Source organism: Musa acuminata, chromosome BXJ2-8, assembly GCF_036884655.1.
Source record: "Musa acuminata AAA Group cultivar baxijiao chromosome BXJ2-8, Cavendish_Baxijiao_AAA, whole genome shotgun sequence".
NCBI classification, from domain to species: Eukaryota; Viridiplantae; Streptophyta; class Magnoliopsida; order Zingiberales; family Musaceae; genus Musa; species Musa acuminata.
The window spans coordinates 29,629,310-29,701,398 of record NC_088345.1 but is presented as its reverse complement, the minus strand read 5'-3'; the positions used below and the strand labels follow the sequence as shown (position 1 = coordinate 29,701,398).

Below are 72,089 nucleotides of genomic sequence, written 5' to 3'. Positions count from 1 at the left end.
ATTAACTTGAAAATACGTTCGTAAGAATAGTAAAAGTAAGAAACCAATTTGCAATGAAAATAAAAAGCTCAAAGTAAATGCAACCAGACTTATAGTGGTTCAATCGTCGTGACCTACATCCACTCCCAATTCCTATTCACTCGAGGCCATTTTCTTCCACTACCGATCTTCCTTTAATGGGAAAAAATCAATTACCCTTTTATAGCCCTTTCTCCTTTTCATAGGTTCAAGAAAGAACCTTTACACTTCTCTCTTTTACACTTAGACCTCACTTCTCTCGTTAGAAGGACTTCTAAATACTAGAAAGAGGTGGCTCTATACTAAGAGAGATTTACAACTTTTTTTATAAGGATTCTTTCCTCCTTTTTCAACTCAATTTTGCGGTACTCCTTGTAGAAATAGTCGAGGTATTTATAGACCCCAAATGGCTTCAAAAATAGAGCCAAAAAAGGTCTCAACCCGGATATCCCGGGTCTTGGCTATCACAGACAAAACTATAATCAAGGTGTTTAATGTAATGCTCATGTATGTCCGTGTCTTTTGGTTTATTCATGCTTTGCACAGCATGTAGAGGGATGGTTGAAGGCTTAACAGCCCCAATTTAGTAGGGTTTGGTGGTCATTTTAGGTTTGTAAATAAATATTATGCCATGTCTACACTTGTGGGAGATTTTGGTCTATAGTGGACCATTTTGGATCCTTTATTGTATGACCATTTAGAGCTTGTGAAGTCTGTTTATAATTTGTATTGATTATGAAGTATTTCCTGAAATGATTGCTTGTGGATCCCGAGTGAGGTACTTTCTCTAACCTGTTTTTTCTTTTGTAGGTTCTAGAGGACCATAAGAGGTTTCAGGGAGGCTGACCTTTGCAGACGGACACGCAGGGTACCCTACGACTTAGGCAAAATCAGTTAAGTCAGTGACAGATGGTATCAGAGTGGGACAAGAACTCATAGAAACACTTGTCATGCAAATATGGGGGACCTAGCAGCGCTGTGTTGAGGACAGCTAGCACGCACGACCATTTGGGAAAAAATAGCCATGAAGATGTAGGGAAAATGAGTCACTCAGAGGAACAGGTATCTGGGATTGGCATTCAGAGGAATGGCCAACCCTTCACGCAAGAGGCACCATGAGGACAAGTAAGATGGGAAGACTATGTAGCGCATAAAAGTTGGATGTTTGAGTTTGAGTTACGGCTTAACATTGGCAACCATACTTGATGGTACTCAAAGCAAGAGAGGAGCTTGGTAAAGGATGAGACCATATAAAGTGGAATTGGTTGTTTAGTGACCGAAAGAGTTTTGCAAAGCTCACAAAGGTGAGAGGAATTGCTAACTCAAAGAATTCGGTACTCATGTAAAGGATTGTATACGAATGATGGAGTATTCATGGCCATCACAAGGCGACCGAAACTCAATGCCATGGAGCATTAAAACTTTCTCTTCAGCATGAGAATGATATATCCATAGGAGGCTGAAGTGTGCAACGAGTTCAGCATGTTGCTAGGCCTTGAGGGGTGCAGCGGGGGTTGTATTGATGTGGAGTCGTAATCTAGCAAATGTGTTTTCGGGTGGCAGAACAATGCATAATTTATTCAATAAGGCAAAGTAGTCCAAGAGAATAGTGGTCTCTGAAACTTTCAAAGAGAAAGAAGTGAAGAGAGAAGTTGCTCCAACGAGACAAATATTCAAAAGGGATAAGTCCCGGCTCTCTAGAGGGAGAACCATATGCAATAGACCACACATGTTGAGGAGTACCTCAAAAATAACTTTACAAAGCTCAATGGACTGAGCGAGCGATGAGGAGTCATTGCATGATCTTTCTTGAGATAATGCATTGGGAGATACATTGCAAGATCAAGTGGGGGAGCGATCCAAGGCAACACAAATGAAGGCATACTTGGAGTCGATATGTGTTGAATCTCGAATTTTGATGATGAAATCAATTGGTAAATTGTTTGATCCAATCTATATGTTGAGAAAAATATGTATAATTAACTATGATAGTGATCAAGGCATAAAGCAAAATGAAATACCGATGTCAAGATCGAGAATTCATTGGGAGTTGGAGAGTTCGTCGGGAATCCGGAGGTTCACCAGAAGTGCCGTCGGAATTGGCTGAGATGTCAAGGAGCTTGCCAAAGAAGCTTGTCGGAACTAGCCAAGAATATCATCATAAAGTCCAAGAGCTTACCGAGAGTCCGCTGGAAGATTGCCGAGAGATCGTTGGAAGTCCGTCGGAAGATCGTACGAAGCTCCTAGAAGAAACCTAGACTTACCGGACTTGTTTTGTTTAGTATATGCCTTAAAAATCAAAGGTAGCACATAATTAGGGTTAGGATTGGGAGGTAATCCCACTAACTTAGTTAAGGGCCAATTGGGCACAAAACAGGGCTGAGTTGGGCCGGATGAAAGGCCCACTCGGCCACTTGGAGTCTTGCCAGGCGGTGGCACCGCTTGAGGCTTAGCCTCCTAGGAGGTATGGGTTATGATACCATCCCGATTGGGCAGTGGTACCGTCAGTAGTTAATGCTGCCAAGTGGTGGTACTGCCCTGTCAAGCAGTGGTATCGCTAGAGCCCAGTCTCCGAGGCTCTATCAAGCGATAGTACAACTAGACTGGGTGATGGTACTGCCTAATGTTAGAGTGTCAAGTGGTAGTATCGCCCAATAATGGTGGTAGTACCGCTAGTACCCTAAAAACTGGGGATGTGATACTTTTTGGCTCCAAATTCTGAATCCAATTGAGGGCTATAAATCCTCCTTACTTCTCAGTTGGTAAACCACAGAGAAGTGATAAGAACTGAACTGAAACTATAGTGAAATAGCTTGCAAAAGTTGAGAGTTCACCTCCATCGTTTCTAAGTGTGAAAGTTTATAAAAGGAGAGTAAGCCACTTGTGAAAGTTCTGTAAAGGGGTGATTAATCTTTGCCCTTCAAGAAAGATCAATAGTGGAAACCGATGACCTCATTGGAGGAGGTGTTGACAATAGATGTAGATCGGACGACTGAACTACTATAAAATTGGCATGTTCTCTCTTCTTGGTGTGTACTTTACTTTTGCTACATTCTACTTTACTTCATTGTAAACTGTCTAATCCCTTCCTCTCTACTCACAAACTTATTCGAGTCAAACATCTTTTCAAAACGTTTTCGTCGGACTAAGAGTTTCATCGCATAAAGTTTTTCGAAGTTGTTTAAATTTATCGTTTTTATCTACTACACTAATTCACCCCCCCCTCCCCCTTAGTGCCATTCTTGATCCTAACAATTGGTATTAGAGTGAGGTCACTCTCATTTTGGTTTGAAACCCAAGAGAGATGGCATTTGCCGGCAACCAAGAGGGTCACTCAATCACACGTCCACCCATGTTCAATGGGATGGATTACACCTATTGAAAAACTAGAATGAGGTTTTTTCTAATTTCTATGGATTTTGAGTTATGAAACATTATGAAAAATAGCTTTCAAAAGTCTTCTCTGAACGATTGGAATGAGTTAGAGAAGAAGATTTTTTCTTTAAATTCCAAGGCTATGAATGTCTTGTTTTACGCTTTAGATAAAAATGAGTTCAATGGGATGTCTATTTTTGAAATGGCTTTCAATATTTGGAACACACTCGAAATAACTCATGAAGGCACTAGTAGAGTAAAGGAGCCTAAAATAAATCTTTTAGTCTATTTTTATGAATCGTTTTGGATGAAACCAAGTGAGACCATTGGAGACATGTACACCCGGTTTACGGATGTCGTCAATGGTCTAAAAGCGCTTAGTAAAAAATTTTCTAAGTTTGAACTCGTTAATAAAATATTGAGATCCCTTCCAAAGAGTTGGGACCCTAAAATAACGGCCACTCAAGAGGTCAAGGATTTGAATAATTTCTCTCTCGAAGAACTTATCAGGTCGTTAATGACCTATGAGAGACTTGCAATGCTCATGAAGAGCTTGAGAACAACTTTTCAAATAACAAGAAGGATATGGTACTAAGAACTCATGAAAACCACTTGAAAGGAAGTTCAAATGATGAGGACTATAACGATGACTTATGCCAATAAGGGTCACGTTCATAGAAGAGGCAGAATCAGATTCGTGAGTAGCTCTCACCAAAATCCAACCACTTTTATTAAATGCCCTACCTTGCATGTATCACCCTACACCAAATGCAACTTTTGTTACAAACTCGGACATGTTGCTTATAAATGTTCATTTAAGAGATATAGTCCACGCAAATTGATTTGGGTTCCTAAAGGAATCACAAAGAACTCTATGCAAAATGATAAGTTGAGTAGATCGATTTTTTAGGCATCCAAGGTCAAATGGATACCTAAAAATCATCCATTTTTATAGAAATGTTTACCATCACAAGCTAGGAGCAAGAGATGGTACCTTGATAGTGGATACTCAAGGCACATGAACAGATATCCATCTAAATTCTCTAAGCTCACTAGCCTAGCCGAAGGGTATGTCACATTCGGAGATAACAACAAGGATAAAATCATTGGTAAAGGAACCATAGGTAACAAATCTAACTTTTTGATTGAAGATGTATTATTGGTTGATGGCTTAAAGTATAATTTTTTAGTATTAGTCAATTGTGTGATAAAGGATACATCATTAGATTTTAATCCAATGCATGCATTATTAAAAAACCACATAAAAACACATCTATGATTGCCCTAAAAAAAAATAATGTATACACTATTGACATTGATGATTTTTGTAATGAAATGTGTTTTTCGATTTTGAATGACGATGCTTGGCTTTGGCATAAGAGATCAGGTCATGTTATCATGAAACTATTCTCTCAAATCTCAAATAGAGAACTTGTAAGAGGTATTCCTAACATTAATTTTGTTAAAGATAATATGTGTGATGCATGTCAACTAGAAAAACAAATAAAATATAGTTTTAAATCAAAGAATCAAATAACCACCTCTAGACCATTGTAATTGATCCAAATGGATTTGTTTGGACCAATTGATACAACAAACCTAGGAGGTAGCAAATATACATTTGTAATTATAGACAATTATAGTAGATACACTTGGACATACTTCATACATACAAAAGTGATTGCTTTAAATATTTTTCTATGTTTTATAAACTTATTCAAAATAAAAAAAGGCTTTATGATTTAATCAATTCGGAGTTATCACGATGGTGAATTTCAAAATCATGATTTCTAAAACTTTTGTGAATCTAATGGATAAAACCATAATTTCTCTACTCTGATAAATCCTTAACAAAATGGAGTAGTAGAAAGAAAAAATATGAGTTTACAAGAAATGGTAAGAACCATGTTGAACGAACATAGCCTACCCAAATATTTTTAGGTCGAAGCCATTAATACGACATGCTATGTCATGAAGAGAATTCTAGTAAGACCATTACTTTCCAAAACTCCTTATAAATTGTTGAAAAACAAAAAACCTAATGTTTCTTATTTTAAAATTTTCGGTTGTAAATATTTTATCTTGAATGAAAAAGATACTTTATGAAAGTTTGATACAAAATCTAATTAAGGTATTTTTCTTGATTGTTCTTCAATTTTTAAAGTATTATATGTCTTTAATAAAAGAAACTTGGTTATAGAAGAGTCTATTTATGTTGTCCTTAATGAAGTTTTCGAATTTAAGAAAAGTAATTTTGATGATGATCTTAATTTTGATGCTTTGAATTTGAATGAAACCTCTCCTCCAACTAGCAACTTGGATACATCTTCTTCTGAAACATCCTTACCTAAGGAATGGAAGTTTGTAGATACTCATCTTAAGGAGCTAATCATAGGTGACGCATTGAAGGGTGTTCAAACTCATTCTTCTTTTAAAAATTTTTGTGCCAACGCCACTTTTCTTTCTCAAATTGAACCAAAATGTATTGACGAAGCCTTGAAAGATGATTCATGGGGTATTGCAATGCAAAAAGAGGTGAACCAATTTGAGAGAAATGAGGTGTGAAAACTTATTCCGAGACCTAATAACAATTTAGTTATTGGTACTAAATGGGTCTTTATACGTCTTTGATATGCTTTGAAATATTCCATATGTTATGAATATACTCCTTATGCAAATGATATGCTCCAATTAGCCTTTACTCCCTTGTTATGAACAAAACATGCTTCGAACGAAACGACATTGTAATTCTACATTCGACGAGTGGCTATCTTTGAACTCTTGTATCTCTGCCTTGTATTTTGAAACCTTATTTGTTTGAAACTGTCCTCTTTGTCATGGATATGTTAGTCACTTACCGAGCTTTATATGCTCACTTCGTTGCTATTTAGTTTTTTTTTATGATAGCTTGTCACTCGCTAAAATGTTTAAATTGGGCTAAGGCAGTGGAAGGCTAGAAGATTTTTGGGACAAATCTTTCGTAGTTGAAAGGTGGTTGATCTATAAGTATATTTTATATGTAATAAAATATTAATGATAAATCTGGATTGATCTATCTTGTAAATATTTGAAAAGTACTTCTCATATCGGGATTTTGGGAATGTTAAGTTTAAATTGTGTAATGATATAAATGTGTGGTATATGTTGGTTTTGTGATTGCATCGATTCCCACACTTATGGATTTATGATATGGTTATGGTTTAGTTGAGTTGGGATTTTATGAATCACTAACTGATATGAAGCATGATTATAAATTACATAGATTTTATGAATCGTAGATTATAAAGATGAATTTTGATTTTCTTAGTGGCATTTTGATCCTGGATTGTTTGTTGAATTATAATATTATCAATTTTGAGTTAGGTTTACACCTCCTAACGAGATTAAATTCAGGAGCCGTGACAAATCCAACCCAAATTTAAACCTAATTCAGTCCAATTCAATCTTAACCTAACATAGGACTAATTTAGCTTAAATGAAACTTAAAATCATTTTCAAATAAGGTTTATTTCTTTCGATACTTTGTTAAAGCTTTCCATATATATATATATATATATGTAACCAATAATTGTTGACACAAGGCCCCCGATGCCTGTCTGCTGCTTTGTTGAAGCTGGTGTAGGTGCTTGATGAGGTGAACAGCGTTTGTGAGGATGCTTAGCCTACACAACTTTTTTTTTTTTTTGTTTAGAGTAAACTTAGCCTACGCAATTGGTTGCCCTTTTCGCTGCACATAGATTGTCCTCTTTGGAATCCATGTCAGGAATCGAATGGTCGGAATGCTCCAAACCACATCCGTCCGTCTTCTTCTGCAGTAGTCTGTAAGTACTGACCAGCGTGCAGCTGTCTGCTCGCTTGTTGGTTCATGCTTTTGCTTTAGAGTCCGCATAGCCGCCTCAGATTGCCCGACCTTCATCATCTCCTCCGTCCTCCGTTTATTCTGCTTTTACAAGGTGTTGTTTTCTGCTACTTGACTGCTTGCTTGGTTTGCGGCCTATCCCATAAGCTTCCTAATGCTTTGATCTCGGGATGCCGTCTATCTATTCCTGCATGCCATGTCTACTTTTTTATTCTTTTCATGTGCTTTAAGCTGTTTTAGAAGATACAGATTTCCTGAAGCGGATTGTTAGATCTTGTGTTGCCGTTGGTCTATCTGTTCTGGGATACTCTTGTGTGCTTTCAATAATAATAATATTATTATTATTAATATTATTATTATTATTAATATTATTATTATTATTATCTTTACTTATTTTTTTACATATTTTATGTATTTATATGTTTTATTATTATTTTGAAAAAAATAATTATTTTTTCACATAGCGTTTCAAATTTAATAAATTTTTAATGGTTATTTCAGGAAAAATTGCTCTGTGAAAATTTTAATGGACGCTACGCAACCCAAAGTTTGGATTTCTTTTTCAGGAATTCGCTGTATTATTATTATTTATTATAATAATAATAATAATTATTATTATTATTATTATTTCTTCTATCTTTGTTGACCTTCTAGATGATTCTTCTGTCCGTGTTTGTATGTAGGTTCTCGTATGTCCTTCCCCCGATCGCCATCTCCTTCACCGGTTGCGTTTCCCTTGCTTGGGCAACTCCATGGTGGCATTCGTGGAAGGAAACGTTTATTATTGGCTGTGTTCTGTGATGGACCGGTGAGAAAAAGGGTCTGTGAAACGACAGCGACAGGGAAGGTACCAACCAATAGGAAAGATAACAAAAAGAAGAAAGAGAGGAGGGTATAGAGGTGAAATAGAGGCCTCGGACAGGTTGCTTTCATGGACTGGGATCTCAGGACGCCTCCATGGAACCTGGCAGAACTGGACCGTGATGCCGAGCTAAGCATCGGCTCGGTAGTGGTCGGTCCCAGCGGTGGCGGCCTCGGGTGCCGGTCGACTGGGGTGGATTTCTCAGTCGATCTGAAGCTTGGGGGACTGGGAGACTTTGGGTCATCACACAAGTGCACCGAACAACCCACTGTGGCAACGTCGACGGTGTCTCCCTCTGGTCCACCGAAGAGGCCGCGAGCCCCTGTGAATGGCTGCCGCAGCGTCTCGTGCTTGGTCGACGGCTGCACGGCTGATCTTAGTAACTGCAGGGAGTATCACCGGCGCCACAAGGTCTGCGAGGTGCACTCCAAGACCCCACTGGTGATGGTCCGCGGGCAAGAACAGCGCTTCTGCCAGCAGTGCAGTAGGTAATAGAACAGGAGCTCTCCCTTGTACATTTCAAGTTCTGTTTTGCTTCAATTTTGCCGCAACTCCTATTATGATTTCCAGGACTAACCATTTTGTTTTCTATCTGAGTTATCGAATTTTGTTTTGTTTCATTTGTGTTGCAACCCCTATTAAGATTTGCGGGGCTAACCATTTTGCTATTTGGTATATCTGAATGCTTGTTACTGAAGTAGTTTCTTGCTTTTGGATACTGCAATTGGTTGTCAATCCTTTACCTGAATGCACTTCTTTCTCAAGTTTCGTGTTGGCCATCTATTTCTTATGGTTTTGACCTTCTTCATTCTTATATGATGTGGTCATTTCTTCTTCTATAAATTATTTATAGTTTACTTGTATGCAAATGTTATGTATTTCCTGTTGATTAAGTAAAAGGTGCCACTGTCACTGCTGATCTTCTAGGACCCCCTACATAATTAGACTATTTAGGTATCATACTGTTTGCTCTACTAATGCGACATTTGGACTTCTTTTAACATTCTTCTTTATGGGGTTTTAAGGTTAACCCTTTTTTTGTCAAACACTAAGACACTGTAATATTTTTTCTTAGATGTATTATGTTAGTTGATTGTTGCATTTTTCTTATACTCATTTGTGTGCTTGGTTTTCTTGTTTTCCTCAATAGTTTGGGCTCGTTATTGGTGCTTCATTATGATTATCCCTGAGTTTAGTCTTTTCATTGAGTTACAAGCTTTTTGTTGAGTTCATTATTGACTAATATTTGTTAGATTGTGCAATTTCATATCTTAGTGCCTCTATGTTTTCTAACTAATCTTGTAAAAAGTTTTGGTTAGTTGTCATATGTGATGATGAGTCTGTCTTATTAGTAAAACTTCAAATTGTATTTTCTTTCCTTGCCAAACATGGAATTTCTTTGTGCTTTCAACAAGTCATTGCCTTTTGTCTGTCCTTCTTGTCCTTTGCTTTTTCATGTTGTTTGTTTACTCTCCTGAAAACTAAATTCTCACTTCATTGTAGACACAATATCTGTCATATCTTCTTTTTCTTCACCTTTTTGTCTTTAATCATTTTATCTGGATGCATTGGAGACTAAAGATGAGTTTAGAGCATCTAGGAATCTCTATTTTTCAACAATCCCCAATAAAATCTAATAGAATAAACTATAATGAAGGTTTCTTCTGTACTTAGAACATTAACTGTTTCTACAAAAATGATCAAAGTTTACCCACCCTATTAATCACCAACTAGATGCTACTATCAGATTTTGTTCAACTGTTGGTTTGAGGTAAAAGAATGCTTTTCTTTCAACTTATATTTTCTAATAGAACTATAATAATATGTCTGCAATTCTACAAAAAGATGTTTCATTGGTATTGCGTATCTATTAGACCCAGAAAATGTCATCATAAGAGTATATTTTGGTTTCTTTTTTGTAGAAACATTTAATGTTCTGATTACTGAAGACACCTTCAACTATTGCTCGATGTTAAATGCCCTTGGTTCACTATATGTTTTAGATTTTGTTGGGGATTGTTGAAAAGTAGACATTCCTAAATGCTCTAAATTTTGGTTGAATATATAGTTCATTGTATTTGATTTTATACATTTTTAATTTAGGTGTTTTATTTTTCTAAATAAAGTGCATGGCACACTCTTAAATAACCTATATAAAACTTGTGTTTTGTTAGGAAAAGAATCATTGGGCTCTGATCATAGGTGGTGTTTGGTTTGTTATCAGAATATAATTAAAAGATACTGGAAGCATAGTTCCTATTGTCAATGTCCCTCACATATCAAGAATCAAAATTGAAATATGTACAGGAGCATGTTAAAGTAATGGTCCATACATACTAGTCTGACCAAGAGATGACAACAGACCATGTAACTCGGTATTGTTGAATATTCGACTAATATTTTTATTTTTATTATTTTACTCAATATATTGATTAGTACAAGTTAATTTACAATCCGATACCTTAGCGCCGTACAAGTTTGATAGTTGTTAAGAACGGGTATAGTACCAATATTTAACATCCTTTGGAGGAGCTTTGATACTTGTATCTGCTTTATCAAATTATTTATTTGTTTATGTTGTTTGTTAATTTTAATTTCTAATATGTTAAAATTTGAGTTTATGTTTTATTTCATTTTCATCTTTTTTAATTGAATTACTAAATATAGATAAAGTATTGATAGATATTTATTATATTTACTACTATCATGCTCTTTCCTTATGGAGGGCAACGTAGGATGGTTAGAATAATGTATATTGACATCCAATAGGGAGTGACCATTTAAGGAAAATAAGTGACCAGTTTTGGAAACTTTTGCTTCACATTCTACGCAAGTACTGAGATCTGATTTTATTAAACTGATCATAATGATACTCTGTTATATATATATATATATATATATATATATATATATATATATATATATATATATATATATTTATGACAGAGGTACCCAATAACAAAGGTTTGTTTATAAGGATATAACAAGTAATATGCTTAAATAACTAATTTAGATTAATGTATAACAGGATATAAGGAAAGATATGTTTGAATCAGTGTCGTTTAGTATATAAATGAAGGTACTGTGCACCATTGAATTTTTTTTCAAGTTTTTGTAATTGAAATGAAAATTCCACTCTGTTATTTGGAGATTGAAAATTTCAACTCCCAAGTGAATGAAAGTGAAATCTAATTCTTCCCAACCAATCACTAAGAATCAGAATTTCCCATTCCAATTCCAACTGTCATGATCAAATCCCTTGAACCTAATGTCATCTTGATATAATTTTTTATGGCTATTATGTGAGTTTAATCATTAGTGATTTGTGGAATTTGGCAATGAGTGATCACTAGAAGTATCCCTTTCTAGAGGATTATTACTTCTTCCTCCTCTTGTCTATAAAGTGTAGACTGTAGAACTTTTCCCCTCTGCTAGCCTTTTTGTCTCCTTTTAACTTGGATCCATCAAGTATGTGGATCCACAAAAGCTATCTCTATAAAATATTAATCATTTAATTCCACTAGATTCCCATGAGAGGAAAATAAATCACAGACCTTGACCACTCCTGCCTCAGCACATCGGCCAAGCTTAAGACTTATATGTTTCTTTTATGTGCAATTTTGTATGTCCCTCCACTCATAATTTCACATATGCCCTTGTTATGTTTCAATCAGGATACCATTATGAGTATCATAAGTAAAATGGCAATGATATGAAAAATCAGGCATACATTTAAATGCTTGGAATCATAAGGGCAACATGAGGGCATGTCCGAAATCATCCCTTCATTTTATTTTGATTGGAACATTTAAAAGACATGTATTTTTTTTCTTATGAAAATTAAAGTTGTATATAATATTTCCAGTAACTAATTCAATTCAAGAATTACAAAAACAAAAATAATTTAGAAAACTCCATAACCTTTTTAGTTAAGTTCTCCAATTCTTTAATCAAGCAGTTCATTACTAGTTGAAATCAAGCCCCTCAATTAATATGTTGTGCTTACTCTTTTCGATGTGTACTAGAATCACTTGTGTTGCAGTTTTTTTCTTTTCTTTTTCTTGTTTTCCTCACAGTAAGACAGTTCTTACTTATCTGATTTCACTGGCATTAACATATAGATGAATTTTCCATCTTAAATGTCCATGAAACTTTGTTATACTTATCTAGATTGAATATGTATATTATCTCCAAACTGCTCTCTTCACTCTGTCGTTGGACAGATTTTCACTTTTTATCAGCATGATTTCCTTTCTTTATCATGGTATGTAATGTGAATGGGTTTGTGTCTAACAAGGATGTCAATTGCACATTTTTTCATGTCTATTAATAAACCAATCCAGCATTACTTTTGGTCTTTACCAGTTTGGTTCTGTTGAAGTTTTTTAAATAAAATTCTCATTTTCTTGGTGCTTATTCCTTCACTGTTATCATATTCTGCTGCATCTTTCAAAAAATTTCAGTATTCTCCCCTCTTATCTCTACAGATTTCATTTGCTAGAGGAATTTGATGAGGCTAAACGAAGTTGTAGGAAACGTCTCGATGGGCATAATAGACGTCGAAGGAAACCCCAGCCAGATTCAGTAAATTCTGGGAGCTTGTTTCTAGATCACCAAGGTTTTACTCTTTGTCCAAAGCGAAGCACTTGGAAATTCTTTAACTAGCTTGCAACAAATTAAAATTTGGTACACATATTTTGGCCTTAGGCAACTTAGATACTGTGTTTCTTCCTACTAGTGCTAATACCACATCACATTTTTCTATTTAACTATTAACTACCTCCAATGCCATAATTAAACCATTCTCTTTCCTGAAGGTTTCAGTCACTTGATCTTGCCTCAAGTGGATTAGTTTTGTCTTTTTAATGATATTTTGCTGAATAGAAGAGTTAAAATTAACAGTTAATTAATCCATGACATTGGAAAAGCAGACAAATGACTGACTCAGTGTGTCATTGGCTTGTTGCTGTTCATATTAAATTAAATATTCGGCATCATTTATCTCTGATTCAACAGTATGCCTGAAATTTTTCTAGAGACTTGCTAAGTCTTTCAGTTACCTTTCTAGACCTTTATTAAGTGAATATGTATATCCATTGTTTTGAAGATGTTGAATCTTCTCTAGATTTATTATGATCCAAATCAATTCTTTTTTTTTTTGTACAATGACAGGGTTTTCTGCTGCTTATCCTCAAATATTTCCAGTTGCTGCACCAGAGTCTAACTGGGCTAGAATGTTCAAAACGGAGGACGGTACTCTATATGCTCCTTCACAATTCATCAACCACCACCAACATTTTCCAAACTCCTCTTACAGCATCAGCAAAGAAAGAAGGCAAATGCCTTTCTTTCAAGATAGCAAGACTGTGCTGGATATCAAATCGACACCACAAGTTTCTGTAGATCAGCTGAATCTTAGTACAAACACACCCTCTGGAAGCAGCGGATGCAACAGCAAGATGTTTAACGAAGGGCTAACCCGAGTCTTCAACTCCGATTGTGCTCTCTCTCTTCTGTCATCTCCAACTCAGACTTCAGATATAAACCTAAGCCATATGATGCCACTAGCTGATCGGATCCCTACGGGTCAGCCCATCGTTTCATGTTTGCAGTATGGCAGTCTCATGCAGTACTTTCGGTCGCAGGCGTCTGAAAACGTGACGCCAACCGGATTTTCCTGTGCTGGGATGGAGGGCCAGCATACAGGAACCGTTTTGGTTTCTGATCGTGCTAGTGATGCTGAGATTAATTGCCAGAATATATTTCATGTTTTAGGTGAAGGTTCTTCTGATGCAACGTGCCAGACTCTTCCCTTCTCGTGGCATTAGTTGCATCCTCCTGTCTTAGCGAGCTGCCTTTAGCTCAGTTCATTTATCCTTTTTAGTGCACAACTTTGATGTTCCGATGATTCAGAGTTCTCTCTTCTCTTTTCCTGTTTACTGAGATGACAGATGCGCTCGCTATCTTGTCTTAAACGCCAACAGCCTTCAGTGATCAGTTCATCGTCCGAGATCGTTGTTTCCTTGCATGCATGAGGATTATGACTGGGGGTATGTGTGAGATTGTGGGTGCTTCTGATATTATCACCTGATCCTTCTAATTTAGATTGTGTTGTTCATGGAAGGTAGAAATTTGCATGAAGAAAATGATAAAGAGTAGAAGAAACCTGTTTCAAGGACTTGTACAGGAAGTCATTCCTTGTTATACTATCTATTTTATTCGCATGGTTTAATATGTGTTACCAACCTCCAACCTCCAACCTCCAACCTCCAAGGAGAAGTTTTTTGAAATATTCATTGTATTAGGATAAGAAAATATTAAGCAATGGAAGTAATACTGATGTAAGACCAAAGTCCTTTAGAATATTTAATGAGCAGCAAATCTTATAATTGAAGAATTTTTCTTCCTACTTGAATTTTTTATCCTTAAATTAATTGATTATTCAACCAGCTTTCATCTAATCTAAGAAATTAAAAATTATTTGGTTTTTCCAACCCTAACAAGCGAGCGTGATGGATGGCTACCAAACTTAATTAATATGAATTCGGGAAAGGAACTTTGATTGGATCACACTTCCGTAGAGTGGTGAAGGATAGAAAAGAAGACCCCTACTGGCTAGAAGATGGAGCTTTGACCATGCAGACAACATTACAGCCACTGTTGAAATTATTCGTTTTCCAAATGCAAATATATATATATATATATATATATATATATATATATACATAACTAGAAAAAGCACCCAAAACACAATAATTTTTCACGTGAAAAATATGAGGCATCTTAGATTGTTTGGAAGATTACAGGAAAAGAAATGTTGAGGAGCTTCAAATATGAGACATAATTACTTGATGGATTGCGGCAAGAGAAATGTCGAGGAGCTTCAAATATGAGAGAGACACCTTCTTAAATTGCTCCAAGGATAATAATACGTATGGATGGATATTGCAGATATCTCTATAAAAAAAATTGGTCAGAATCATCGTTGCCAGCGAAGAGCCAACATCCGCTTCAACGTGATGAAGTGTCCTTCTTGCCATCGAGCCAGCATCTCGATGTATCTACAACATCACTGTCATCTACAAACTGACATCCTCCTGCCATGGATGCATATCCGTTTAAATCAAAAAGCCTACACCACCGTCACCCGTATCACCCCCTACAGTAGTAGCCATTCGAGTTTGACTTGAATCAAAGCAGCCACAACCCGATTAAGCATATCCTCGGACTCCAAATCTTTGGTATAACAAGTGATCACTAAGGCCACAACCGAGTGGGTTAATAATTCTACCATCAAAAGCAATTATTACCTTGCAAATCAACCATAAAGAGTTTAAGTCAGAATGGGGTCTCCGAGCCATCATAGCATACATATATTTTTTTGGATCAAGTCATCATCCCCTTAAATCCATTCTCCGACATACCCATTCCACCCAAATGGCTAAAAGAAATATGCATATTGTTTTTAATAAGAGAAGAAAAAGAAAACCTCTTTGATGAAAGAAGCAGAGTAAAAAGAGTGAGTGAGAAATCTCATGTAGTGGTGACCACAAAGGAAGCATTCTCTAAAGCTGAAAATACTAATATCAACAAGAAGCGAAAGATTGGCAATCTCTAACAGAAACATATAAGATAGACAATTCTGGAGAGTGCATCATCATCGGGTCAGTGGCATGCCCTTGAGCAAGGGAGTAACCATTGATCATAATGTTTTGACTGAAGTTGACAATAGTACACCCATCAAACCCTTTTAGTCACTCCTAATCTTGTCGACTTTCGAAATGAGAGGTCGAAAGTTCTGCAACCACACATTTCTCCCACATAACTCTTAAACTCATTGGCTCCGCTTCAAATTGGATCGCTGTTCAAAATTTGAAAGAGAAGAGACCAGCATGTATCATATTTTACTTTGTAAAGCACTGCAAAAAATATATTAGGTAAGATCCTACAAATGTTCTAATAAAAACACAGCACTGCACTGAGATTCAGTTGAATACTAGAAAACATCCTAATGGGAGATGTCTCATCCGAAGCTATTCTATGCAAGAGTTCCAACATCACCTTTAGTATACCATTATACTATGCTGATGCTTGCTGCCGAAGAAAACTTTTGCTGTCAAGAGTGGTTATAGAAAAGCAATGCAGCTGAAATCCTTGTGTACAATTACACTTACAGAACAATTAAGGTGGCCAAAAACCCCCCAGGAATACATCAAACCACTGTTTACCAACTCACAAGGAATGGATTAACTAAATTAAGTGCAAAATCTGACTCAGGCATGAATTTTTATTGAATCTTTAATTTACATCCATGAATTCTTTCATTGCTGAAGAAGACATGTTTTATCACAGACTTGAGTAAACGGAAAAAAAAAAAAAAAAAACTAAATTGACCTGTTAATCTATGTACACTTTGTATACTTAATGGCAAAATATAGAATATTCCAAATCCACGTTATTGAACAAGGTAGAGAACATCGACAGTCGCTATCCTGGCCAGGAAAAGGTGTTCCTCCTTCATATCATACCGAGTGCAAAAATTTGATTTTATGGTTGTGCAGCTCAAGTAATGTCTGATATCAACCCATGGTAAAAATGAGATGAAACGGAGTGAAAGGTGGACCAGCAAAAAGACCTGTTTCATCTCCAACTAGTAATGGAGAATGCCAATTAGTAATGGGAATAAAGAAAAGCAATGCTTCCAATAAATATTGACATACAGCAAAAAATTATCAGCAAAGAAATTACTGTGATTTGTGTAAAATCCATGAACATAATGACGAATCCAACATAACAGCACTTGAACTAGACATGCTTTTTTCATACCATTGAAGAGCAAACATTTTCATTTTGGGAAGAAAAGAAAGTGGTCAACTTTTAATAATCGTTTGGATAATTGTAATGATAACGAGGCCCTTGACACCACAAAATCAACTGGATTGGTCTTAAATTCACAAGGCCCTTGGCCAATAAATGATGATCAGATGCCTCAAGTGATTAGTTTATCAGATTAAGTTGGTGAGTTCACAGAAAAAAAGCTCACACATATTCATCTATATCCTTTTCTAGACAAAGATATTAGTGAGGGAATAGAAGGGTATATTTTTGCCATACTAGTAATTTTTTGCATGAGTTGCTCAAATGAAGACTTAGTGGTTTATTGATCCTAATGCAATTATATACACCTATATATCAGTAAAAATATGTTCTCCACAACTTTTGCTCAATATTATGCTGCTTATGAAACCTCTATGCTTGCTACAGGTGTTGGAAATTCGAACTACTATAGGATCATGAAGAGCAAAGAAACAATAATATGAAAAGAAAATAAACAAACAATGAGTGTATTATCTACGTCATGTTCACATGTTTTCTCAAGGTTGCATGAATTAGAAAGGAATATCAAGAAAGTAAAGGAAGACACATCCTAAGCTATTAGCATGTATAGCCTTATCCTTGTTAAATTGAAGGGGCTCAAGCCTGCCAATGGACTTGTACAATAGTGCATCAGAAAGCATGCTGAGAATAGTCATGTCACTAATGGGATAGCAAGCATGGGAACTTAAAGTCCAATATGTATCTAAAAGAATTAGGACTTGATACCTCAATCCCTGTTGGATTATCTAAATTTACTTTTCCATCAACACGAAAGGATGGACCAGTGAACAAGGCTGTCACTAATAAGGGGTCTGTGAAGGATCAACATCTGCAGTTTTACCCTACTAATATAGAAACTGTTACAGGAGCTATCTAATGCTACCAAGAATTTAATTACTGATCCAGTACAAGTTTTAATATACCAGGTGGTATACTAACTTGTAACACCAGTTTCAAGACACAAGGATTTAATTCCCAATTGGTATCATATCAGCCCTTTGGAAAATCTTGCTTAATCTACAGTGATCAGGTTCTGCAAAGTTAGCTTTGACAATTCTTTAACAGGGGCAAACAGAGCAAAGCCAACATCAATCTTACCAATCATGGTTCCTTTGGTCAGAAGTTCCATTCAAAATCGCCTTCCTATAATGAATTGTCATGGAAGTCCATAACTTGCATGACTTCCATGATTTTTTGGGTGATGTGGCAGATGCTATGCAGCAGTCTTATCAGAACAAGTTCTGACCTAAACCACACTAGATTAACTAACTTCTGAAGTAGAACTGGATATTTCTTGCACATAAGCTAGAAATTTACAAATTTTTGTATCATACTAAGACTGTCAAATTATGATTATTTGCAGCCTTCCTCATCTGGACACTCCTACGGGTATGAGACATGCTGAATCAGCTTTGAAGATCAAAGGGCTGGTTGTTGAAAATATCCAGCAGCATTACACAGACAACAAAGTACATCCGAGAAAGGGTAACATTCCCAATATGGTCCATGAGAAAAACATTCATTTGATTGGTTGTGAAGTAATGAGATTCATCAACAATATGTATACCTACAAGAGGACTCACCCAACTCACAAATACAAACCTAATCAAGTAGTTAGCATAAAATTAACATAGAAGATGGCAAGAAAATATTTATTTTACAGAAATTTAAACCGAACTAAATTGTTAGAAAAAATCAATATCAAATTAAGCTTCACTTTCAAGTTTCAACAAATTTTTACTACTATTTTCAACAGCAATGTGTATAAGCAATGCAACATAAGTAGCCTATGTACACATACATATACAAGGGAGAGACTTCTATATATGTCTATTAAAAAATAAATATCTTGGGTCAAGTTCATCAAGTAAAAAACCTACAAATATCTTGAAATCATTTGCCCATCTATCAAGGAGTACAAAAAAATTTGAATATTATAGAATCACATAGACTGAGCTTTTTAAGCAAGTTCATGAACGGAGAAAATGTTAGAACCCTTGCAGATTCTAAACTTGGGGTTGATCTCTTTAGGGGATCGACCTCCTTGGAACTCTATAGGGGTTCCTCCCTCCAAGTTGCTGCTCAAAGGCTGCAGAAAAGATTCATCTATTGCTTATCAAAAGAGGTGGAATACATGACTATTTATAGGGCTTCTAAACCCTAACTCCTAATAGGACTCTTACTTAAGACTCCTACTTCTAAACAACTCCTAATAGGACTCCTACTCAAGACTCCTACTTCTAACCAACTCCTAATAGGACTCCTACTCAAGACTCCTATTCCTTTACAACTCCCTATTCTTCTCTAAGAAATAACCTCCTAACCCTAGCCGGCCTCTTCAACTCTTTAATAGGGGTCGGCTTAGGTAGGTTTTACATGAATGTTCCTCTCAATTAGGACTCTCCTAGCTAGAGTGCTAACAGACCCGCCCTCTTCAAATCAGCCTTGTCCTCGAGCATGACGATTCATGAATTTTGGGAATTTGATCTTCAAGTCATCATAGTTCTCCCAAGTGGCATCTTCTGTTAGTAGGTTTGCCCACTGTATTAGCAATTCAGTAGTGGATCGTCGTCGTCAAGTCACGATCCGTCAACCAATAATAGCACTTGGCTGAGTCTGAAGTCCTCCTTGGGTAGTCATATTTGGTGGGTGGCTTTGGCCTGTCTCCAAGCACCTATTTACAACTTCCGTTTGGTCGTCGGTTTGTGGGTGATATGTCGTACTCCTTTTCAATTTAGTACCCTGCATATGGAATAACTTTGTCCAAAATCTGCTCGTGAAGATGCAAGTAGAATTTATCATAAGCACAATGCGTCCCTTATAGTGTAATTCTTTTGAGTCCCAATTGTAATGAGCCATGGGGCTTGGTGCTTCCTCCAATATTTTTATAATCTTACTAGTATCTGAATTTTCCTGTCATTCCATCTTAATATCCTCAAGGAAGTCGCTGGTCGGAAGTGAAACGACCGAAACTTCAACTTGATCGGGTAGCTGCGAAAGCGTATCTGCAAGAACATTCTCTTTCCCCTTTTTGTAAGTTATGTCAAAATCAAATCCAAGAAGTTTTGTTACCCATTTTTGCTGCTCAGGGGATGGTATCTTTCGCTCCAAAAAATACTTGAGGCTTTTATTGTCGGTTTTATTTTGAAATCGTCGACCAATCAAGTAGGGTCTCCACCTCGTTGCTGCGCGCACAATGGCGAGCATCTCCTTATCATATGTTGACTTATTTTGATGGGAGGAAGATAATGTCTTGCTAGTGTATGCGAGTGGTCGACCATCTTGCATGAGAATGGCTCCAATTCTGACTCAAGATGCGTCGGCCTCAATAATGAAGGGTCGGTTAAAATCTAGTAGTGTTAGCACCGGCGTCGTGGTCATGGCTGCCTTAAGTTTGTCGAAGGCAGCGGAGGCTCTGTCCGACCATTGGAAGACATCTTTTTTTAGTAAGGAAGTAAGTGGTGCACTGATCTCGCCATAGTTTTTCACGAACTTGCAGTAGTAGCCTGTTAAACCCAGAAAGCCATGTAGCAATTTTACGTTCCTTGGGGTAGGCCAGTTTTGCATTGCTTCAATTTTGAAGGGGTCCACTATCATACCTTCCTCTGATATGATATGCCCAAGATATTCCACCTTCTGTTGAAGAAAGCAAAAATTCGTAATGATTGTTGTGTGTTTAAAAGGTGGTTTTCGGTATGTCTTCTTCGCACACTCATATTTGATGATACCCGGATCAAAGGTTCAGCTTTGTAAAGATTTGTGCTCCCTTTCATCTAGTAATTCATCTGCTATTGGAATAAGGTATTTGTCCTTGATGGTTATGGCATTGAGAGCTCAGTAATCAACGCATATTCGCCATGTTCCGTCCTTCTTGCGTACAAGTAGCACCGATGAAGAATAGAGGTTGCAACTTGGCCGAATAACTCCTGTTTTGAGCATTTCTTTTACAATCCTTTCTATTTCATCCTTCTGGAGATATAGATATTGATATGACCGAGTATTTGCTGGAGGTTTGCCTGAAAGAATCATTATATAATGATCATGCCGACGGGTAAGAGGTAGGTTCTACGGTTCGTCAAATATATCTGAAAATTCAGCAAGCAAAGGAAGTAGGTTTGGATCTTCAAATTGTATTGGCTCTCCCTTAGTTTGCTGCTCAAGTTGTATAAAAAATCTGCTGCATGCTTTATGCAAAACCTTCTCCATTTGTTGTGTGCAAATCGTCGTTATGTCGCCCCCATGTTTCCCGTTCAGTATCACTTGTTTCTCCTTACTGTAAAATTTCATAATTAGTTGCATAAAATTCCAAGAAATATCACCTAATGTCGTCAACCATTTAATTATGAACATGGCCTTATGATCATCAGGAGGGAGAAGGAAGAAATCTACAATTATCTCTTGGTCCTGCAGCAATAGTTTCTCCTGCGGGCGCCTACGATCACAATTCAAAATCCGTCCGTCGACGACCTTAACGTCAAACCTGTTGCAATTCTCAATAGGTAAGGCCATCTGGATAGTAACCTTACTGTTTATAAAGTTATTAGAACTGCCCGTGTCGATGAGAATAGTGATCGGTTGTTGTTTGAGAAGGCCTCCAACTTTCATCGTTTCCGGGTTTGAGTAGCCGGCTAGTGCATGTACCGTAACTTCAGTCGGTTGTGGCTCTTCTTCTGCATCTTCTTCTTCATGTTCAAGGCTCTCTTTTGGATGTTCAATGACCTCTTCTATTAGTTCAATCATAAGAAGTCTCCCTTTACTACAACGATGCTCACGGCTCCACGGCTCGTCACAATACCAACATAACCCCTTCGCATATCGCTCCCGAAGCTCTTCTCTTGTTAACCTCTTTGGTGTAGGGACTTGGTCGACAGTAGGGGGGCTGAGGGCTTCAATATTACTGGTTGAGGAGCGACCCTAGTCCTCCGAGCTTCATGATTCAATTGCTCCTCTTGATATCGTGGAAAAGAGATGGATGCCATAAGCGTATACGGTTGTCGCGCTTTAACTTCTCCTCGGATCTCTGGCTTCAAGCCCTCAATGAAGGTCCTCAATAGCTGTTTTTGAGACCAATCATGAGTTTGATTAGATAACCTTTCAAACCTGGTTTGGTACTCCTGAATGGTGGAGGTTTGTCAGATCTTTGCTAGTTGTCCGTCAATATTCTCGTAATCGGTTGGTCTGAAGCGGATCAGCAATCCTTCTTTGAATTGTCGCCATGAAAGGACTCCATAAGCATGTTCAAACCAATCAAACCACTGTATAGCATCCCCTTCAAGATGTATAGCTGCAATTTTCACCATAGATGCATCCGCGGTTTTATGGTACCGAAAATATTGCTTCGCACGCGAGATCCAACCAATCGGGTCTCCTTCCCATCTAGGGAAATCCACTCTCATGCATGGATAGTTGGGGTTGGTCATAGAGCTTCCCCTCTCTTGGAAGTCATATCTTTGGGCTTGGTGCGATTTGGCAAAGCTCTCTCCTTGATGTGATTTCTTCGGGCTTAGTGGTCGGCCCAATCTGAGTTCGGTAAAGAGCGTCCGAATCTTATCCTCCATTCGTGCCTCGAAGGCTTCGAATTTAGCATTGATTACCTCCTCATATGCCATAGTATATGCCACCAAATCTGTGATGTTAAGATCTCTCTTTTGTTGTTGGGTTAAAGGCATGTATTGGTTGAGAGAGCTGATGGTCGAAAGGGTTGGTAGATCGGTGGATGTAGGCTACGGTTTAGGCTTGTTTTGTGGCTAATTTGGGTGCAGTTTGAGGGTGTGGTTTGGTGGAGTTTTAGGGCTGTAGATGAAAGTTTTGGATCTGTGGTAGATGGTAGCAAAGGTTTGATAGAAATCAGTGGAAGTTGCAGCAAGTATGTGCTGTCTTGTAAGAGTAGAATTGTCGTCGAAGAAACAACGGTTTCTCGACGTAAATTCCACCAAAAACTTGAGAGAATTGAGGAGGGAATTGATAGCAAAATCACAGTTTATATGACAGCAAGGATATCTAATTTAATCAAGAAAATTTCGGCAGTATAACACCAAGGAAATTGGTGCAAGTTGCGATTGCAGAATTCTCGTCGAGAAATTTCAGCTGGTTACGATGAAAATTTGCAGCAACACAAAATCGTTTTTAAAGATGAATTTCTTAATAGATCAATCATAGATGGAAGCCAAGATGATCTATGAAGTGTATAAGAAATTTCATTCAAAAAAGATTGCAAATAGATGGGTTAAGGCAACAATATGCGGTTGAAATTTTCTGCAGCACAGATTTTTAAGTATAGCAGATTGGATGTAAAAGATCAGTAGGTTATATTGAAAATTTTTTGATGAAACCAAAGGGAAATCCACTATTAGGAAGTGTCAAAGCTATCATAAAAATTTCGTAGAGATTTGGATAGAAACAACGTAGTATCAAGATCAAACAAACAGTATTATGTGGCTGAAATTTTATAGTGCAGATTTTCAAGTATAGCAGATTAGGCGTAAAATATCAATGGTTTATATTGAGAATTTTTTTGACAAAACCAAAGGAAAATCTGCTGTTAGGAAGTGTCAAAGATGTCATAAAAATTTCGAAGAGATTTGGATAGAAAAAACACAGTAGCAAGATCAAAAAGACGATGCTATACGGTTGGAATTCTGCAATGTATCTTTCATCGTAGAGAGGAAAACTTTATGACAAAAAGTTTATGCAGCAATATAGGAATAATTTTTTTGGGATTTTCAAACAAGGATAACTAAATTGCAGCAGCAGTAAGGTAGAAAACCAGAACCTGTTGCAATTCACGGGGAGATCAAAGGATGATCCGTGGTGGTGGAGATGATGGCGGAATTTGGCAACGATCTCTTAAGCAATTGTGGGAATTGCTTTGGGCGGTTGTGGAGGGTTGATAGATGGCTATGGAAGGGCAGCGAGACGCCAAGAACGCTGCTCTGATACCAGGTGTTAGAACCCTTGCAGATTCTAAACTTGGGGTTGATCTCTTTAGGGGATCGGCCTCCTTGGAACTCTATAGGGGTTCCTCCCTCCAAGTTGCTGCTCAAAGGTTTCAGAAAAGATTCATCTATTGCTTATCAAAAGAGATGGAATACATGACTATTTATAGGACTTCTAAACCCTAACTCCTAATAGGACTCTTACTTAAGACTCCTACTTCTAAACAACTCCTAATATGACTCTTACTTAAGACTCCTACTTCTAAACAACTCCTAATAGGACTCCTACTCAAGACTCCTACTTCTAACCAACTCCTAATATGACTCCTACTCAAGACTCCTATTCCTTTACAACTCCTTATTCTTCTCTAAGAAATAACCTCCTAACCCTAGCCGGCCTCTTCAACTCTTTAATAGGGGTCGGCTTAGGTAGGTTTTACATGAATATCCCTCTCAATTAGGACTCTCCTAGCTAGAGTCCTAATAGAAAATAGGCTTTAAAAAGGAAGGGAGAAATAAAAGTCCAAACATTGTAAGATTATGTCACTTTGTCACTTTCTAATCCTATATGAAATACGAAAATAGAGAATAGATGTAAGATTACATTGTTAAAATAGATTTACCAAAATCTAAAGTTATGTCACTTTCAAATTACTCTAAGACCAATCAGTCTTGGATTTGCATGGATAACTAATTTCACTAAACAGTCATATTCAAATTCCTATATACTCAATATTAAGTAGGACTTTGGATGCTTGTTTTCAGTAACTATACTGCAGTCATTTGCAATAAAGTTTAACTTGCTAAACTTAAACTGTCCTGGCATGTCCTCTACTGTGTGTCACTTTAGAAATTAATCAGTATACTAGCTCTTGGTCACTCAAATATGATTCCATGGTTAGGAGTCTTTGAATCTTATCATTTGTGGCTCCTGTTGCTTTTTTTTAAAGTCCAAATATGACCAAGGAGCTGAATGCACATCCTTTTTGTATACACCCCATGAGGGCTCTAATGTCGGGATGGACGGGTTGGATATTGAATGGTAGATAAACAAGCTCAGCACCCAAGACAACACTCGAGGGATACAGACATCATCACTCATAGGAGTCCATCAAAGGGATATATGGCTTAGAAACTGACCACTCTAAGGAATCCATGAAAGAGATATAGAGTTATATACAGTGATAGGCTTGGAATAACGCTCCAAGCATGAGTGATTAATTTCTGCACCAGTCCAATATTTAAAATAATGAAGACTAATTCAGAAATCATAGAATAATTAAAGGTAGGGACTCCAAAGGTGTGTAAGAACTTTCTTCCAAGCTTGATAAAACACATATCAGAACCTTTGTAAAGAGAACCGAGAATAACTTTCTCTAAAAACCTTCTAATCGAATTATGTAAAATATCTTAGATTCCTAACTCAATAAGCTTTCCAATGATATATAATTCATGTCATAAATATCTCAGAATCAGTGTGAAATGGGTAGGCCTGATTTATTGAAAATTTAAGAAATTAGTGTGATTATCATACTTATCTTGATTCAAAGTTTGAAGAATGCTTGTCCTCCTGTCTTGACTATTATTCTCACCATGGTAAAGGGAAAGATCAGCAACACTACTGAATATTTAAGATACCATAACTATCGAGAGTATGCAATTTTACCAATATGTTGTAAAACTTTGAAAAGTCCATGACTCTAGGATGAAGTTTACTATACTTTCCTTAAAGAAACTATTCCTTTCGAAGGTGAACAACTAAGTCTCCCTCTTGACATTCAATATGCTTTTGATGCTTGGTAGTACTCTTCATGTAGTTCGCAAATTGCTTAAAAATCTTGTCTCAAACTTGTTCATACAACCTTTTGGTGATCTTTACTTACTCCTCTACATCTTCACTAAAATGATAAATATCATAAAGAGGGGTCAAGTCCACAGGATTTATAGGATTTTGGTCATACACAACTTCAAAATGATCCCACCAATGAATGTTTTTGCCCACAAAGCTTCTTAGAAGATTTCTGTTAGGATCCTTTTATTTTTCCTTTTATTTTCTGTGCTTTCCTTTTATTTTCTGCATATTTATTAAGTCTGTTTAGTTTAGCTAAAATCAGAACTCTATAAATAGAGATGTAACTGCTTCTTTTTGCTAATCAATGAAAAATACTATTTTGTCTTTTGACAAACCCTTGGAGGTCGATCCCCTCGAAGCGATCAAGGAGGGCCGATCCCCTCGAAGCGATCAAGGAGGCCGATCCCCTCGAAGTGATCATCCCCTTCTCTTCTTCTTTTTACGATAAGACTTTAGGGTCTTATCAATTGGTATCAGAGCAGCGATCCTTGGCACGTTCCCGCTGCAACGTAACTAAAAAAAAAAAAAAAAAATTAGAAGGAAAGGAAGAGAGAAAGCAGCCGCAGCCACGCATCCCTGCTTCCTCTGCTTGCGGCCAGCCCACCGCCGCCCCTGCTCTCCGGCAGGCCGCGCCCTTCCTTGCTGCCTCCTTTCCACCGCCGGCGCTGCGTCCCAGCCGATCGACCAACGCCGCCGCTGCCCCCCAGCCGGCGATCTCTCATCCTCGCTTTCCCGTCTCGCTCAAGCGAGAAGGATCGCTGGCGCCGTCTACCTGCCAACGGACCACCCCTTCGTCGTTGAGACTCTCGGCGACGCTGCCCTAACTTCTCTGCCACCGTGACCTCGGGTCGCAGCCGTAGCCGCCGGTTGCCCCCCTTCTCTTCACGACGACCGAAACAGGGCAACTTACCGCTGCTGCCCTTGTTTCCAACCGCGCCTCCTCCAGCACTCCTCTTTCCCTCGAGTGCCGTTGCCGCCCAGCCGACCCATCACCGCTGTGGGCCACCGTGCGACGACCGCCGCTCGTCTCCCAACTGCCGGCGCTTCACCTTGTTGTGCATCTAACCGAAACAGAGCACACATTGCTCTGCCTTTGTTTCAGCCGCGCCACACCTTGCTCTGCATTTAACCGAAACAGAGCACACTTGCTCTGGCCTTGTTTCAGCCGCGCCACAGTCGCGTGAGTTCCCTTGCTGTCGCCACTGTCGCTGCTACTGCCCGGATACTGTGCAGATGCCCTTGACTAGACATCAGAAACAAGAACTGGGGATTACCGACTTACAATCGTACGCAATGGCTACCGATAACTCAATGAAGGCACAAATGGAAGCGTTGGAAACCAGAATTGAAAATCGGCTACAAGAAACTCTTCATGATTTCAAAAAGAGCTTGTTAGAGCACTTTAGCGGGTTTCAACAAGATGGAAGCTCAAGTTCTACTCTAAACAGATCGAGAGATACAGGAAAAGGTCCCCAGGATGGTGACACACACTACCCACGTATCAGGGTAGAATTTCCACGATGGGAAGATGGGGATCCGACCAGTTGGATCTCTAGGGCGGAAAAAAAATTTCGTTTTCACAGAACTCCAGAAGAATCTAAGGTAGAAGTGGCCTCAATCCAGCTCGATGGAGATGCAATCCAGTGGTATGATTGGTACGAAACTTGCCATGGAATTCCTTCGTGGGAGCAGTTTAAAAGAGGACTTCTTGTTCGCTTTAGCCCGTCCGAATATGAGAATGTTGATGGCCAACTCGCCAAAATTCGTCAGACTTCTACAGTGTTGGAATATCAGAGTAGATTTGAAAGATTGTCCAACCAAGCTAGAGATTGGTCAGAATGATAACTTCTGGGTACATTTATTGAAGGGCTTATTCCCGAGATCCGGTGTGAGGTTAAGGCTCGTCAACCTCGCACTATGATGGCTGCGATTTCATTTGCACGCCTACATGAAGAAAAAATCAGTGTGGAATATCGTCGAAATATAGGTGCCAATAAACAGGTGATTAGTAGGCAACCTACCTCATCTACTCCAAGTCGAAACTATAACACTAGCAGACTAGCCCGAGAAGAACTCAAAGAAAGGTTAGCGAAGGGTTTGTGCTGGCATTGCGATGAAAAGTGGAGTAAGGAGCATCGATGCAAACAAGGAAGACTTTTGATGATTGAATCGATCGAGGAGGAACCGGAAGTAGAAGTATCAGATTCCGATCATGAAGAAGTGGAAATTAATGATGATGTTGAAGCCGTCACACATACAGTGCATGCATTGGCTGGCTACTCTAATCCACAAACTATGAAAATTGGGGGAACTCTTAAACACCAGTCTGTCACTGTTTTGATTGATATAGGTAGCACTAATAATTTTATGGATAGAAAAATTGCAGCCCGATTAGCTTACCACATTGAATGTTGTGACAAATTTGAAGTCAAGGTCGCCGATAGACGGATTTTAACCTGTGACAGCAAGTGCTCAAAGATAAAACTAATTTTGCAAGGTCAAGAATTATTTGTAGATTTCTTTTTATTACCCTTGGAAGACTATGAAGTGGTGCTCGGAATTGAATGGCTATCAACCCTAGGTGATGTCTCCTGAAATTTTTCTAAACTGATTATGAAGTTCTTTATTAATGGAAGACAGGTGACTCTCAAAGGAAGACGTGGGGGTAAGGTTACAACTATCACGAGCCATCGGATGGAGCGAGTCCTTCGGAAGACACACACCGGATTTTTGGTGCAATTGCATAACATTGAAAAGGAAATGACAGTGAACATTCCGGCTGGAAATATTGAATCATTGCTAACAGAGTTTACGGATATATTTGCAGAGCCACACGGACTTCCACCTCTTAGATGTTATGATCATCGGATTCCACTATTACCCGAGAAGGCACCAACTAATGTCCGACCGTATAGATATCCACATTTCCAAAAGACAGAGATAGAGAGGATTGTCACGGAGATGCTCAAAACAGGAGTTATACGAGCTAGTGTTAGCCCATATTCTTCCCCAGTCTTACTAGTCAGAAAGAAGGATGGCTCATGGCGGATGTGTGTCGACTATCGAGCACTTAACAACATTACAGTGAAAGATAAATATCCTATTCCAGTAGTGGATGAACTATTGGACGAATTAGGAGGAGCTCAGGTCTTCACTAAATTGGACCTACGATCAGGCTATCATCAAATCAGAGTACATGAAGAGGATGTTCAGAAAACTGCCTTCAGGACACATAATGGCCATTATGAGTTTCTAGTAATGCCTTTTCGGTTAACCAATGCGCCCTCTACCTTCCAGAGTTTAATGAATGATATATTTCGGGCTCATCTCCGTAAGTTTGTTTTGGTTTTCTTTGATGATATTTTAATATACAGTCTTTCCTTAGAAAGTCATTTATTACATTTACAAACTGTCTTTAATATTCTTCGTGAGCATGGTCTTTTTGTTAAGAAATCCAAGTGCAGTTTTGGGCAACCTGAGATTGAGTACCTCGGCCATATCATATCTCAAAAGGGAGTTGCAGTTGATCCTTCAAAAATCCAAGTGATGACAGATTGGCCAATTCCAAAGTCAATCAAAGCTTTAAGGGGGTTCTTGGGATTAACCGACTATTATCGAAAGTTTGTGAAGAATTATGGCAAAATTAGTGCCCCCTTGACGTCACTTCTAAAAAAAAATGCATTCAGATGGTCAGAAGAGGCAACTCAGGCATTTCAATTCTTGAAAACTGCAATGTCTACTACACCCGTGCTGACTTTGCCCGATTTTAATAAGATGTTTGTAATTGAATCTGATGCTTCTGGAGCTGGAATAGGGGCTGTATTAATGCAGGAAGGTCGGCCTATCGCTTATGCTAGTAAGGCTCTTTCCCCTTCCCATTTGAGTTTATCTATTTATGACAAGGAGATGCTAGCTATAATACATGCAGTCACAAAGTGGAGACCCTACCTAATTGGTCGACGGTTTCAAATACGCACTGATCACAAAAGCCTCAAAAATTTTCTAGAGCAAAAGATTTCTTCTCCAAAGCAACAGAAATGGGTCACAAAGCTACTGGGATTCGATTATGAGATCATTTATAAAAAGGGGAGTGAGAATTTAGTAGCCGATGCCCTCTCACGCCTTCCAGAACAAGCTGAACTAGTAGCTATTTCTATTCCTATTTGCGAGACTTTGGAAGTTATCAGAAAGGAATGGTCAAATAATCCTGAGATCCAAAACATCATTAAAAACTTAGAAGAAGCCCCAGGTTCTGTCTCAAATTATAGTTGGGATTCGGTGGACTTGCGCTATAAAGGCCGAATAGTAGTTGCCCCACATTCTTCTTGCCAAGCAATAATTCTGAAGGAGTTCCATTCATCACTAATTGCTGGTCACTCGGGATTTCTCCGCACTTATAAGCGAGTTCGACAACTTTTTTACTGGAAAGGTATGAAAAATTTTATCAAGAAATTTGTTGCTGAATGTGATGTTTGCCAACGTCACAAAAGTGAGACAGTAGCCACCCCAGGCTTACTACAGCCCCTCCTTATTCCTGATGCTACTTGGACCGACGTATCTATGGATTTCATTGACAGTCTCCCATCATCTCAAGGAAAGAGTACTATACTTGTAGTCGTGGATAGACTTACAAAGTATGCTCATTTCTGTGCTTTACGACATCTTTATACTGCTGCAAGTGTTGCTCGTACTTTTGTGGAAAACATAGCTAAATTGCATGGGAGTCCCTGTTCAATTGTTAGTGACAGAGACAAGATTTTTACTAGCTCCTTCTGGACAGAACTTTTTCGTTTACAAGGTACTCAGCTGAATATGAGCACTGCTTATCATCCACAAACAGATGGGCAAACTGAAGTGGTAAATAGGTGCCTAGAAAATTACCTCCGATGTTTTACTAGCGACAAACCGAAGGAATGGGTCAAATGGCTTCCCTGGGCAGAGTGGTGGTATAATACCTCTTACCATTCTTCTATTAAAATGACTCCATTTGAAGCAGTTTATGGCCAACCCCCACCTACAATTACAAAGTATGTACCTGGTTCTTCTAAAGTTGATCAAGTGGACAAGGAATTGATGGATAGAAATAAGATTATTCAGCTTTTAAAGGATAACCTCACAGCCGCACAAGCAAGAATGAAACAACAAGCTGACAAACACCGAAGTGAACGAGAATTTACTGTAGGTGATTGGGTTTTCCTTCGTCTTCAACCCTACAAGCAAACTTCCATAAAGGTCCGATCTTCCATGAAGCTATCTCCTCGGTTTTTTGGGCCTTATAAGGTATTAGAACGCATTGGACCAGTGGCCTACCGCTTGGATTTGCTTGCTAGCTCTAAACTATATCCAGTCTTTCATGTTGCATGCCTTAAAAGGAAATTGGGTGACGATGCAATAGTGCAGTGCCACTTGCCAGACACTTCTACTACTGGGGAAGTTCAAGCTCAACCACAGGTCATACTTGATCGACGAGTTGTCATGTACCGTAGACATCCTGTAACTGAAGTGCTGGTGCAATGGGCCAACTTACCAAAGGAAGATGTCATTTGGGAGTCCTACAACATGCTAAAGGAGAAGTTTCCAGAATTTGATGCTGCTCAGCCTTGAGGACAAGGCTGAATTGAAGGAGGCGGGATTATTAGGATCCTTTTATTTTTGCTTTTATTTTCTGTGCTTTCCTTTTATTTTCTGCATATTTATTAAGTCTGTTTAGTTTAGCTAAAGTCGGAACTCTATAAATAGAGATGTAACTGTTTCTTTTCGCTAATCAATGAAAAATACTATTTTGTCTTTTGACAAACCCTTGGAGGTCGATCCCCTCGAAGCGATCAAGGAGGGCCGATCCCCTCGAAGCGATCAAGGAGGCCGATCCCCTCGAAGTGATCATCCCCTTCTCTTCTTCTTTTTACGATAAGACTTTAGGGTCGTATCAATTTCCTAAACTTCGATTGACAACTTCAGTTTGACCGTTAATTTGTGCATGATAAGAAGAATTACTTGTAGATAATGAAAAGCAACATCTTCATAAGGTTTTTAATCAAGGATTGCAATTTCAATCCATATCGATATATCGATTCCTACTTGGTATGGTATGTACAGAAGCGTACTGACGATATGCCGGGGCATATCGATGGTATGCCTAAAATCATGAAAAAACCCCTTAAAAAACCTAGAAAATAGAAAAAAGTTAGTTTAGGGTTTATAAGTTAGAAATAAATATCAATTTAGTATAATTTTAGCAAAAATAATGTAAATTAGGAAAGAATAGTATCACATATATTTTTCAGGCTTTAAGGAGTAGCTTTATGGTACATTTTGGATCATCCTTCCATTAATATTGAATTATCTACAAAAAAATTATTTGAATTATTAGATTATTTTTTATATGACTTTAACTTTAAGATTCAATAAAGATTTTTTATATGGAACGTCCCTTTACTTGAAGAAAAAAAGGTTCCTTCAAAAGTAAGAATTAGATGCTCTATAAATTCTAGGTGTGTGTTTGTGTGGTGAGAGTGCAAGACATATGCGCAGAAAAAACTATGAAAGTTCCTCTTCCTTTTTTTTCTTTTCTTTGTGTTTTTTTAGATGTGGAAAGCATGAGTTCTTCATAATACAAAAGAGATTGTACAAAAGACTGATTTTCGTTATCTCTAAAGTGCTTCTCTTATATTGTGATTCTTCTTCCACGTAGTGAAGAAAATAGAAAGTACAATGTGTAAATATTGACAAAGTGTGTTAAACCACAAATCTTATATGCACTAATTTTGGGTTTGCATTTTATTTATTTAGTTATTCCTTTTATTGGTTATTATCGAATCCAATTTCATCAACAGTCATAACAAAGTCAAATTTTTAAAATTTAAGTAGACATTGAACAAACATGCTGAGTATTTCTTTTTTTATTTTAAATGAAAATTAGTTTCATCTAAAATAAAATAAGATGAACAATATTCTTGATTAACAAGACTTCACGAAAGTATAAAAGGGATGCAAGTAAATTTGAAAATATAAACGACTATAGAGGAGTTTGAGAAAAATTATGGAAAACATTACATATAACATTATTAATAATGTTATTGATAGTGAGATCCATGTAGTTATTTGGAATATATAGAAAATAATAATCCAAATGAAAAGTTGACTATAAGTTGGATCTAAAGCAAAATATTTGTTAGGACTCTAGCTAGGAGAGTCCTAATTAAGAGGGGCATTCTGTTATGACTCTAGCTAGGAGAGTCCTAATTTAGAGGGACATTCTGTTAGGACTCTAGCTAGGAGAATCCTAATTGAGAGGGACATTCTGTTAGGACTCTGTTAGGACTCTAGCTAGGAGAGTCCTAATTGAGAGGGACATTCTGTTAGGAGGTTTTTTCTTAAAGAAGAATTAGGAGTTGTAAGGGAATAGGAGTCTTGAGTAGGAGTCCTATTAGGAGTTAGGATTTAGAAGCCCTATAAATAGCCATGTATTCCTTCTCTTTCATAAGCAATAGATGAATCTTTTTTGCAGCCTTTGAGCAGCAACTTGGAGGGAGGAACCCCTATAGAGTTCCAAGTAGGCCGATCCCCAAAAGAGATCAACCCCAAGTTTAGAATCCGCAAGGGTTCTAACACCTAGTATCAGAGCAGCGTTCTTGGCATCTCGCTGCCCTTCCACTGCCATCCATCAACCCTCCACAACCGCCCAAAGCAATTCCCACAATTGCTTAAGAGATCGTTGCCAAATTTCCGCCATCATCTCCACCACCGCGGATCATCCCGTGAATTGCAATAGGTTCTGGTTTCCTACCTTACTACTGCTGCAATTTAGTTATCCCTATCCGAAAATCCAAAAAAAAAAAAAATTCGTTCCTATATTGCTGCAAATTTTCATCGTAAGTTGCTAAAATTTTTTGACGAGAATTCTGTTATCGCAACTTACACCAATTTTCTTGCTGTTACTGTCGAAATTTTCTTGATTAAATTGGACATCCTTGCTGTCATATAAACTGAGATATTGCTATCAATTCCCTCCTCAAATCTCTCAAATTTTTGTGGAGATTTCGTCGAGAAACTACTGTTTCTTCGATGATAATTCTGCTCTTACAAGACAACACAATTCTGCAGCAAACTTTCACGAATTTCTATCAAACCTATACATACCTTTAACCCGTCAACAAAAGAGAGATCTTAATATCACAGATTTGGAGTCATATACTATGGCATCTGAGGAGGCAATCAATGCAAAATTTGAAGCCTTTGAGGCACGAATGGAGGATAAGATTCGGACTCTCCTTACCGAATTCAGTTTGGGCCGACCACCAAGCCCGAAGAAATCACATCAAGGAGAGAGCTCTAACCAATCACATCATGCCCAAAGAGATGACTTCCAAGAGAGTGGAGGCTCTATGACCGACCCCAACTATTCGCGCATGAGAGTGGACTTCCCTAGATGGGAAGAAGGATACCCAATTGGTTGGATCTCACGCGCGGAGCGATATTTTCGATACCATAAAACTGCGGATGCATCCATGGTGGAAATTGCAGCTATACATCTTGAAGGGGATGCCATACAATGGTTTGACTGGTTTGAACACACTTATAGAGTCCTTTCATGGCGACAATTCAAAAAAGGACTACTGATCCGCTTCAGACCAACTTATTACGAGAACATTGACGGACAACTAGCAAAGATCCGACAAACCACCACCATTCAGGAGTACCAGACCAGGTTTGAAAGGTTATCTAATCAAACTCGTGATTGGTCTGAAAAACAGTTATTGGGGACCTTTATTGAGGGCTTAAAGCCGGAGATCCGGGGAGAAGTTAAGGCGCGACAACCTTACACGCTTATGGCAACCATCACTTTCGCACGACTACAAGAGGAGCGATTGAACCATGAAGCCCGGAGGACTAGGATCACTCCACGACCTACAATACTAAAGCCCTCAGCCCCCCTACTATAAACCGAGTCCCTGCACCGAAAAGGTTAACAAGAGAACTTCGGGAGCGATCTGCGAAGGGGTTATGTTGGCATTGCGACGAGCCGTGGAGCCACGAGCATCGCTGTAAAAAAGGTAGACTTCTTATGATTGAACCAGTAGAAGAAGAGGTCATTGAACATCTAGAAGAGAGCCATGAACATGAAGAAGAAGATATGGAAGAAGAGCCACAGCCAACCGACATTACGGTACATGCACTAGCTGGCTACTCAAATCCGCAAACGATGAAAGTTGGAGGCCTTCTCAAACAACAGCCGATCACTGTTCTCATCGACACGGGTAGCACTAATAACTTCCTAAATAGTAAGGTTGCTGCTCGGATGACACTGCATATTGAAGGTTGCAGCAAGTTCGATGTAAAGATTGCCGACGGCAGAATCCTAAAGTGCGACCAAAGATGCCCGCAGGTGAAACTATTACTGCAAGACCAAGAAATTATCACTGATTTCTTCCTCCTACCAATCGATGACTATGAGGCAATGCTTGGTATAGAATGGCTTACTACACTAGGTGATGTCTCTTGGAACTTTTCTAAATTAATTATGAAATTCTACTATAAGGGGAAACAGATCATCCTACGCGGGAAGCGCGAAAGCAACGTTACCACTGTTTCGACCCAACGAATGGAGAAAGTTTTGCACAAGGTAAATAGTGGCTTTTTGATGCATCTCCAGCCACAATAAGAAGAGAAGAAAATAAAAATTGAAGATCAAAATCTTGCCCAATTGCTTACTGAATTTGCCGACATATTTGCTGAACCGCGCGGTCTTCCTCCTTCTCGACAACATGACCATCGAATTCCAATCCTTCCGGGCAAGCTACCAGCGAACACTCGACCGTACCGATATCCTCACCTCCAGAAAGATGAAATTGAAAAGATCGTAAAGGAGATGCTTGAAACAGGGGTGATTCGGCCAAGTTGCAACCCCTATTCCTCACCGGTGCTACTTGTACGCAAGAAGGACGGAACTTGGCGGATGTGCATCGACTACCGAGCTTTAAATGGCATCACCGTCAAGGACAAGTACCCAATACCAGTGGTGGATGAACTTTTTGATGAATTAAAAGGAGCTCGAGTCTTCACGAAGTTGGACCTCCGATCCGGTTACCACCAAATTCGGGTATGTGACGATGACATTCCAAAAACTGCATTTCGCACACATAATGGCCATTATAAATTCTTGGCAATGCCTTTTAGACTCACTAATGCTCCTTCAACCTTTCAAAGTCTCATGAACGATATTTTTCGAAGCTTTCTTCGTAAATTTGTGCTGGTATTTTTCGATGATATTCTCGTTTACAGCCCTTCTCTTGAGACTCACTTTCAGCATTTACGGATTGTTTTGACGATCCTTCGGGAGAATACACTTTTTGTAAAGCAACCAAAGTGCAGCTTTCTCCAGCAAAAAGTAGAGTACCTTGGGCATATAATATCAGAAGGAGTGGCGGTAGACCCAACAAAAATTGAGGCAATGCAAGGCTGGCCGAAACCTACAAACGTTAAATTACTACGGGGGTTCCTTGGACTAACGGGCTACTACCGAAAATTTGTTAAGGACTATGGGAAGATCAGTGCACCACTCACTTCTTTACTGAAAAGATCAGTGCACCACTCACTTCTTTACTGAAAAAAGATGCTTTCTAATGGTCGGACAAAGCCTCTGATGCCTTCGACAAACTTAAAGCAGCCATGACAACGACGCCGGTGCTTGCGCTACCAGATTTCAATAGACCCTTCATCATTGAGGCCGACGCATCTGGAGTCGGAATTGGAGCCGTTCTCATGCAAAATGGTCGACCACTCGCATACACTAGCAAGGCATTATCTCCCTCCCATCAAAACATGTCAGTATATGATAAGGAGATGCTTGCCATTGTACACGCAGTAACGAGGTGGAGACCCTACCTGATCGGCCGGCGATTTCAAATTAAAACTGACCATAAAAGCCTCAAGTACTTTTTGGAGCAAAAGATATCATCCACCGAGCAGCAAAAATGGGTAACCAAACTTCTTGGATTTGATTATGAAATTATTTACAAAAAGGGGAAAGAAAACGTTGTTGTAGATGCACTCTCACGGCTACCTGAACAAGCTAAGGTTTCAGCCATCTCCCTTCCTACCACCGGTCTCCTCGAGGATATTAGGGAAGAATGGAAGAAGGATCCAGAGATCAGCAACATCATAAAAAAATTGGAGGAGGATCCAAGTGCAATAGCCTACTACACCTGGGATTCGAGGGATCTACGCTACAAAGGTCGCATTGTGATTATACCTGACTCCCCTTGCATCACAATCATTTTGCATTAAATGCACTCCATACCTTCAACAGGGCACTCTGGATTCCTAAGAACCTACAAAAGAGTGAAGCAAAATTTTTATTGGAGAGGGATGAAAAAAATTATTGCTGAATATGTGGCACAATGTGATGTATGTCAACAGCACAAGGGTGAAACTATGGCAAATCCAGGGAAGCTACAACCACTGCCCATACCAGACTCAGTGTGGACTGACATCTCCATGGACTTCATTGAAGGGCTGCCATCTTCCAAAGGTAAAAGCACGATTCTCGTGGTGGTTGATCGACTTACGAAATATGCTCATTTTTGTGCTGTGAGAAATCCCTACACTGCTGCTAGTATTGCCCAGATTTTCATAGAAAATATTGTTAAACTATATGGGATGCCAAGGTCCATCATAAGTGATCGTGACAGGATCTTCACTAGTAAATTTTGGACCGAGTTATTTCAGTTACAAGGCACCAAACTCAAGATGAGCACAGCGTATCATCCACAAACTGACGGCCAAACAGAGGTGGTAAATAGATCCTTAGAGACGTACCTCCGGTGTTTCGCTAGCGACCGACCAAAAGATTGGGCGAAATGGCTTCCCTGGGCCGAATGGTGGTATAATACTACATATCATTCATCTACAAAATGTGCCCCTTATGAAGCATTGTATGGTCGACCAGCCCCTGTGATTCCAAAGTATGTAATTGGCTCAGCCAAGGTAGATCAGGTTGACCAAGAATTGATTAATAGGGACAAACTCTTACAACTGTTAAAAGATAATCTCTCTACCGCTCAAGCCAGAATGAAGCAGCAAGCCGACACACGACGAAGTGAAAGAGAATTTTCAGTAGGAGATTGGGTTTATCTTCGCCTACAACCATACAAGCAACTCTCTATCAACACTCGAGCCTCCATGAAGCTATCCCCACGTTTTTATAGGCCCTATCAGATCACAGAGCGTATTGGAGCCGTGGCGTACAGACTTAAATTACCTGAGGATGCCAAAATTCACCCTGTCTTCCACGTATCATGCCTAAAGCCCAAGTTGGGAGAACACGAGTCACCCCAGATCCAACTGCCCAACACAACGGAGGATGCAGTTATTCAAGCCCAGCCACAAGCCATCCTCGATCGCAGGATCGTGATGCGTCGCTGACATCCCTCTACTGAAGTACTAGTGCATTGGAATAATCTACCACTTGAAGACGCCACATGGGAACCATATGAGGAGCTGAAGACCTGGTTCCCTGAGTTCATGGAATCTCAGCCTTGAGGACAAGGCTGATTTGAAGAGGGCGAGTCTGTTAGGACTCTAGCTAGGAGAGTCCTAATTGAGAGGGACATTCTGTTAGGAGGTTTTTTCTTAGAGAAGAATTAGGAGTTGTAAGGGAATAGGAGTCTTGAGTAGGAGTCCTATTAGGAGTTAGGGTTTAGAAGCCCTATAAATAGCCATGTATTCTTTCTCTTTCATAAGCAATAGATGAATCTTTTTTGCAGCCTTTGAGCAGTAACTTGGAGGGAGGAACCCCTATAGAGTTCCAAGGAGGCCGATCCCCTAAAGAGATCAACCCCAAGTTTAGAATCTGCAAGGGTTCTAATAAATTATACATGCTAAGGATGGAAAAGGTGAATATCTAGTTGAGCATTTATAAGAATTCAAAGGTAGATTAACTAAGAAAAGTTGATGTGAAGATCGATAAAAAAAATATATCCTTCTCACATCACTCGCTTATTAATATGAAAATTTTGTAACAACACCACTGCATAATAAAAAGTAATGACTATATTACAAGCACAAGAAACTTTGGTATCTCATACTACCCAATAAAAGGATAACATTGCCAATATAAATGATGAGGCACTGATCAACTATTAAGGGTGAATCTCATCGAGATAGGAAGACAGATAATAAGATCTTTGGATGATGTTTAATACAATAAATGCAAGGATTTGGAAAAATCAGGTATTGTTGTCCATATAAGCAAGATAAGAGAAGACAATAAGAATAATGAATATTCTCTCATGGTTGTTACCTGATAGTGATGGAAATATCTACGGAATTCCTAAAGGTAAAGATATAGCATTTGAAAATGATTGGTATTTAGATTCTACATGTGTTAGTCACATATGCTACAAGAAAGAAAAGATTATTTTGAAGTCACCTAATGAAGGAATGAGTTTATAATCAAATTTGAGTGATTGGATGGCAAAGGTCATGGATGTCAATATACTAAAGATCAAAATATTTAATGTAGCTTATGTTCCAAAGATACAAAAGAATTCTTTGGGCTTTTTGGTCTCCCAAAAATTGATTACAGAAAGTGTGGGGTTTAAAACATGGTTAGTAACTACAACAAGTTCCATTTTTTCATGGAAACAATAAAAGGTGACATGAATAACTTCACAGGTGTAAGCAATTTTAAAAGGAAAAAGTTTGTTGATAGTGATGTGGAGAGATTGAGGTGAAAGGTTTCATGCCAAGGAAAGAATCAAGGAAATCTCTTTAAATCAAGAAACATCACCAGCTTAGTTCCTACTATGTCTAGTGCTACGATCACTTCTGTTGAAATTAAATGTCGGACAATAAATTAGAACTGTACAACTCTAATAAACTTGAAGGTCAATGAATTTTCTAAGTTTGTTATTGGAAGCTCAAAATGTTTTTATAGGATCGAACTCTGTGTCGCAGTAATTTTATCATTGTGCCATTTAAGTGACCAAGATTTGAGTAGCAAATAAAAACTCTCTAATTGCAAAGGTAAGATTGTGTATATATACCCTACCTACATCGGCCACCCTCTTTTAGACGATGGACCTTGGTGTCACAGAAAGATTGCTCTTTTGCAAACTAGGTAACCAAAGTTGAACTTGTAAAAATAATCGCTTTGTTTGTAGTAAGGTTGTGTATAGGGACTCTCTCTATACCCTATAGTAGCAAGAACCTTGTGCATTGCACTGTTTATTTTTTTCTTTTTTCTGTTGGAAACTCAAAATGCTTAGAAATACTTTTTAAAGTGGATATTATTAATATTGACATGTAATTTTGGAATCCTTAACTAACAATATTCCTTGAAAGGAAACTCCATTGCCAAGTTTGCTTGATCAATAAGTGATGTGAAACAAGAGGAATAGAAGAGAAGAGGGTGAGACAAAAAAGTGAAATATGATAGACTAAAAGAAAACTCTCTTTTCAAAAGATAATCAAGAGCTAACAGCTCAAAAATACAAAGTTTGATATGGTTTCAAAAAGTAGAATGCCCTACCAATCTTCCTCTCCTTCCCTTTTATAAATGGCTTGTACATTGAATGACTAACAACTACAACAACAAAAAGCCATAAAGTCCCAATTATTTAAAGTCCGTTACATGGATCTTTTGTCGCCATTGAGATCTGAAAAAAGTTATATATTTAGTTAAGTTCAGAATGCTTAAATCTTTATTTATAGTTTCTATTAAAGTTCTTTGAGTATTCCTCTACCTCTTCTTGTTCCACTAACATTAATCATTTCACCTTTTCTGACTATTGCATCCGGATATCTTCTAAGCACATTGTCATACCATTTTAAATGATTTTTTCTCATCTTATTATCTATTGAAGTGATACTTAATTGTACATTGAATGACACAATCACCTAATTTAATAAGCCACAATTTACTAAAAGACAAGCACAAGTTGCAATACATAATAAATTCATGGTGCTTTGTTTCTTAGTGGCTTGAAACTTTAATATACATCATAGGAAACAAACCATCTTCTTGAAATTTGATAGATTTTGGCTTGGAATTTATTAGCTTTAAATTTGGGAGCATTCAATGCTCACCATGCACTACGTCATCATCCCCGGGTGAGAAAGAACTCGTCTACGAGTTGCCATCATTATTGTCATGATAAATTGATAAATCTTAGATATTGAAGGTGGAGTGAGTGCGAATATTGGGAGGAAATTCAATCCTTTAAGCATTGTCATTGATTTTCTTGAGAACTTATTTAAGGTGAGGAAGTTATTTCCTTTCCTTTGGGTTAAAGGTTTGAAAGCAAACTCCTCTTTGCATGACAAAAGTACAATTCTACTCCATTTAGTTCGAAGTATAGATGTTTTTTCTACCATCATCGATAACACACCTATCATATTGCCATGGTCTTCCCAAAAGCATATAGCTGACATCCATTGTTCACTACACCATACATCATCTTTATAATTTTTGTCAATCGAAAATAAACTAAGCATTGATTAGTAACTTGTACCTCATTGCTTGTCTTAAACCATGCAATCTATTATGGTTTAGGATATGGATCTGTCATGAGTTAAGCTTGTCCACTATATCTTGAGACATAATGTTCTCACAACTACCACCATCTATAACAAGATAACAGACTTTACCTTGAGACTTACAGTATAACTTGAAAATATTATTTCGTAAGCATTCTTCATCATAATCATCTCCTAGAAGTAGAAAGCGCTCTATGAATTACTAAGCACTCGCCTTCTTCAGGTGTAATTTCTTCATTAACCTCCTTAGGATCTTCATCACATTTTAGTTCTTCAAGTTATCTATTAGCATCTTCATATTTCACAAAGTTGACTCGTGCATCTTGCACTACTTGTTTGCATGTGAAGCAAGTACAAAAGTGATGAGTACAACTAGGTTGTCCTCCATGGCTAGTAAGAGTTAGCTTGGATGCATTTTTCATGATTCCACTAGCTTTTGATCCACTAGCATTATAATGAGCAGAGTCAGCTTTAAAAAAAGAATGCAAAGGAACACTGAAATACTTCTTTGCTCCACTTCTAGCTAGTTTTGCTTCAACTTTTAGTGCTAATTGGTAAGCATCAGATAACCTCCATAGTCATTGCATCTCCACTTCATCTTGAATCATATCTCGTAGGCTGCCAACATATCTTGCAACGAGTTGTTTTTGCATCTCTTGAGCGTTATTTCAAGTCATAAACTTGTAGAATTCTTCAATGTGGTCGATGACGATTTTGGTCCCTCGTTGAAGATTATTAAATTATGAAAAAAGAGTTTGAACATAATTAAATAAAAGAAAATTCTTACATAGTCGAGATTTCATCTTCTCCCAAGATAAAATTTTTATCTTCCCTTTCCGAAGGTGCATCTCTTACACCTTGTCCCACAATATTGAAGCATAACCTCGAAGCCTTGTAACAATTAATTTTACTTTTTGGTCTTTGAGTATCTCCTCGTACTCAAAGAATTTCTCAACGGCACCGAGTCAATCAAGAAACTCTCCATATTAAAATCGATCATGGAACTCCAACAAGTCAATCTAGATGTTGTCATTTGCACGAAAAAACTTCTCCACGGATAAGTCTCCTATAGCTTCTCCGGATGCAAAGGGACTCATGCCCTCAAATCCTTTACTTGCATAACCATAGTTTAAGACTATCTGGTTGCATCATTCTTTCGCCCTGTCGTCTTCTACCCCTTCTAGTTGCCATAAAAGGAAACTAGGAAGTACTTCAAGAGTGTAGCAACTCTCTGATACCAAATAATGTGAAACAAAAGGAATAGAAGAGAAGAGGGTGAGAAAAAGAAGTAAAATACGAGAGAATAAAAGAGAACTCCCTCTTTTCAAGAGATAACCAAGAGCTAAAAGCTCAAAGATACAAAGTTTGATATTATTCAAAACTAGAATGCCCTACCAATCTTCCGCTCCTCGCCTTTTATAGTTGGCTTGTACATTGAATGACTCAACCACCTAATTTAATACACCACAATTTACTAAAAGCCAAGCAGAAATTGCAATACATAATAAATTCATGGTACTTTATATCAAGGATCGTAATTTCATACCGTACCGAAGTTTCGAACGGTACAAAGTTAAAAAAATCGAGCGGTACACCAAGGTGTACCACTCGATATATATATATATATATATATATATAAGTTAACAAAAAGACAACGACATCGCCTCCTTTTTCTGCTCGCGCAGGGAGAAGAAACCCAGGTTTCCTTCTCCCCGTGTAAAAAAGGGCAACGAGGAGACGTCACCGCCTTGTCGCCTCGTTTCTTCTGCCCGCATGGGGAGAAGAAATATCGCCTCGACGACGCTCTCGCTGAGGCTTCTTCTCCCCGCACAGATGAGAAGTCACCGACGATGCCAAGGCCTCGTCACCTCAGATGAGGAAGCGACATCTCATCTGTGGCGTTCGGCGAGGGAGGGCAGCAACGGATCAGGATCGTCAAGGGAGAGTGGTGTCGAATCTCCAGGTTCTCCATTTTCTTCTCCCTCTTCTTTCTTCTCCCTCAGCTCTCCCTCAACTAATACCACCCGGTAGCGGAACTGATTTAGGGTAGTAACGGGGCAGAAGTAACCCCAATCGACGGTACCGCCAGGTAGCGGGTGATCCGCTTACTAGTCTGTTGGCAAACCGATACATATCGCTCGATACGGGTGATATTATTCGAAATTAAAATCCCTGCTTTGTATCTTGGTGGCTTGGAGTCTTAATAGTCATCACAAGATACGAACCATCTTCTTGAAATTCCATAGGTTTAGGCTTAGAATTTATCTTGGAATTCGGAAGCATTCAATACTCACCATTTATTGTATCAATAAGGATTTTACACTTGGAGAGTGAGATTTTTAGAAATTAAAGATTATATGCTCTATAAGGTGCGTAATTAGTGCAACAAACATATATAAGATGCACTTTGAAAGCTCTAAGGCTTTTTCTTTCTTTCTATATATAATTAGGGTGAGAATTCTCTAGGATTCCTTAGATGGTATATAAGGACTGTAGGAATGTTTTAGATTAACTCGAAAGAGTGTTTATATTCCATGTATTATATATAATTATGCCTACAACATAAAGATTGACTCCATGGTAAAGGATTTGGTTTACCATGTATTAGAAACCGATCAAACTAGTACATACTAATGGATATTTGTTGAGCTGGACCAATTTTGTTCAATCCAATTCAAAATTAACTTGACATATCAAACCTATACCAATCCAATCAAGGACTGATATGGGTCCAAGATCAAGATTGACTCCATGGTAAAGGATTTGGTTTTGCTAGTAGACATATGCAATGCTAGTTACAGGTGCCCTGCAAGCCAATCACGAAAGTGATGGCACGTGTAACACGCTATACAGTCTTTTTGCTTATTATTATTATTGGTATTTTCTCACTTTATGTTGTCTGTTGCATATATTATGATGTTCATGGATTTGTACAATCGGAATTAGATTATGATGAGATCATGATAATGAAACCAATTCGCCTATAAACATAGACCCCAAGTATTCTCGACCATAGGTTACTCGAGAGGGACATCGAGATAATCAGATAGATCGATGTACCATATGCTCATCCATAAGATGGAGGTGGTTGGTCTCATAGCTACTTGTGAGGGAACACTAGGGATATGGTGCAGGTGCTCATTAGAGAATGAGTTCACTGATTGATCTGTTTACGAAATACTAGATGGTTAATTATACCTCATTGTCAGATAACAGTTCCATAGTCCTAGTTGAGATCATGATAATGAGACCAATTCGCTTGTAAACACAGACCCCAAGTATTCTTGACCATAGGTTATTCGAGAGGGACATCAAAATAATCGGATAGACCGATATACTATATACCCGTCCATATAATGGAAGTGGTTGGTCTCAGAGCTGCTTGTGTGGGAACACTAGGGATATAGTGCAAGTGCTCATTAGAGAACGAGTTCACTAATTGATCCGTTTACGAAATACTGGATGATTAATAATACCTCATTGTCAGATAGCAATTTCATAGTCTCAGTTGTGTGTCTGGTCCTTAGACTTGAGACACCAAGGATGCCTTGTATGAGTACTTCATTCTTTGATACCGAACTTATAGGTCTGGAAGTTCCAGATCTAGCACAACCGGTCATCGGAAATAATAGCCAACCTTACGAGTGCAATTGAGTGTCGAAAGAGGATCATCCACTCTCGGTATCATGAGAGGAATATCCTATGTATTTTCGCTTAGGCAAATCTCTGACTAGGGTCATTCGAATTGAGAGATAAAGGAGTTCTCCGGAAGAATCAGATTAAAGCGAGGCTCTGGGATATTAGATGGATGAGGGACTATAGATACACGGTAACTAAAGGCAGATAGGTCCGATGGATTAGATCCTCCTGTGTCGTCTGGGGACTATGGTGTAGTGGTCTAGTACGTCCATAGTCGATAAGTCGAGTGAATTATTATGAAGATAATATTTTACTGAGTCAGAAGGAGTTCTGATAAGTGCGACTCACGGCCAGCTCAGTATTGAACCTAAAGGGTCACCACATATGGTAGATGTTGTAACGAGTAAAGGTTTGAATATGAGATATCCATCGAGCCCTAGACTTATTGGATATCCAATAAGCCTCTGTATCATTGGATCCTTTGGATGAGACCTAATAAGAGCAAATAGTGATTATCAGATAGAGATCCATTAATCCAAGAGGCTTGAGTAGTTGGATAGAGATCCAGTACCCAATAGGATAGGATCGATTAGGGTTAAGTTGACAAGGACCTCTATAAATACGAGGGAACCAAAGGGGCATAGGCTAGACTATTTTTGCTTGCCACCTCCTATTCTGCTCCCTCCCTCTCCTCCTTAGTCGACATCCCTCTTAGTGGTGCAAGAAGGCAGCAAGAAGGTTTGGATATGAGATATCCATCGAGCCCTAGACTTATTGGATATCCAATAAGCCTCTGTATCATTGGATCCTTTGGATGAGACCTAATAAGAGTAAATAGTGATTATCAGATAGAGATCCATTAATCCAAGAGGCTTGAGTAGTTGGATAGAGATCCAGTACCCAATAGGATATGATCGATTAGGGTTAAGTTGACAAGGACCTCTATAAATACGAGGGAACCAAAGGGGCATAGGCTAGACTATTTTTGCTTGCCACCTCCTATTCTGCTCCCTCCCTCTCCTCCTTAGTCGACATCCCTCTTAGTGGTGCAAGAAGGCAGCAAGAAAGTGCCGGCCCTTCTTGATCATTGTTGTGAGGTGGTGCGTAAAGACTACGACGATTCGCATTGCAAAAGGAGGAGCATCACCGCCTCATCTGTCGTGTGGATCACCGCTAGAGAAGAGGACATCTAACCTCCTTCATCCATACAGTTGGATCTGCATTTCCGGGGATATATGATCTCCCCTAGGTAAATCATCTCACGCGTGTTACGCAGTTTTCGATTTTACGATTTTTCGCGCATCAATCTTCGCACGGCAATCCGGTATTGAATCTTTGGGAACCAATTTTGTTTTCTATTCTTCCGCTGCCCATATGATGCTTTATTAAGGTTTCCCAACAGGTAAAGGGTGCCAAATCACATAAATCTTATGAGTTTTGCTTTAGATTTGTGTTTTATTTACTTATTGATTCTCTTTGTTGGTTATTTTGGGATCATATTTCTTTTACACCTAGTGATTTAAAAAGCGCTAGGCGCCAAAATGCGCCAAGGTCCAAAAACGCCCAATACACTAGGCGCTCGCCCAAGCGCTCAATCGAGCGAAGTGAGGCACTAAAATATAAAAATATATAATATAATTAATAAATATAATTATTTAAATTTTTAAATTAAAATATGCTATTAAATTAATCTAATAAATACAAATATTATTACTAGTATACAGTTAACAGTATATTATATACTGTTAACTGTATATTGTATACTGTTAACAGTATACTATCAAAGAGTGTAAGGGAAGAGTCGGAAGACCGAGGGTGTTGACTGAGAAGAGCGGGAGTGGCAGTTGCGAGCGACGACAGTGGCAACGGCAGCGAGCGACGATAGTGGCAATGGCAATTAGCAACAGTAGCGAGCAGCGAGAGCAGGAGCGAAAGTGACGAGCGAAGACAATGGCAACGGTAGCAATGAGCAGCGACAGCAGCAATGGGAGCGGGAGCGGAAGCGGCGAGTGGAGACAATGGCAATAGTAGCAGCGACAGCAGGAGCGGGAGCGTCAAGTGGCGACAGTGGGAGCAACGAGCAGCAGTAGCGAGAGCGAGAGCGGCGACAGCAGCAGCGGCGGCAGTAGAGTGAACGGCGAGCAGGGTTAGGGTTGGGGAAGTCACGCTGATATCGGTGCTTTATTTGGTTCGATTGAACCAACTAAAGCACCGAAGACCGAACCAGACCTCAAACGCTGGTTCGGTCGCCTGGTTTAACCCAAGCGCTCGCCCAAAGCGCCCGGCGCCTGGGCTCGGTCGAACGCCCAAGCGACGCCTCTTTGAAGTGCACCGCCTGGAAATGAAGCGAGGCGCTCGGGCCTCGCCTCGCCTCGCCCGAGCGCCTTTTTAAATCACCGTTTACACCTTCCACTCACTAACAATATCATAAATAACGTTTAAACCATACTTGCCACATGGAAATCTTAGTTTAATAATTCAATAATCAAGTTAATGTTTCTAATAATTCCAAAAAATATTTTCTTAAGTAGAGAATCATGGTTGATAAATTCTAACTTTCTAGTAAACCTACATTTGCATCATCTCAAGAACATTATGAAACAATTTCTAAAATTCACAAAGCATGCATAAGCATAAGCCTTACAGCCTATGAAACACGGACATGCTGGATTCAGTGGCGTATCTGTGTTCGACATGTATCGAACGAGGATTCATCATCAACACAATTGGACACGAATCCTTTTTTAATTTTTATTTTTAATTAAGTTGGATACAAGATAGCATGTCAAACTCTTCCTCAACGCGAGCCAAGCAAAGGCATCGTGAAATCAAGATTTCTCATCGCAAGAGGGAGGCATATGAAATCCTTCTTCCTCACGAATTCTGACAGGATCAACGTTAAGTGCCTCTACCACAACTCTACCACCCCGAGACCACCTCTACCACAACTACACTATTGTTAGTGTTGCAAGACCCTCCTCCGCCCAAGCCCCTCTCTATCACAACCTCGCAGTCATCGCGTTGTCGAACCCTCCACCCCGAGCCCTCCTCTACCACAACTACACTATCGTTGCATTGTCACGAACAATTGTTGCGCACCCGCAACATCTTCGTCAACAAACCGTTCGTCATTTTTTTGTGTTTGTACAGATTCTTGCCGGCATGTTTTGCCTTGGTTTTGTGTGTTTTTACTTGAAAACTATAAGCAAGAACATATTACAACGCTGCAGAGTGACCGCTCACCATGATGGGCAAAACTGTCCCAAAATGGCCCCGCTTTCGTGTGCCACAGCTTGTTTTCTATAGACTGCGATGCGGTGCAAAACATCAGTCATCTCAACACCCTAGAACTCCCCAGGTGGCACCTCGTTGGATAGGGGTTTAAGGTAGTGTTAAGCGTTGATTGGATTTCACAAGTTCGGACGTTAAGTCTACAGGAACTTGTCATCGCGCCCAACACTCAGTGAGCAGTCATTTATGAACTTACAACTATTCATTTGCCTTCTAAAGTCATTGTTTTTCCCTTTCCTTTCTCTCTTGCACACTGAGCGTTTGCTGAATTGCTTGTAAAGCTACCCTCTTCGCGAGATGTCGGGACTCGCCTGTCACTCGCTTTCAAACTAATCAATTTACACTTTTACAGATCCTATGGGACCTAAGCAAGGTTGCAACTAAGTTGACCTTTTGCGGACAGATAACGCAAGAGAGCCTCATGACTTAGGCAATCCAAGCTAAGTCCATAACATTGGTGCAAGGGTGCTTCACGACTTAGACAATCTCAACTGAATCTGTAACATTGACACAATGGTGTCTCACAACTTGGGTAATTCAGCTAAGTCCATGACATTGACACAAGGGTGCCTCACGACTTAAGCAATTCCAACTAAGTTCGTGACATTGTGGTATCAAAGCGAGAAAGCAATTCAAGCAAACAACGATAAAGTTCCGTAATCTCACCATGGCAAAGCATTGTGGCAAATCGAGCAAGATGGGGCAAGCCGGATGATTGCCCCAAGCAACCGTAGGTGGGCTGCAAGTGCAAACTTGCTCTCAAGCTGTTGGAGCTGCTCAAGAGCAGCGCAGTAGCGAACAAGACGAGCGAGAGATTAGCTATTCTCCATGAGTGGAGGAGGCGCAATCTAGAGCACCAATTGGGAAAAGAAGCTACAAGGAGAGGCTTACAGTTGTGGAAACCCGTATTGACGTTCTTGAAGCAAGTTTGGAGGAACTGTACTAAGACCAATGCAGGCTTCTTGGGGTAGAGAATTTGCAAGAAGAAGATGAATCTTAAATCGACAAGGTTGAGTCCCTAGTCAATCGATTGATAGAAGACACCAAAGACTCCGTGCAACATCTATACGAAGTCATGGCGAAACTAACGTCCATGGTTATATTGCTCACAAGGGCTCTTAATGTGAGAGGAAACAAGAACACTCACGTTGCTTTGCCACAAAGCTTGAGAGCACGCGAGCCGCATTACTACGAGAGTGCCAGGGATGCGAAGAAGCTCAAGAATTTCCTGTTCGATATGGAAAAGTACTTCCGAGCTATGAGGCCCAATTACGAAGATACCAAAGTTTCTATAACAACCATGTATTTGAATGGGGATGTAAAACTTTAGTGGCGAACACATTGAGAAGAGATCCAACAAAGTCAATGTCGAGTGGACACATGAGAGGACTTGAAGCAGTAGTTGAGAACTTAGTTCCTACCCGAGAAAATAGAGTTTATCGCAAGAAGGAAGCTAAGACAAACTCTGCCAAAGTACTACCATTTGGGGCAATGTAAAACAATTTTTTGCACTAATGCTGGACATACAAGACATGTCCAAGAAGGACAAGCTATTCAGCTTCCTCGATGGCCTGAAGTCGTAGGCATAATAGGAACTGCATTGAAGGAATGTCACCAATGTGATCGGGGCAATCGTAGCCATGGAAAGGCTTACTGACTTTGTTTCCTCGGAGGACTCGGGGAAAAATAAACAATCTTCGGGAAATCGCTCACCCATATATTCTTGAAGGAAGGAGTCCGAGGGCGAGCTAAAGAAAAGGAGTTCCCTTAAAGGGCCAAGCTCAAAAGGTAAGGCCCCAAAACCTAGCGAATGCTTCTTGTATGGAGGACCGCACGTGGTGAGGGAGTGCCTACAAAAGCAAGCACTCAGTGCCTTAACAACATCAATCCACCCCCCAAGATTGGACAAGGGCAAGGTCGTCGCCCTTAGTTCGAATAGTTCGGAATCCAACAGTGACAATGAGGAGTCGCAAGGACCCCGTATAGGAGCAATGCGTTTGTAGAATACATTGCGAGGTCAAGTGGGAGAAAACATAAAGACGAAGCCACAAAAAGTAGGGAGCAGCAAGTTGATATACGTGGACATCAAGCTAAATAGCCGAACAACCCGTACGATGGTGGACACGAGCGCTATCCACAATTTCATTGTCGACCTAGAAGCAAGGGGACTTGGGCTGAACTTGGAGAAGAACCCAAATCGGATAAAGGTAGTGAACTCGAAGGCTAAAAGAATCTCCAAGCTGGCAAAGGGGATACCCATCAAGATAGGGATATGGAGCAAGAGTACAAACATGATAGGGGTGTCACTAGATGACTTCCAAGTGATTCACAAAATAGAGCTCATGCACGCAACGAAGTTGGTGCCAATGTCGTTCCTAAACTCCCTATACCTAATAGGAGTTGATGACCCCTACGTGGTTCTAGTTTCTCGAGGAGGAATCAAGGACCCACAACAAATATCGACATTACAACTAAAGAAGGGGGTAAGAAAAGGTGAATTAACTTTCGTGGCCATTGTAAAACTAGAGCCACGTGACGTGGAGGCCATTCATGAACCTATTGTGGTGGCAAACATTTTGAAGGAGTTCACAGACATCATGCCATCCGAGTTGCCGAAAACTCCACCGCCACGCAAAGGCATGGATCATCATATCGAGCTGGAGCCGAGACTGAAGCCTCCAGTGAAACCACCATACTGCATAGCCCCTCTAGAGTTGGCAATGCTTAGGAAGCAATTAGATGAACTGCTAAGCGATGGTCTCATCCGTAATTCCAAAAGTACCATTTAAAGCTTCGATCCTCTTCCAAAAGAAACAAAATAGGAGCCTCCGATTATGAGTCGACTATTGAACCCTAAACAAAGTGACGGTGAAGAACAAGTCTCATCGCGGACTTGTTCGACCAACTGGGCAAAGCAAAGTATTTATCTAAACTCGACCTTCGGTCAGGGTACTGGCAGGTTCACATTGCTGAGGGCGATGAAGAGAAGACCACCTGTGTGACCAAGTACAAAGCGTTCGAGTTCTTAGAGATGCCTTTCGGCTTAACTGACGCTCTGGCCACATTTTGCACTCTCATAAACTATTCAAGGAGTATCTGGATAAGTTTCTGGTCATCTACTTGGACGATATCATCATTTACAACCAAACGCTAGAGGAGCATGTCGAGTACCTTCGAACAATTTTCGAAGTTCTTAGGGAGAACACTTTATTCGTGAAAAGGGAGAAGTGCTCCTTTGCTTAGACATATTTTGTTCTTGGGGCACCAAATCGGCAAAGGTTCCATTCGGATAGATAAATCAAAGGTGCAAGCTGTGGCGGAGTGGCAAACACAAAGAAGGTGCCGAAGCTAAGATCCTTTGATTTCGTCAACTATTATTGACGCTTTATAGATGAGTACTCGAAGCGTGCAGCTCCACTGACGGAGTTGCTAAGGAGCAACCTTGGCGATAGTCAAACAAATGCGAAGCAACATTCCAAGACCTAAAGACTACTGTGTTAGAAGAACCAGTACTCAAACTGCCCAACAATGAGAAGCCTTTTGAAGTCCATATGGATGCTTCGGACTTCGCTATTAGGGGTGTACTTATGTAGGAGGGTCACTCGGTGGTCTACGAGAGCTATAAGCTCAATAAAACCAAGCGACGATATCCGATGCACGAGAAGGAGATGACAATGGTGGTCACTATCTACATGTTTGGCAACACCACCTTCTCAAAATGTGGTTTGTGCTAAGGATGGACAACATCACGTTGAGTTACTTTCATACTCAAAAAAAATCTCTCGCCAAAGCAAGTATGATGGTAGGATTTCCTGGGTGAGTTTGATATAACAATGGAGTACAAACCCAAAAGAGCATATGTCGTGGCCAATGCATTGAGCCAGAAAGTGGAGCTAGCGAATGCTATGTAGCTAAAAGGCAGAGGCCAAGCAAGTCAGTTGCACTCCAACTTCCTTTCCAGGATCATGGATGGACTAATTGAACGGGGCAAGGCATGACGATTTTGGGTCTAGGAGGGACTCATCTACACCAAAGGAGATAAGAGTTTATGTTCCTCGAGCAGAGAATTTGAGGCGTGAACTCTTGAGAGAGTGTCACGATTCCCTTTGGGCTGGACATTCGGGTATTCACCGAATCTTGGCTCTCGTGGAGAGGGCCCTCCATTGTACGAAAATGAGGACTAATGTGGAGAAAAATGTTCGAATGTCTCTTGCTAACAAGATAAGATAGAGCAGAGGAAGCCGATAGGACTTTTGGAGTTGTTGCCCGTACTAAAAAGGTCGTAGGAGAGCATTTCCTTGGACTTCATATCAAGCTTGCAGGTAGGAGGGGGACTCAAATCGATACTTGTGGTGGTCGATCGGTTTTCAAAGTATACAACATTCATTGTTGCACCCTTACTCTGCTCAGTAGAGGAAGCAGTCAAGTTGATGATGAAGAATATGGTAAAGTATTGGGGAGTCCCACACAATATCATCAGCGATTGAGACGCACAGTTCTTAGGACGATTTTGGACCGAGCTGTTCAAATTATTAGGATCTAAGTTATACTTCTCCACAAGCATCCACCCCCAAACGGATGACCAAACTGAAAGAATAAATTCGCTCCTTGAGTAATATCTTCGACACAACGTGAGTGTCAACCAACGGGATTAGGTAAAACTGTTGGACATAGCCCAATTCTCCTACAACTTGAAGCGGAGCTCTACATCCAACAAGAGCCCTTTTGAGATCATTATAGGACAACAACCATCAACTCCTCACACCTTGGCAATCAGTTATACTGGGAGTAGTCTGTCAGCATATCCCTTTACAAAGGAACGGCACCGAAATACAGATATTGCGTGAGCTTACTTGGAGAAAGCAACCAAAAAACTGAAGAAGTGGGTAGACTTAGGAAGGTGACCACAGGAGTTTAAAGTTGGTGATTTGGTGTTGGTGAAACTCCAACCAGCATCATTCCAGTTCTTTAGGCATAAAGTGCACAAGGGATTGGTGCGCAAGTACGAAGAACTCTTCCTAATTATCAACAGAGTAGGCAATGTCTCCTACAAGTTGCAGCTACCGACGTGATTCAAAATTCACAATGTTTTCCATGCAAACAACTTGAAAGCCTACCACTCAAACTCGCAGGATGTTTCTCGAAATATTCCAACTCGGTAAAAAGAATCCTCCATCAGAGCCTCCTACGAGAAGCGAGTTGAAACCATCTTAGAGGATCGCAAGACAAAGCTACCCAGCGGAACAAAGCAGACCGAGTACTTGGAGAAGTAGTGAAAGCTTCCTCAAACAAAAACCAGTTGGGAGTCTGAAGACGCCCTGCAAGATGAAGAAGCAGTCATCAAAGCCTACCAGCAAGCATCAATGAGGGCATCGATAGTTTAAGTGAGGGAGAATGTCACGAACGGTCGTTGCACACTGGTAACATCTTCGTCAACGGACCGTTCGTTGCTTTTGTGTTTTTGTATAGATTCTTGGCAGCGTGTTTTGCCTTGGTTTTGTGTATTTTTGCTTGAAAACTATGAGTAAGAACAAATTGTAACATTGCAGAGCGTCCGCTCACCATGACGAGTAAAGCTACCCCAAAATGGCCTAGTTTTCACGTGTCATGATTTGTTTTCTGCAAGTTGCGGTGCGGTACAAAACATCAACCATCTCAGCACCTTAGAACCCCCTAGGTGGCACCTGACTGGATAGGGGTTTGGGGTAGTGTTGGGCATTGATTAGATTTCATAAGTTCACATGTTAAGTCTACGAGAACTTGCCATCGTGCCCGACACCCGGTGAGCAATCGTTTACGAACTTGCGATTGTTCGTTTACCTTTTAAAGTCCTTGTTTTCTCCTTTCTCTCTTTTCTCTCTTGCACACTGAGTGTTTGCTGAATTTCTTGTAAAGCTAGCTTCTTTACGAGACATTGGGACTTGTTTACCACTCACTTTTGAACTAAGCAATTTGCTCTTTTGCAGGTCCTACGGGACCTAAGCGAGATCGCAACTAGACTGACCCTTTGCGGACAGATAACACAAAGGAGCCTTATGGCTTAGGCAATCTCAACTAAGTCTATGACATTGACGCAAGGGTATTTTACGACTTGGGCAACCCCAACTAAGACCGTGACATTGACACAAGGGTGCCTCATGAATTCCAACTAAGACTATGACATTGCCGAAAGGGTGCCTCACGACTTAGGCAATTCTAGCTAAGTCTTTGATAGTGAATCCCTGGGCCCATAACAACTTCACCGACATCCGACGAACCATCTTCCTAAACGGCGTACGACGAAGCTCCTTCCTCAACAGCGTTTAGTGTCCGACAAAGGTAAATTAATTTTGTTTAGATATTTTAGAAAAAAATAACTTATTTGATTATTAACAAATTATTAACCTTTTTTGTTTTTATTTTTTTTATTTTTTAATCTTTTTTTTTTTTGCTGCTGATTAAATTTTTAACACATCATTAACCTATTTTATTTTTTATTTTTTTAATCTGGGTTTTTTACTGTTGATTAAATTGTTAACATATTATTAACCTATTTAGAACATTATTACTATGTTTCAGATTTTGCATTGTCTTGAAAATTAAAGAGTGCCATTACATTGTTAAAGATTTTGCATTGTTTCAGATTTTACAGAGTTATTTTTGGCTACTGATTAGTTGGATCATGAATCTTTAGATTTAGATTATTTTAATTTTTTAAACTTGTGTTATGATATTTATTTATTCACATTACTGAGTCTATAAAATTTAAATATCTAAATACTATAAAACTCATGTTAATCAAATATTATATATATATATATATATATATATATATATATATATATATATATATATATATATATATATATAAATGTGTCCTCGCCATGTCCATATCCTAACTTTTTTTTTAAAATGACATGTTACCGTGTCCATGCTTCTTAGCTCACAACTATGAAGTAACTTTGCAGCAAGCTGCCTGCTCAATCATTTACACGGTTCTTATACATTTTATTTGTAATATGTCCATGAAATATAAACAGATTCAAGGAAGTTCACAAAATGTAATGTATCAACAAAATATTTCAAAATACTAAGCACTTGCAGAAATATTAAGAAAACAATTAATATAAGAAACCTTACAACTATGAAATAACTTTGCAGAAAATTTTCTGCTTAATCATTTACCTGGTTCTTATACATTTATACGTAATAGATCCATGAAATATAAACAGATTCAAGGAAGTTCACAAAATGCAATGTATCAACAAAATATTTCAAAATGCTAAGCACTTGCAGAAAGATTAGGAAAGGCAATATTATAAGTTAGAGGTGCTTACTTCTCAAAACAACTCCATATTCTATCACAGTGCCTGATGCTGAAGCGGATGAACACTTGTTCCAAAATCCTGTCATTAACATATTTTCCACATTTATCTTCACTATTGGTTCTTTTTTGTGACTGTTTTAAAAAACCGAGTAACTTCCCTGTACAGTTGTTCCCCTTCAAAAGGTTTTGACACATAACCATCCATTCCACACCGTAGGCACTGCTCATGTGTTGCCTGGATTACATCCGCTGTCATGGCTAGTATGGGAACATGCCAGTGCAAAACATTTCCAAAAGTCTCAACTGAAACTTCTCCATGCTTTATTAGATTATTTGTATCAGCTTCCATTTTGCGTATCCTTCTAGTAGCTTCAAATCTAAAGAAATTAAAAAAAAAGCATTTTACTTAACTAGAATAAGAAATTGTACAAATAGTAAAGTATTAATAAAAGTACATTGATATTTGAGCATATCATTTACATCTCATGCAAAATTCATTTTTCAGAGAACCTTTGAGTACAAGAGGACAGAAAATTTACTCTTGGAAATTCATTCTAAAGATAATGTTGAGTGTCAGAGAAATATCAGGTACAGTCAATTTGAACTCTTAACATAAAAGACCCAGACATGTTTAAAAGAAGGTATATCCAATGAAAACTCAGAAAGGAAATTACAACTATGAGACTTAGAAACAAAAAAACATAATGAAGCAAGTAAATGAGATACCCATCTATTTCAGGCATCTGAATATCCATAAAACAGGCATCAAATTTGTGTGGTGGCTTGAGCATGCTTATGGCCTTCTTCCCACTGTCCGCACAAGTTACTTCGGCTCCATATTTTTTTAAAGCACCAGCTGCTACTCTAAGATTCACAATATTGTCATCAACAACCAGAATCTGCTTCTCATGAAGAAGGCTGTGCAATGACAACTGGGGAGGCCGGCCATTTCGGGAAGGTTCCCCGTCTCCACAACCCATTGCCCGTCGTAAAGAGACTTGAAGCATGCTTGCTCTGAGTGGCTTTGTGATTATAGTTGAGATATATTCCATTGAATTGGTAGAATTATTTTTAACAGAACTTGAAGGATTTGCTAAAAGGAGGACTTTTGGGATATCCAACTGATCATCCTTTAATCTCCTAATTATAGAGGGCCAAATACTATTACCTTTTGACCATGTTTCCTTTTCAATAAGCACCATATTTGTTGTCAATCCTCCACTAGTTAATCTAGCAAGAACTTGATTTGGGTCAATCTCCAATATAGCATTTATTCCCAGCCTCTGAAGATGGTATTTTGTGATCTTAGCTCGGGCCGGTCTATGGTCAACTACCAATGCATTCATCCCATAAAATTCTGATGATTTATACTCATTTGAGGTAGTACATGCTCTTGAGAGGACCACTGTGAAGGTAAAAGTGGAACCAATCTGTGGTTCACTCACAAATCCAATCTCTCCCTTCATGAGACTAACTAAACACTTACTAATGCTCAGTCCAATACCAGTTCCCCCATGAATGCGAGAAATTGAAGGTCCCACCTGCATGAAAGGAGTGAACACACGGGATTGGGCTTCTAGAGGAATGCCCACCCCTGTATCTTCAACAGATATGATCAGATTTATAAGATCAGAAGTGGTTGACGAAAGATATGGATCAGATCCAGGAAATTCTAGCTTGCAGATCTCAAATCTTTCCCAGCTACGCCTTCTATCTGCCACCAGAAAGCCACTCAAGGTATTTGTGGAATGAGCTTCTGTTTCCATATCCAATGAAGTCATCACCTCTTTAATAAGATGAACAGTCAGGTATATATGTCCTCTCTCTGTGAACTGCAGAATGAGAACATTTCTGAACAACTGAAGCAATTAGTATCCACATTTCCAGTTGATTTAAAGCTAAATACTTACTTTTATTGAATTTCCTATCAGATTTGTGATGATTTGTCGTATTCTTCCATGGTCACCAACAAGGATTTCAGGAACTTGATCAGAGACATATACTGCCAACTATCCCAAGTGAAGTTAAGCAGCAACCAAGAAAAAGAGAATTAGTTGATGAAACACAAAAATTCTAGAAAAAGATTATGATAACTCTCAGATACCTCTAGTCCTTTTTCCTGAGCCTTTCCATAGAAAAGTGACAAGATATCATCCAATACTGCCCGCAAGTCAAATGGGACAGCTTCAAGTTCAAGCTTACCCGACTCAATCTTTGCTTGATCCAGAACCTCATTTATAAGTGACACCAGAGCTTTTCCACTGGCTTGAGCAGTTCTAACATAGTCTTCTTGAGTTATGTCCAGATCAGTATCCATAAGCATTTGAAGCATCCCTGGAAAGTTAGAATCTGTTGGTGTTTGATCATGGTTAGTCATTGTCATGGTGCTTTAATGTTTTACTTACCTAATACACCATTCATTGGAGTTCTGATTTCATGAGACACAGTCGCCAAGAACTGAAGATAAAAGACAGGATAAATTGACATTATGGGTGAGTGTAGATCAATCACAATAAGATCACTGTCATCAATGTGTAGAAAGCCAATATGCACCTCATAGGAAACAGAAAATAGTGTACCTGAGATTTTGCAACATCCGCTGCTTCAGCTCGCTTTTTAAGTTCCATCATTTGTCGATAATCATCTTCCACTTTTGCAATGCGGCTTACAGTAGCATGGAATATGTATCCAACTAGTAAAGCAATCACAAGAGTTCCAATTGATGTTGTTATTGCAAGCCAAGGCAATGGAGGTTTTTGTTTGAACCTGTTGATTAATTTACGGTAAAAATTGTTTATATAATATTCTTTATGCAGGTTCACTTCCATATCAAAGTATAGTTTCTTTCTAAAGCAATACTTGTTAGCAATGTCATGCAAATTACCTGCAATGCATCTCATGCTTTCTTACTGGATCGCCAAAATTAAGGGTACTAATATGGCATATGCCAGTACCTGTCATGTTTGAACCATACATGCTGATTGGTTCATCAGGATTAGTTGTATCATAAACATTGACAATGATGGAATGCTTGCTTGAAAGTTGGTGAAGTAACTTATCCACTAGAGCCTCTACATCAAATATTCCACCTAAGTACCTGCAAATGTTAAATAGGAAATATTATTGAACTATTGAGCATAGACAATCTTGATGAGTAGCCTCTTTTTATTGTTTTACAAACTTCTGATGGATAATTAGCAGGAAGTTCACCCTATGGCTGCTTGGATGCGTTCAGCTGGTGTCGCATTTGAAGTAAGTTCTGACTTGTAAACTGCATATGTCAGAATAACCCCCAGTCTTTTTGATTTTAAAAGCCGAAAAGGAGCAGTTAAAACACCCTTCCCGGATTCCCGAGCTCGTAGGATGTTTTCACAATCCTCCTGCATATAATAACTATCTTCAGTTGCTGGAACACTAGGACTAAGACACAGGTGTATTCCAAAAGGTCATGGTCCATTGAGGATTATATACAAATAATATATTACGCATTAATTGAGTAGCTAGTGACACGCCATCTAAAGTATGTAAATTGAGAATTTACACACTCTGACACCACTGTTTAGGCAGTGCATTTGACCATCAAAAGCTTTCGAATTAAATTGAAGAAAGATCAACCAGTCACATTTGAATAACCTATTATCAATAACAAATTAACATCTTGTTAGAGTTAATTAATAATGCCGAAAGCATATTAATGATTAATACTGACCAATGACTGACCAAAACTATCCAAACTGCAGAGTATTTGCTAAGGTCACACCTAATTAGATAAATAGTTGTAGAAAAATCAATAGTTTACAGAGACTTTAATGAAAGATGATTGCATCTGCAATATAAAGTATTCATATATTAATTAAATGATGATTAACTGAACTCCATATGATACGATGTCATTGACAATTTTTCCACTGAAAGATTTAAAAGATACTAGAAGAAGACAATAGTGCATATGTAGTGATAAATGCAAATAATTAGTGGCAACAATAATGGCCATTAGAGCGCTATTAACAAAATATTAAGACCTAACTAAAAAAATGCATGCTATAACCTATTGCCTTATCCTTCTGTAACAAGCAGTATCTATGAGATATTTGCGACCATAGTTCGCAGATAATAAAGAAAATAACTGAGTGAGATATTTGTGACTATAGTTTGTAGATAACAAAGAAAATAACTGAGCCTGAAAAAACATATATAATGTCTCACCTTTCCGGTTAACATATCAAATGAAATTACATGTTTATAAGTGTCTTGGGCAAAGATAACAGGAGCATATTCTCCTTGCACACGGGATGTCTCTTCATTCACAAGATCTGCATCTTCCTCCCAAGCTGGGGACTGCTCTGTCGAATCCATTCTCTTAATTCTCCAACCTTGTTGCTTCTCAAACTGTTCTCTTTCTGAATGCAGCACCTTCACAGCATATGCTACACCACTGGTCAACGGTCTCTCAAAAGCAGTCCTTTCAGCATACCTAGAAAAGGTTATCTGCAAAAACAAGGATTCATCTTTCACATTGTTGATCTTTGAAATGGGAAAAGGTTCCATTATAGTAATACATGTAGTTCTTTCCCCTTTCAGGAAACTGAATCAAACACAAAAGACATTTTGATTAAATCAAGAATCAAGTAATTTGGTCCAGACAAAATATAGATACTATTGAACTTTCAGTTGAAAGGTAGGAATAATTCAGGAAAAAGTCAGTACCTGATCAATGGCAGATGGCTCCTTAGAGTGGTGAAATGTTGAGATCAGAATTGCTAGGGCCTGAAGATGGTTCATGCTGACATTAAACTGGTCCTGAAGCATCCTAGCACGTTCATCACACATGCTTGCAAGTGTCTCTCGCCTCTTCTCCACTGCTTGGGAGTTCATAAACCAGAAGATCCATAGAGAACCAAGTAACCATCCAGCTACCCACAAGAACAGAATCTTCCTCCACCATGTCCCTCTGACCTTTGATCCAAAGTAGTGATTGCAGAGGTGATTCCTCCAATCCCTTACTGAGAGCTTCTTTGACAATTCCAACCATAGACTACTCTTGTCACTAAGATAACCAGTCCTCTGCTCCATTATTTGAGCATCAATAAACCAATTCATGGGTATATCAGAAATAGCCCACCAACATACCATCAAGCTCAGGTATAGAAAGACCAATCCCAGATCCAAATGCAGGCAAAGAACTCATTCAAAGCAGCAGTTTAGTACTTCTCGTATCTAACTGCGGTTACTGTAAACATAAGCCAGTTGTTAAACGTCCTGCTGTGTCTACAAACATAAAGAGGGAAAAGATTGTTTTTTTATGCAAAATTTGAAAAATTATTCCAGTGAGGCTTCTTGATACTTGATAGTCATATTCAATATCAAGTATCACTAAATGCATCAGTGACACAACAATTACATTCTGAAATGTTGTAGTGACGGGAAAAAAAACAATGATATAAAGTTGATTTAGCTTTTGTTAGAATGCTTATCCCATCAAGGTATTCAATACTAAATGATTACACAGTTACCCAAACTTTCTAAAAGAATGTTTAACCAAATTTGTCTAATTAGATGTTAAAATGTTGATTGTGAATAAATTCACTGTTGAACAAAACCTTGAAATAGTTCTCTTGGTTCTAATTTCCAATTGCATATGCTAAAACTATTAGTCAAAATAGAAGAATAATGTGAAAAAGAAAGCCTTTGCTTCTCTCTTCACATATGTTGTTACAATCCAGTTGATAGCCTAGTTTTATTGCTGATGCAACCTACAGAGCAGTCGGTTTGGTAAAATAACTTCCAATGACCATGCGTCAATATTGCAATTCAAATGAGTACCTCAAATAAAGATACAGAGAGTCATGTGATCAAATACAGTAGCTATATGATCGAAGACACCATCAATTAAGAATTAGCAAGCAGCAGGTGATGAGTCTTCCAAATTTAGTACTCCTAATCAAAATTATGCAAATTCAGTTGACTATAATAGTAAGCACTATATAAATGAATTGATCACCAGATGACCAAGTTCTTTTACACAAACCTTCAAACTGATAGAATTTGTTCTTTTACACGAACCTTCCAAAATCTTTTCATGTTTAGCCAAATGGAATATCAAAGGCAACACTTCTGACCAGGTGATACTCCATTTGTTACATCCAAACAATATGTTGCTTGATCTTGCAGTATTAATTCTTTGTAAACTATATTACTTATTTAGATCAATGAATGATGAAAGGTCTGGCAAACAGTCAAGTTCGACTTTAATTCTCAAAAAAATCATTTTTTTCCCTCTTAGTTTTAAATAATAGCTTGAAAATTGTGTTCAGAATGTAGAAAATTTGATTATTCAAAAATATATAATATTCAGAATTAGTAATCAACCAGGATGTCCATAATCTTACAAGTGAAATCCAACTAATTTACATGACAGTGAGAATCTTATACTTGAATGGTCTCCAAGGATTTCGGTGTACAGTTTGTATATGATGTATGCAAAATGTGGTCTGTCTAGGAAGGCAAATCACTTGTCCTAAGATTTTTGGTTAGGACCAAATATGTTGGAACATATCATAAATTGATTACAGGCCCTAAACTCAATTGCTTATTCTTGACTTTACTCTTTATTATTGACCAGTCTGTACCCCTAAACAGTGTTGCATTTGTACACAAGTTTTCATCTTAGACTGAGGAAAGATCATTAAAAAGTTAACTGTTGGGAAGCTTGGGACCATGTAGTATTGTCGGTGATTATCTGATCTTGACCATGAAATTGAGGAGGACATCAAACTCGATCACATCATTAGGAACCCGGGAGTTGGTATAAGCGAGCAGCGTGGGCGGTCTCAGAAAGGCAAATCTATGGAATAAAGTAAGGGCAAGGGAAAGCAGTCTGGGAAACAGAGCAGACTGAGGTATGGAGGCATGGGAAACTTTTTTTGTCAGGAAGGATGAGAGAGAGAGAGGAGGAGGAGGAGGAGGAAGGGGAGCAACTTACCAAGGGATGGATGAGGAGTGCTCGCCTGATGTTCGGCCACGATGACAGCGCCGACAAACGATAGCTGACCGAGAAGAATGACCGTGATAGGGTGGTACTCGGCCGCTCGCCGGAGGGACGAAGACTGCTCGATCTGGTTTTCGGTGATGAAGATGGCAACAGACCGCTGCTGAGGAGATCGTTGAGCTATCGAAAACCCACGAGAGGAATGTAAGAAGAAATCCCTCAGTACTTCCCGGACCCTAATCTCCCGGAATCAAACAAGAGATGCACCAGACGGCAGGAAGATCAAATATTTCGTAGCTCAAAACTGCAATCGGAGCTAAAAGACCGCAGCAGACTCCTCCAAAAGCCCAGAAGAGTCTAAACTGGTGGTTTTGACCCGAGGGGAAAGAGGAGGGAAAGCAGGGGAAGAATGAAGAATGGTGTTGACGATGATGGTGGTGGTTACGGTGAATAAGACGGGGTGGTGAAGGGAAGAAAGCACAAGTCTTGATTCATGGATTCTTCAGAAAGGGGATTCCTGAGAGAATGATGGGGAATAAGGTCGGGCGGGCGAAGAGAGGGACCTGCTGATTGCAAAAAAGCAATTCTCCCCGTCAAGTTTTTTCGATAGAAGAAAGGAACAAAAGAGAAGGAAAAAAAAAACATGGAATGATCCAGAATAAACAAATGGCATCCAGCCCTTCTCACACAGCACAAAACACTTACCTTTCTAGTGGGGAGACCAGTGGAAAAGCTCTGGACGCAAGTGCTCTTCTGCCCTCTCTCTCTCTCTCTCTCTCTCTCTCTCTCTCGCTGTGTGGGGACTACGGCTTCTGTTGCCAGGCCCAAAACGAGCAGCTGCTGCTTGGCTGGCTGAGCCTTCCTATACACTAACCTTTCACCAAACCGGCCCCTCCGTCCCCCCCCCCGACTCCCCCCAATGGAGGAGGGGAGGAGAGGAGATGCATGGGTTGGCCGTGGGTGATGGGGAGGGCTTGGCCAAATGGGTCGGTGGGGTTCAGAGAGGGACACGCAGCACTTGATGGATGGTGAGAGAGAGCAAGGGTTTGAAGGAGAGAGAGGGGCGTGGGGGTGAGATTTGGGGAGGAGTTAACGGACAGATTGGGGTTGGGTTGGGTTGGGTTTGGTTTGGTTTGGTTTTGGTTTGGTTGCTTTTCTGATGTGGATAAGCTCGCCAAAGCCTGATGGGGTGTGGGGCCACCGCAAAAGCCATTCTCCTCTTCCTCCTCGGTTGGAACAGCTTGCTGTGGTGGGGTCAGCATAAAGCTTCCCGAGTTGAGTTGGAACAGCTTATCAATCAATGTTGTGCTCTCCACCCTCCCCCTTTTCCTCATCTCATCACCTTTAAGAACACTCGACAGCTTCTGGGATGTCTCCAGCTCTTTGGGGGTTACTTGAATCAATCATATGGCTTCTGCTGGTGAAACCGCAGCATATCTCATCATAACTGTTTCATGACAACAGTATTTTCTATATACTTCAAATAAATACTGATGTACACAATCAATTGGAGGATAGTTTAGATCTTTGATGAGTTTTTTTTTTCTTTTTTTTTTTGCTTTTGCTTGATAAATAAAGTGAAGAGGAAACACGAGTTGTTCCACAATTTATTTTGTTTGGGAAACTAATCCGGATTATATATATATATATATGCAAGGATTTAAATTCTCATCCTTGCATCCAACTTAATTAACTTAGCTTTTGCAAAAAATATTAATCGGTCATTACTTTCTCATTATAGTCCCCTCAATGAAGTTCTTCATGAAGAAGACGATTTTATGTATAGTTTCTTCTTACATTCCTACTCGTATCAAACTGTTCTTCAATGTCTTTTTCTCCCTTTACAAACTCGGAATCTCATCCTTATCCTTCTTATTCTTCAAAAAATACATGATCTAGATTTATATAATTGCTCGAGACAATTTATTACATGTTGGTTAGTATTCTTTGGATACTTTGCAATTAAATAAGACAAGGTAAGTAATGATAATTATTTTTTGCTTTTAAGTCTCTCTCTCTCTCTCTCTCTCTCTCTCTCTCTCGATGAACAGGTGTTAGCAGAGTTGAACGTAAACAATACTGGCTGTGAAGATGCTGATATTATAAACAGGAGACATATGTCCAACTTAAATTACATGTTTAACTAGCATATATCCCTTTTTAGCACTACGGATAGAGTAGACGAGATTAACGAGATAGTGTTATAGAAACTATTTGACCATTTGTGGGGGAGTGTTTTTTTTTTTTAGCTCATTTTTCATATTTTTAAAGAACATCATATATTTATCATAATCCCTAAACTATAAGATGATTAGAATAGCATTTATAATTTATAAATCAGCCTATAGACACTGAATTGATCCTAATCTCTCATGTATAGATTTATATTGTCAATGCTGATAATATTTTTTAAATATATTTATAATATTTTTAGCACATCAATCGATATATTATAAGTATATTCACTGTAACTGCTGAAATAAATGGATCCAAAACCAAATAACAATCAACCTTTACTGTAAAAATAAGGTTTCAAATAGGCACTAGTGTTGTTTTTTTTAATAAATTTATATTATTTTTTATACCTCTATCAAAATTATATTAAAAGCTTATTAAAAAATACTATAATTAAGTAAATGAACTCAATAGTAACGCAAAAAATAAGGTTTCAAATAAATATCTTTATTGAGTTAGAAATAAACATAATTAAATATGAAGATAATGTTTTTGGCACTTTTCATCAAAATAATATAAGTCTATTCAAAAATATTACAATTTAAAAAAATAAACTAATTTATCATATAAAATGATTAATAATATATATATATATATATATATATATATATATATATATATATATCTGGACATTACTACTCGAGTTTATCTTATCGGAAAATATCTCAGGGATACAATTAAGGGCATCTTTCAAAAATAGGAAAAACAACACACCTCCAACAAAAAACAGAAAACAAAAAACAAAAAAACAAACTAGGGATACAATTAATGTTGAGCACCTGATATATGCCCTCTCTTCATGTTGAGGTCAAAATATTGTAAAATCTCTCATGATTAATTTTTCATGTCCCAATAATTATTGAGGAGAAAAAGGAATTAGAATGATTTCTTTTATGCAAGTATGCGATAAAGAAGTGGCACATGGTTTTAAAGTAATATCGACAAATGATTCAAAATCTTATTTGGTGTTTATTAATTTAATTGACAAGAACACGTAAAATTGAGTCTAATTTATATATATTTATATATATATAAATCAATCTTTTATTTATTTTTATTTTTTGACAAAACACACTGGTCTTTGTTTTGTGATGATTTAATCGATTTGAAATTTTGATCACGATTTGGGATTCAAACCGAAATAAAAAAAACTAAATAGACGCGGTTTAGAGCTTTCGATTTGGTGTCAAATAATCATATTCTAATTATTCGATTTCAATTCATATATAATCTCAAATATGAATGGGAATTGGTTAATAAAATCAAAAGACCTAAAAGCCGATGAATATGTCATTTTAACTGTTTTCTAAACGATTGATCGGAGAGATAATTCAAAACTAAAAAAGGAGTTCCAGTTCGCAATCGGTAGTTCCTAAATTAAAATCGTTCGATAGTGATTTCGAATTAGAGAATTGCTGATTCCAAGACTAGAATCGGGATTAACGCTAATGTACTTGCCCTTGTGAGACGATAAAGAGTTTCTTGGTTTACCACTATCACTTACCTGATTTGTCATCGGAGCTATTTTCAGGACTCACCAAGTGGAACCAATTCTAACACCAATCAAAAAGCTTATGAGAAGACGATGCAAACTTTTTTAATCTCTAAAGAGAACAAGTTATGATGCCCGAAAGTAATCACGATTTAAATTTTCTCCCGCATGCTTAATTCAAGACGAGTATGCAAGTTGTGCGTTAATATAATGAATTAGCATGCAGCACATGTAGTTATGACCATCTTTTTATTTGACTATTCTAGTCTATTGGAGTGAGACAGTTTTATATTTTTTTAGACTGTATCAGGCTTTAGTCTATGACTTGTGTAGATAAAATTATTTTGTACGCACTTCAAACTTAATCAAATTAATTTTACTTAAAAAAAAGAGAGGTTATTAAGTTTAATCGGTAGATCAGATCCAATATAAAAATATTTACGAATAGAAAAAGAAAGAAACTATACAAGTAAAAAAAAAAAAAAGAGTGCCAACATGTTTAATAAAAAAATAATTTATTATTTTAAGAAAATATATAAATGTTTAGCTAAAAATTCACCAACATGTTTCGTGGGTTAAAAATTAAAATTAATGACAAGTGATCCTTCAAATTATAATGAGTCGAATGTGGGGGATTTCTTTGTTAACTAATGTTTACCTGCAAGAATTTAACGCGTCCAACCTATCCACACTCATCTGTCTCGCTTCTCAGCTGATGGACTTCACCTTTGATAAAAGGAAGAAGAAGAAGAAGAAGAAGAAGAAGAAAAAAGAGGTTTTCAACTCAACTCACTGGTTAATAAACCTTTTTCTTTTTCTTTTTTTTTCTTTCTTGTCCACCGGCGATTGGTCACTGCGTTTACCTCCACCTAAGAATGCTTTTTTGGTTTTTCTTGTGCCCGAAGGTAGGGGCCACATTTGAAGTGCGGAGCCAATGCTGTGCGACACACCCACAAAGTAAGGGGCACCTTCTTGAGACAGCCTCAAGGTAGGGGTTTGCTGACCTTTGCGATCCTTTTTTCCGGTGAGGATTAAGGCTCACTGCTTTTATCTTTTGGGTGGAACGTTTGATGATTCGGTATAGAGTAGAGTATTAGACTATGCGATGCAGGGCTGAATAGGTTTGAGTTCGAATTGAAGTCCAATTGAACGGTTTATTGGTTTTGAATCAAAATCGAATTCGGATGTTTTAATTATGGTCTTTGATTTTTAGAAATCACAAGGGGGGGGGTTGCAGTTCCAATTCAACCCAACGATTCATGATAAAAAATAATTTATATATATATATATATATATATATATTAATTTAAAAAAAATAAAAATCGATTTTATTCAATCATATCAAAGGTAAGAAACACACATTAATTAATTAATTATATATATATATATATAATAAACTTCCTTATATATTCACAAAATTCAAGTCCTTGCAGATGCACTGTTATAGTTGATAATCACTGTCAATTACTAAATTGTGTGATTTAATCCCTGACAGACTTAAACTCAACAAAAGAAAATCAATGTAATCTCATAAAGTAAATGTGACTATGGCAATCAAATTATAAATGATGATCAGTGAAATCATTAGAATTCTTTCTTTCTTTCTTTTTTTCCATATTATTTAATTACAGTAATTTTTAACATTAGATACTTTTGTGTATAAAGACTTGTACAACAATATCTTATTGTAACCAAGAGAATATGAGTAAAAAGAATTGTCACATATTTTCTTCTTCGTTGTTGCTCTATCTTTAAGAGTTTCGAGATAAACTCAAAACTACAATTCAGCTGTTTTATTTGTGTCTCAATCTTATCTCAATCAAGTAAAGTGTATTTATTTATTTATTTATTTATTTATTTATTTATTTTTCCGAAAGTCGTAAGTTTTGTCTTTGATTCAGAGACTTGGATATATCCAACTATGTTACAAAGAAAATCTCAGAAAAGGAAAAAAAAAAAAAAAAAGGAGCAAAGCAAGCCTCAATTTAAGAACATCAGAGGCAAAGAAGAGCCATTTTCTTCCCAATACAATTGAGAAAGAGGCACTTGTAAGCAATTCCCTCTTCGCTCTCCGAAGACAGAAAGGATCTTTTTTCACCAACGAATATGTACAAAAATTCAAATCAATTAGTTAGTTTCTGAAATTGAGAAGAGTATTTGTAGTTAGCTCGACCATTTGGTACCGAATATCATAATTTTATAATTATAACACATATGGCCAATGACCTAAGGATAAACTTATTTTCTTACTTTTAATTGTTACAATCTTAACGATACTAAGAGAATGGGATGAATTAGTGTAATAGTATTTTTAATTAATTTTAAGACTCAGATCGATAAAAGAATACAAATAAAGGACAAGTAAAGAGAGACTAACTAATTTATAGTGATTTAATCTTTTCGACCTCCATTATTCATCTTCTCTTGAGATCATTGACCTTTATTATTGATATTTTTTTCAATAGGTGAACATTAACTATCTTTATTATAACTTTCTTCTTTTTTAGGCTAAGAAGATGATATTCAAATTCTCTTTTTACATAAGATTTCTCACTTCATATAATTTAAAATTATAACTAAACTCAAGTGGATGAGACTCGAACCATACTCAAAATAAGAGCTTACGACACTTTACTAGTTTAGGAATGGATGCCCTATCAACCAAGCTTAAGTAGGATAGTTATAGACCTAAAAGTCTTTAAGAATAGAGTTCAAAAATTAAATTACTAAAATTTTAGAGTATAGACAGTACTATTAGTAGTAGTGAGCGGTACTACTACCATAACTATACTATAAATCTAGACTATGATAGTACTATCATCGACCTAGGTGATACCATCAACGGGAAGGCTAACAAAGTACAAATAATGCTTGTCGATTAACTCAGGCAATACTATTGCTTGGGCCCGGCGGTACCACCGCCTATGCCTAGTTTAGACCATCGATTTGGTTTTTTAATAGGTCTAATTCGACCCAACTTTAAGCCTAATGACTTTCTTGATAAGTGAGCTTTGACTTGAGCTAATATTGACCTAAATTAATCCAAAATAATCTTGATTGAGATTTTGACAAATCAATTACACATTTGACATATTCACAAAGTTTTGGACATGTATGCTCTTCCAACATGTCATTCGATCTTCCAATATATTGTTTGAAACTCTAGTATATCATCTTTTTCTTTAGTATATTGCCTATTCTACTGATATATCGACTTTTCCATGACATCTAATCTTTCGACACAATAGATGATCTTTCTAGCATAATACTCAAACCTTTAGTACAAAGTCTAATTTTTTTTGCACATTAATCGATTCTCATATCGACATTTAATTTTTGACATGATAATTTTCCAACACAACGTTCGACTCTCCTGGTCAATAGTTAGTCCTTCGGTGGTATGAGTCTATGATCGAAGTATTTTCTGTATCACTTATCTCAAAATCATATTAGTCTAATAAACTTATCAATTAGTTTCACCGTTAAAATTCAAGATTCAACACTTATAATAAAAATAATTTCATAATTATTATTAATGGTAACAAACTACCCATTATACATGCTTTCTTAAAAATTTTTTATAATAATTTAAAATAAAAAATATATTCTTATTTTTAATAAATTAAAAATAATTAATTTCTCTAAGTCTACTTATAAATAATAAAATTTATATTTTTAAAAATGATACTGATAATCTTATGATAAAGGATCGAAGCTAAAGATTCAAACGAAGAGGCATAAGAAAAGACAACTTTAAGCTCTTGATGAGGCACAAATAGAGGCTTTATCAACCATTAAAACTCAAAAAGCCTCTGCATATTTATGGCACTAACGAATGGGATACCCTCATTCAAATTTTTTACAGGTTCTTGATAAAAGGAAGGCGATCAACATTTCTTGTTGGGTTAATCGATACTCTATTTGTACTGGTTATCAACTAGGAAAGAGTTGCAAACTCCCTTTTTATGATTCTAATAAAATATGTCAATTTTCTTAAGAGAAAATCCATTGTGACTTGTGGGGCCTACAAACTCATCATTTTCACTATTATATTATTTTTTATTAATAGTTGTACTACATACACATAGTTTTATCCTCTAAAGTAAAAAAATATAATTTTTATGACTATTTCTTGATATTTTAAAAATTAGTCAAAAATCAATTTGATAGAAAAATAAATTTTTTTCTAAGTGATAGTGGAGGAGAATTTACCTTAATATCTTTTCCTAACCATCTTGCTCAATGTGGAATAGCTTAATAATTTTTCAAACTATCATATCATATGGTAGAGTTTAGCCTCTCAATGATTTTTCATACTAATTTATCCTTAAAGTTTTGAATAGATACTTTTCTTATAACAAATTTCTCAATAAATAGACTACCTTCTTCTTCTTCTATTAAAATAGAAATATCATTTTTTAAATTATCAGAAAAGCATCTAAATTATAATGGCTTAAAAGTTTTCGAGTTACAGATGTTTTCCTTATTTAAAGCACCAAAGTCAAAATAAGTTTTTCAAAATAAATTTTCTTATGTTTTTCTTAGATATGGTCATAATCATAAACGATATAGATGTATGGTTTTTGATGAAATGAATTTCTCTTACTTACTCTAACGAGCAAACATTTAGTATGATTTATGACAATTTACATTGATTATCTTCTTAGATTAAGAAAGAAGAATGACTATCTAAGTCGAAAGACATATCATGTCAATCAAATGACTTGATTATTGTCTTAAATAAGACAATGATCAATATGGAAATATTGAAAATGCTTCAGAAGGAGAATAAAATGCTCATAAATAATAGGATGAACAAAAACACCACTATCTTGGTGCACAAGATGATTCTCCTCAAAATGATTAAAGAACTTCAGATTTAGAAGATAAAATAGTGTTGACTTGCCTATCTTGGTGCAACAACTACCATCAACCAAATGTGACATCAAATGTTGACTACGTACCTACGTTATAAACCTTCTTAAGGTGAAGCTTTCACAATTATTCAAGACTATGCTACACGAGTTCAAGACGCTATGAATGACCCTAAAATTTTTACATCTGAAAGCAACAATGGAAGAGGAAGCAACTTCTCTTCGTAACAACAAGACATGGAGCCTCGTGTCTCGTCCTCAATAAACCAATGTTGTTAGTTCAAAATGGGTTTTCTAAATCAAATATAAAAGTAAAAGGGTTCAATCAACCAATACAAGACACACTTATAAAGGAGACTATAAGGAAACGTTCAGTCTAGTGATTAAAGCAATAACCATTCAAATTATTATTTTTTAGCTATAGTATTAAATTGGACTATCCGACAACTTGATGTCAAAAATGTATTTCTTTATGGCTTTCTTAAGAACACCATCTACATGGAACAACTGTTGCAAAGTCTATTATGGTTTAAAACAAACTCCTAGAGCTTGATTTGATCACTTATATTAGTTTTTATTTACTCTTATATTCTAATCTAGCAAACGAGACACATCTTTATTTATTTAAAAAGAAAATAATGATATTATTTATTACTAATTTATGTAGCTGATATAATTATGATGAACAATAGTATCTCTCTCATCGGAAGTCCTGTCCTTTCTATAAATTGAATAAGGAATTCATACTTAATCTTGATCCACGACACTACTTTCTTACTATATAAGTGAACTTTTTCTCTCACAAAGCAAATATACCAATGACCTTTTAACCGAAACTCAAGTGCTATATTCTTCTTCTCTATCCATTCCATAGCCATCAAACCTCCCATGTTTCCTGATAATCATGTTATTATCGACGAAATTGAATTTTGTAGCATTGTTGGAGCTC

General features: G+C 38.0%; 2 protein-coding genes across 4 annotated transcripts; one reads left to right on the top strand and one right to left on the bottom strand.

Moving 5' to 3' along the window:
* Nucleotides 1-8,041: 8,041 nt before the first annotated feature.
* On the top strand, nucleotides 8,042-14,121 carry LOC135618183 (squamosa promoter-binding-like protein 16). Its single transcript, XM_065119043.1, has 3 exons — nucleotides 8,042-8,602; nucleotides 12,602-12,732; nucleotides 13,287-14,121. Exons 1-3 carry the CDS (start codon nucleotides 8,184-8,186, stop codon nucleotides 13,940-13,942), a joined length of 1,206 nt encoding a protein of 401 aa, XP_064975115.1. The 5' UTR covers nucleotides 8,042-8,183; the 3' UTR covers nucleotides 13,943-14,121.
* Nucleotides 14,122-16,374: 2,253 nt separating this feature from the next.
* Nucleotides 16,375-63,476, bottom strand: LOC103973460 (probable histidine kinase 3). Of its 3 annotated transcripts, none has more exons than XM_065121271.1 (13): nucleotides 63,245-63,476; nucleotides 62,534-63,105; nucleotides 60,259-60,781; nucleotides 59,758-60,039; nucleotides 58,762-58,931; nucleotides 58,436-58,648; nucleotides 58,131-58,317; nucleotides 57,957-58,008; nucleotides 57,656-57,885; nucleotides 57,462-57,560; nucleotides 56,278-57,383; nucleotides 55,562-55,928; nucleotides 16,375-16,764 (listed from the first exon to the last, which is right to left on the bottom strand). In XM_065121271.1, the coding sequence occupies exons 3-12, from the start codon at nucleotides 60,682-60,684 to the stop codon at nucleotides 55,664-55,666; spliced, it is 3,030 nt and encodes a 1,009-aa protein (XP_064977343.1). In that variant the 5' UTR covers nucleotides 60,685-60,781; nucleotides 62,534-63,105; nucleotides 63,245-63,476; the 3' UTR covers nucleotides 16,375-16,764; nucleotides 55,562-55,663. The 3 variants fall into 3 exon arrangements, with proteins under 3 accessions (XP_064977343.1, XP_009386308.2, XP_064977344.1); XM_009388033.3 differs by having other exon boundaries at nucleotides 62,534-63,102; XM_065121272.1 differs by lacking the exon at nucleotides 62,534-63,105.
* Nucleotides 63,477-72,089: the final 8,613 nt, after the last annotated feature.

Excerpts from the sequence above, each read along its gene's own strand:
- LOC135618183 (XM_065119043.1), top strand. The coding sequence starts at position 8,184 with ATGGACTGGGATCTCAGGACGCCTCCATGGAACCTGGCAGAACTGGAC. Across the intron at positions 8,603-12,601 it reads TTCTGCCAGCAGTGCAGTAG|ATTTCATTTGCTAGAGGAAT; the intron begins GTAATAGAACAG and ends TTATCTCTACAG. Across the intron at positions 12,733-13,286 it reads CTTGTTTCTAGATCACCAAG|GGTTTTCTGCTGCTTATCCT; the intron begins GTTTTACTCTTT and ends GTACAATGACAG.
- LOC103973460 (XM_065121271.1), bottom strand. The coding sequence starts at position 60,684 with ATGGTATGTTGGTGGGCTATTTCTGATATACCCATGAATTGGTTTATT. Across the intron at positions 58,009-58,130 it reads CGGATGTTGCAAAATCTCAG|TTCTTGGCGACTGTGTCTCA; the intron begins GTACACTATTTT and ends TTTTATCTTCAG. Across the intron at positions 57,561-57,655 it reads CTCAGGAAAAAGGACTAGAG|TTGGCAGTATATGTCTCTGA; the intron begins GTATCTGAGAGT and ends CACTTGGGATAG.